This window comes from Martes martes (genome assembly GCF_963455335.1).
Source record: "Martes martes genome assembly, chromosome: X".
Taxonomy (NCBI): Eukaryota; Metazoa; Chordata; class Mammalia; order Carnivora; family Mustelidae; genus Martes; species Martes martes.
In genome coordinates this window covers 113589077-113661165 of record NC_137897.1, presented here as the reverse complement: position 1 = coordinate 113661165, position 72089 = coordinate 113589077, and positions in this window count along the sequence as shown.

The window sequence follows — 72089 nt, the reverse complement described above, 5'->3', positions numbered from 1 at the left end:
ACAGTTCTTGAAGTTGGAAGTTCGAGATCAAGGTACCAGCACATTTGGTGATGGCCTACTTCCTTGTTCATAAACAGCTATCTTTCCCCTCTATCTTGACATGACAGAAGGATTAAGGGAGCTCTCTGGGGTCTCTTTTATAAGGACAGTTATATGACCAAGTAATAACTTATATGATCTGATTACCTCCCCAAGGCACCGTCTCCAAATACCAGCACATTAGGGATTAGGTTTCAACATGTGAATTTGGGGAGGACACAAATATTCAGTCTACAGCACATGTTTTAAAAACACACACACACACACACACACACACACAGAAGAACACCTGCAGAATCTCATTTAGTATTCACAACTTCCTTGCTAGGCAGGTTGTAAAATTTGTTTTATAGCTTAGGAAACTGAGGCTCAGAGAGGTTAAGTAACTTGCCTGAGGTTTTCTCGCTGCCTTCACAGTGAGATTTCCTGGGGCTTGCATTTGAACAGTGAACAAAACCTTAGGACACAGGAATTCACTTCTCATTGTGATTTTTCAGGCTTTAGTGAACTGGTGGGAAAAGTGATTGTCACATTAAACAACTCATTTCTTTTGTGGTGTGGACTATCAGCAAGGAGTTTGCAAGAAAAATCATCCATGTGTACTTAATCTCTATTTTAATAGTTTTATCTGTTTTTCGTTCTTCCCTTATACCATCTTTATACATACACATGGACACACACACATTTTCTTGCATGTTTAACTAATATCACTCTACAAGACGGTGTGATTAGAATATTATGAGAGATTTTCTTTTTATTGATTTTTTGCAGGGAATTTGCTAAATTTCCTGTAAAACATAAAGGATATGAAGGACCAATGTCATTCCTACTGAGATCTTTCAATGTCAGGGTATTCTGTTTGCTCCGTTCCTCTAGTCAAGCGGTCTTTGTGGTCCTTATGTAAATCTTTGTGTCGAAACTGTCAGCCTTTTGTGGTTAAAACTGATTGCAAATAAGTTTTACATTGATTTCTACACGATAATTATCTTGTGTAGGTTATTTATTCACAGCTCTGTATTTCACCTTTTTCCCTCGGTCAATTGGCAAAAATCATCCTCTACCTTATTAAAGTCATCATTGAACACACACTGTAAGCCATTATTTCATGGTGATTATCACCAGTGTAAGAGTTATTAACAAAATGTCAGCATTTTGTACCTTAATTAGTGTGATGATTATCATGTGTTATCTCATATAAACAGGGCAGTCATGAACTTTGCCTATTGTCTATCACTGTCAGATGTTAAAAAAAATTATGGAATAAAGGGTAGAACTTTTATTTAAGATGGTATCACTTATTTATGCTTTGAAGTCCTCTGTTCCTGACACATATATAGAATAGATAAGGGATAAATGAAAAAAATTAAAACTATTTATTTGTGATCAGAAAGAAGTATCTTTCTGTAAGTGAAGCTGATCCAAGCATCTAGATCTCGAAGTAGGCTGGGGTGTACAAGTTTTCTTTCCTCTTGGGGTGAAAGGCATTAAATTACAAGTGTCTCACTTGGTGTAGGGGACCAAATAAAAACTCATTGCTTTGTGGAAATAATGGAAACCACACAAATGAGAATAAGCAGAGGGCATTTGTTTTCAGAGCTCGCTGTAGCAGGAGAGCCAACCATCATCACTTGCATTTGGCAGAAATCCAAAGGCAGTCTGGGAAGTGGGAAAGCTTCTTAGTGGAAAAAATGAGGTTTCAGGTATGTTTTCATTGGAGTTTGTCAGCATAGAGAACCTGGAAGTGGGCTAACTAGAATTAGGACATTCTACATAATTGGTTTGGAAAATATATTTGGCTTTTTCTTTTTGGTCGTGTGCATAGACTTTTGATAATGATTTTTAAAAATCCTAGGAAATTAATTCTGCTACCTGAAATAATCATGCTCCCATGAATAATTTTAGGTCTCCTATCATTAATCAATGTGGATTTTGGAACTAGGAAATAAACTTCTTTTATAACTTTAATTTGTCTGTCAGTATTTCCTTCCATTAGTAAAAATAAATGTAGCTTAAAAGCAAGTTTTAGAAAAGGAATACAACGGGGAGTCCCAGTTTTTCTCCAGAATATTAATTTTCATTCTCATGGTATTTATACTGACGTATGTTTAGAATAGTAAAGAAAATGACTTACTAGTTACAAAAATTATAAAAGTTAAATGGTAACATTTTTCTGTTTTCTAGAAAATAATCACAAAATACTTAGTAAAAATATAATGTGCCCCAAGGGGATTTAAAGTCACGGCGGTTTTTTTAGTGGACAGTGCCACACCCTTTCTTATAAATATCCTGTAAGACTCTCAGGTCTCCATATAAATTTATCCTACAGAAGAAGTATGTGACACAGAAATGGCAAGAGCTTATTTGATTGCACTGATGATGTTTTTTTTCCTGCCTTCTGCATGACCTTGATCAGAAGAGGCCAGAGTGCTTATTGCAGAGTTGCAGTGATGAGTCTGATAATGAGAACATTAGACACATTACCACAACAATGCTATAATTTTTATTGAAATATTATTTTAAAGTAATAAATGTAGCATTTTGTAAAGCTTTAAATCCATCTAAAAATGAAGGCACTGCATTCAATTCATGGGACTTATCCTGATAAGTAGTGCACACTTTCTTTCATTTCAAATGGTTCTCAGCTGTTAGGTTTTTGTCTTCAGTTGACCTATCCAAGTGACAAAGTGTTTCCACCAATTATCACTTTTAGTTTTCCTCAGATGTTTTCTTCATCATTTTCTACCTTTCATAGGATGATATCAACTATCCATTTTCCTTTTTTATTATTAGTGAACCATTGATAAATTTATATCCTTCTAATAGTTGTATTCTTTTTTGTTTTTACTGGATCATGTGATTCTCATCATTGCAATTCTGTGACTGGGTCATTTAGCTAAGGCTCCCCTACCTTTATTTTGTAACTTTTGAGACTGTTGGTACCTCAGATTTTTTTTTCACCATTTAATTTTGAAAACTGGATTAATTCCTCAGTTTTTACCTACATTTTTAAAAGATTTATTTATTCATTTGGGAGAGAGTATGCACGTGAGTGGGGAGTGGGGACAGAGAGAGGGGGGAGAGACAGAATCTCAAGCGGACTCCCCACTGAGCAAGGAGCCTGACCTGGGGCTCGATCCCAGGACCCCAAGATCATGACCTGAGCTGAAATCAAGAGTCAGATGCTTAACCAAGTGAGCCACCCAGGTATCCCAATTTTTGCTTATTTTTAAAGACTTTGTGGCATGAAACAATGTTGAGCAATTAAATCTCAATCTATAAATTTCAGTCCTACTTGAAATTCATCTTGAAACTTTTTTTAATTTCTTTTCAGCATAACAGTATTCATTGTTTTTGCACCACACCCAGTGCTCCATGCAATACGTGCCCTCCCTAGTACCCACCACCTGGCTCCCCCAACCTCCCACCCCCCGCCCCTTCAAAACCCTCAGGTTGTTTTTCAGAGTCCATAGTCTCTCATGGTTCACCTCTCCTTCCAATTTCCCTCAACTCAGGAAACAACGTGTGTTGGAGAGGATGTGGAGAAAGGGGAACCCTCTTACCCTGTTGGTGGGAATGCAAGCTGGTGCAGCCACTTTGGAGAACAGTGTGGAGATTCCTCAAGAAATTAAAAATAGAGCTTCCCTATGACCCTGCAATTGCACTACTGGGTATTTACCCCAAAGATACAGATGTAGTGAAAAGACGGGCCATCTGTATGGACCACATCTTCCTTATCCATTTGTCCGTTGAAGGGCATCTTGGTTCTTTCCACAGTTTGGTGACCGTGGCCATTGCTGCTATAAACATTGGGGTACAGATGGCCCTTCTTTTCACTACATCTGTATCTTTGGGGGTAAATATCCAGTAGTGCCTTGCAGGGTCATAGGGAAGCTCTATTTTTAATTTCTTGAGGAATCTCCACACTGTTCTCCAAAGTGGCTGCACCAACTTGCATTCCCACCAACAGTGTAAGAGGGTTCCCCATTCTCCACATCCTCTCCAACACATGTTGTTTCCTGTCTTGCTAATTTTGGCCATTCTAACTGGTGTAAGGTGGTATCTCAATATGGTTTTAATTTGAATCTCTCTGATGGCTAGTGATGATGAACATTTTTTCATGTGTCTGATCAAAATTCCACCGGTATTTTTCAAAAAGCTGGAGCAAATAATCCTAAAATTTGTTTGGAATCAGAAGAGACCCCGAATTGCTAAGGAAATGTTGAAAAACAAAAATAAAACTGGCGGCATCACGTTATCTGATTTCAAGCTTTACTACAAAGCTGTGATCACCAAGACAGAACGGTACTGGCATAAAAACAGACACATAGACCAGTGGAACAGAGTAGAGAGCCCAGCTATGGACCCTCAACTCTATGGTTAAATAATCTTCGACAAAGCAGGAAAAAGTATACAGTGGAAAAAAGTCTCTTCAATAAATGGTGCTGGGAAAATTGGACAGCTATATGTAGAAGAATGAAACTCGACCATTCCTTACACCGTACACAAAGATAAACTCGAAATGGATAAAAGACCTCAATGTGAGACAGGAATCCATTAGAATCCTAGAGGAGAACATAGGCAGTAACCTCTTTGATACCAGCCACAGCATCTTCTTTCAAGATATGTCTCCAAAGGCAAAGGAAACAAAAGCGAAAATGAACTTTTGGGACTTCATCAAGATCAAAAGCTTCTGCACAGCAAAGGAAACAGTCAACAAAACAAAGAGGCAACCCACGGAATGGGAGAAGATATTTGCAAATGACAGTACAGACAAAAGGTTGATATCCGGGATCTATAAAGAACTTCTCAAACACAAAAGGTTGATATCCGGGATCTATAAAGAACTTCTCAAACTCAACACACACAAAACAGATAATCATATCAAAAAATGGGCAGAAGATATGAACAGACACTTCTCCAATGAAGACATACAACTGGCCATCTTGAAATTTTTGAAAGAAAAAACCTGTAGTAATCAGAACACAAAACAGCAATGATATATCCTTTTATACCTGTTAACCTTGCAAAAATTAGAAAGCAGCATAATACCAATTATTGACAGAAATACGTAAGTATGGAACCCCCTCAAGCATTGCTGATATGAAGGTAGTTTATTGTAGTCATTCTATAGAGCAAGCTGGCATAATTTACTAGGGTCCCCTACTCTTGTGCCATCTTCTTCCCCAATCTGCCATAATTTAAAGTAAGTCTATTCTAATATAAAAGTTCAGCTTTTGGATATGTATCCCAAAGTATTTGCCACACAGGTTATTCCAAGAACATATACAAAGCAGTCCACCTCTATACTTTTTATATTAGTGGGGAATTTGAAGCAACCTGAATATTATCAGTAGGAGAATGAATAGGGCCTTGTGTCTCTGTATCTTCCAGGCATTGTCTGCAAGACTGGCCCCTGGAAGGGTGTAATCCTGGGCAAAGTAGTTCCATGAGACTGAGGGAAATTTTCTGTAGGGGAAACAATTATGAGCCTTCAGCAATTTATATTCCCAGTAACTGGGAAATGAGTGCATTGGCTCTGAGGAGGGGATTTAGGTAGGACACTTTAGTATCCATTACACTGTACTTTGAAAACATGACCCAAATGCAACCACTTGTCATCAGGTCCCTTATTACTGTCCTGTCTTAATCCATAATCATATCTCACTTGGCTTATTGCCGTAGCCTTCTTACATGGTCTTTTTGCTTACATCCCTGTGCCTTTGCCCACATCCTTGAACCTTTGCTATTTCTTCTCCCCACAGTACCTTGAAATCTTTTTAAAGTATGTAAGCACATGCTGTCTTTCAACCCAAAGATTGTCAATAGCTTCCCACCATACCTTGGTCCTTGTTGGTCTGGCCTCTACATATTTCTCTGACATCATCTTCCTACATCTCTTTCTCTTTTTATTCCATTCTAGTTATTTGCTGTTCCTCAAGCATGCTAAGCACACTCACTCACTGTGTTCCTATATGTCGTTTTCTTTTACCCTGAAATGTTCTTCACAGCATCTACTTGGTTTGTTTTCATTCAGGCATCTTTCACTCTGCCAGAGACCTCAATGACCAACATATATAAAATAGCATTCTCTCATTCCTCCATCAATTTAACTTGCTTTTTCCCCCTACACAGAACTTATCACCAACTGACGTAATCTATTTTTATTGGTTTATTGTCTCTCCAGCCATTAGAATGTGAAGTCCATGGGGTCAAGAACTTTATCTTGTTCTTGGCTGTGTCTTCATTACCTGACCAATGGTAGATGCTCAAAAAGTCTTTATGAAAATAATGAATCAAACTGCACTATGTTCGTTTGCTCTGGATGCTGTAACAAAGTACTGTGAACCGGGTAGCTTAAACAACAGACATTTATTGTCTTGCAGTTCTGAAAACTAAAGATCTGAAATTAGGCTGTGAGCAGTTTCTTCTGAGGGCTGTGAGGGAAAACCTTTTCTATGCTGGTCTCCTAGCTTCTGGTAGTTTTCTGGCAATCTTTGGCATTCATTGGTTTGTAAATTGTATTCTCTCTGTGTCTTCACATCATTTTCTCTCTGTTTGTGCCTCTTTCTCTTTACGTTTATGCCCTTTTTATAAGGACACCAGTCATTTTGGATTAGGGCCAATCCTACTTCAGTAATACCTCATCTTAATGTATCTAATTATATCTGCAATAACCCAATTTCAAAATAGATTCAGATTCTGAGATACTTGTGTTTAGGACTTCAACATAGCATTTTGGGGAGTACAATTCAACCTATAACACTTATTAACCAAAATCTTCTTAAAATATAGTTGTGAAGGTAAGTACACCTCTGGCTATAAAATACTGGATATGTTTCCAGGTCTTCAAGCATAGGTTTGCAGGAGGGTGGAGGCTAGGAGCAGGCACAAGAAGGATTCTAGGAGGATGAAACCCTCTATTTTTTTTGACTCCTCTACTTCCAAGTATGAGTCTTTCTTTTTGTGCTGTTGAGTCCAGGAATTTTCCTACCTATTTCCCTTCCTGTAACTAATTACTTTGCAGATGTGATTAAATAAAGGACCTTGAGACAGTAAGATTATCCTGGATTATCCAGGTAGGCCCTTAATACGACAGCATGTATCCTTATAAAAACTAGGCAGAGGGATATTTGATGACTGACAGAAGAGGAAAAGGAAATATGACCATGGAAATAGAAATTGAGTGATGAGGGCACAAAGCCAAAGAGTATTGGTAGCCAGGAGAAACTGCAAAAGATAAAAAGTAGATTCTTCAGTATACCCTCCCAAGGGAACATGGCCCTGCCACCAACACCTTGATTCCATTCTAGTGATACTGACTTCAGACTTTTGGTTCCCAGAATTGTGAGAGACTAAAGTTTTGTTGTTTAAAGTCACCAGTTTTGTGGTAATATGTTATAACAGGCACAGGAAACTAATACATATGGTTTAATAATACCAGATAAGGATGATATCTACCTCAGAGTATCATGGTGAGTATTAAATCAGATAATGCATTGAGAAGTTCTTAATAGAACCAGGAATATACTAGATATTTCATATATGGTAACTATCTTTATAATGGTAACTGTCTTTTTAATAACTGCTATTATTAAAACTAGACCTGATGATTTAGGGACTTCTTTTTAAGAAAGGAATTTGGGTTCTGAGGTAAATAGCATGATTGGAGTTGACTGGTCAGGAGGTGAGGGAAAGGAGAGTGGAGTGAAGGCTTGGAACTGAGATGGAATTGCTTCTGATTTTAGACTACAAAGTGGTATCTGTGGTAGTTCATGGCTTTTCCCTACTTCATGATCAGTCCTTTCTTCACAGTCCTGTCCTACTTCAGCCCTGGGCAAGGTAAAGAGGAAAATGGAAAGTAGGGGATAAGGACAAAGAGTTCTTCTAGGAAATAGCTCAATGTATGGAAACATGGAGAATTTTGCCTAAAGGCTGCTACCCCTGGATAGTTAATATATGTAAGGACATACAGAATTTAGTCACAGTAAGATTCAGGAGTTAGGGACAGCATATGTTTGTTTTTTTTTTTTCTTGACAAATAAATGTGTTCAGCTGTTGACTAAAACCATTATTTTTGCTGTGCAGCCTTTGTCCAGATTCAGTTTATCTACTCTTCATCTTTGGATTCTATAGTAAACTTATTACATGAATAGTCCAAAGGACTGATTATTTTATGGCAAAATTTCTGTTTGTCCATTTTTGTTTGTAGATTAATTGCTATAATTATAACATTCCTTTGTAAAAGCTGGAAATTTGACCCCTGGTTTACCAAGGGGGAGAATCGTATTTTCCTATTACCTTGTTTTCAGCAAATAAATGGTGCTCCAAAACTTATCAGTGATATAAAATACTATATAGCAAGCTAGTTGCCAAAATTTGAAGTGAATAAATAGCTGAATTAGCAGACTATAATTGTGTCTAATCGAGAGAAGGCTTTTCAGCTTTCTAATAGGTTGTTATGGGGCATCCAGTTAGTTGACTGTCTTGTGACCCTTATCCTTCTACCATATTGGGATGGGAGCTCATAGAGCTGTACATATCTGAAACAAAATGAGGAAATTAAATTCAAAATAAGATGACATCATGAGATCCAGTGACATAGAACATTTATGAGACCATGTCTCATATTCCTTGTCTTCCGTATTTTAGAATGAGGTCAACAAAATACCGAGCTATAAGTCAGGGGACCTAATTACTCTCTCCAGATCTGCAGTAAACTAACTAGGTGACATTAGACAAATTAATTTACCCTTATGAACATCAGTTTCCAATTTTATTTTATTTTTTAAAGATCTTATTTATTTATTTGACAGGCAGAGATCACAAGTAGGCAGAGAGGCAGGCAGAGAGAGAGAAGGAAGCAGGCTCCCTGCTGAGCAGAGAGCCCGACACGGGGCTTGATCCCAGGACCCTGGGATCATGACCTGAGCTGAAGGCAGAGGCTTTAACCCACTGAGCCACCCAGGCGCCCCTCAGTTTCCAATTTTAAAATGACATGGTAACCTAAACCATCTCCAGTAGTGCTTTCAGGAGCCAACATTCTATAATTCTGTATTAATTGGATTTTAGGTTTCCTTTTAGAAAAGTACTTTGACTTCTGAAGTGTAAATTGGTGCATACTGGGGCAAAACCAGAAGATTCAATGGATTCCAATTTCCCAAGATAACTTTTCTGTATGTTTTCCAAAATTTCATATCTAGCAACCTCCTTCCTTGCTGCCCTGTTGCTTCATTTGTACTATAGTATGTGGTCATTGGTTGTTGACTTAGTTCAGGCTGTTTATAACAAATTACCATAGACTGGTGACTTAAACAACAAGCATTTATTTCTTACCATTGTGAATGCTGAAAAGTCCAAGATCAGGGTGGTAGCAGATCCAGTGTCTGTTAAGGACCCACCTCCTCATTTAAAGATGGCTGTCTTCTTACTGTATCCTCACATGGTAGAAAGCAAGGAGAGAAATCCTGTGTTTCTTCATCTTGTATAAGGGCATTAATTTCATCATGAAGGCTCTACCCTCATGACCTAATTACCTCCCAAAAGCCCTACCCCCGAATACCATGACATTAGGGATTAAGCTTCCATATATGAATTTTGTGGGGACCTAGACATTCAGTCTATAGCAGTTGCATTTGGTAATTAGCCATGGCACAGTTGCCATAGGACACTCCCAGCCTATACCAAGGTGTTCATGATAGAATCCCTTTCCATACTCTTGGTAATTTCTTACCATAGTAAAATGTCTAGAATTAAATAAATCTAACTGGTGTCTCCCAGGAAAGATCTTTAACTTAACCACATCTGAAAAGACCCTTTCCCAAGTAAGATAACATCTATAAGTCAATATGTAGATATTGATAAAGAACTGATATCCTTTGGGATCATTTCCCAGACTACTGCAGCAGATGCCCATATTCCTTTTTCTTATCTCTTTCTTAAGTGGTTCTTCTACTTGATATTTCTCTAAGATCTTCTCAGAAATGAAGGTCATATGCCAGGTGATATGGTTTAGCAGAATGGTAGACACATCTTTTAAAGGGAATGCTTGCAGAGAAGGTAGAAACTTCTTATTCGGGAACAGCATTATTTTAGAACTATGTTTTGGAAATAGCATTAGACCTGGCTCTTAAGAGCTGGGATTTGAAAGAATAGTTTCTCCTTCTTCTGTGAATTTTATGAATGTTAACTTGAAAAAATGTCCTCTCACCTACTTAGGCTTCTTTTTCTGTAAAAGTAATTGATCTCCAAGTACATTTCCAGCTTCAATATTCTTAGATTCTATTGTGATATCAATGTGCAGCTAGATCTAGATATCTGAAGTTCTGTAAAGTCCAGGCTAGAGATACATACTTGTAGTCTTTGGGACATGGAATACGATAGGCTAGATACATACAGTCATTTCTAAAGGACTCAGACTCCAGATGGTAAGTTGTGTGGAAGATGACTGGTGATCACTGATGTGCCTAGTGTTATAATTGTCGTTGTGAAACAGGACAGAGAGGCTGTGTAAACTGGCAGCTCTGTGTAAGTAAACATTGATGCTTCAAAGTCCAAAGAACCCTGCCATGGGACACTCCGCCAAACTAATTCCAACTCAGAGGGAGGAAGCATATGCCTATATTTGGTGATAGGAGTTAGAGCTAAAATTCGGGCACCTGGGTGTCTCAGTGGTTTACACATCTGCCTTTGGCCCAGGTCATGATCCCGGGGTCCTGGGATGGAGGCCCACATCAGGCTTCCTGCTCAGCCTGGAGTCTGTTTCTCCCTTTCCCCCTCCTCTTTCCCTGCTCATGCACGTGCTCCAGCACACACACTCTCTCTTTCTCTCTCTCATAAATAAATAAAATCTTAAAAAAAAGGAATTAGAGCTAAAATAAATGTGACTTTATTCATACCTGAAGGAGGATAAAATTTAGACATTTGAATTATGTTGTAAGGATATAATTGAAGACCCTTTTATTGAACAGAAGAGCTGCATCTGGAGCTCAAAAGGGCTAACCGTAGATGAGGTATAATTAATGAAATATAATCCACATCTACTATATTCTTGGTGAAAATTCTGATATTTGAGGATGAAGAGAGAATTCTACAAGCATCTAAGCAAAAATCAGGTTATCTATAGATGGAAAAAGTCAGGATATGTGCTTCTTGGGAAAAATATCTTGAGGAATTAAGTCAGCTAAATGAGAAATGATAAATATAGGTTTAAATCCAAATTAATATGTAAATATGGTTATAAAACAATGCAAATATAGTGCTTGAAAGAGAACACAGATAATGGAAAAGTAATATAGTAATAATATGTAACTGGGACAAAATTTCCAGATTAGAGCAACAAAAACTAGTAAGTGTGAGATCTTGGTGGGGAGGGGGTTGGTGAAAAGTGAATGTGCTAATTTCCTCAATATACCTAGGGAAAGCATTAGATATGTCTTATTAATGTTTATAATTAGAGAAATGGAGGCTTAAATATGCATTTCCAAAGCTAAAATAAGAGCTAGTTGAATTAAAAGGTTGTTCTCTACCTTCTAAATTAATTGAGGGATGGAGAAGACTAAAAGAAAAAATATACCATGAAAGCAGAAGATTGTAGACAAATAATGAGCAAGAAAACACTGAAAAACAGGAAACACTTGATAATACAATATATACTAGATACATTCACCATTTAAAATTATAATTCATTAGTCTAGGTCAGGATATAAAATCCAGCTACATGATGTCTACAGAAGAATACTCCCAAATAAAGTGATTGAAGATTAAAAGTATAAAGTTAGACATTTAATTCAGAATAAGAGTTACTGAATTTACTAAATTGATACCAGATATGACAGACTCATCTGACAAGTGGAAAACATCCTTTCTTCTCAAGCAACCATAAAATCTTAGCAAAGCTGATCATTTATTAAGCCACAAAACCAGTAAGTTACAAATATAAATAGTAGAGACCAGATTCTTGTCAGCAAACGAATGAACTATGAAAATGACAAATTTAAAGGCATTCCTAAGGAAATTGAGACAATAAGAAAATCAAAACTCTAATATAGACCATTTAAAAAATAATAGTGTCGGGGCGCCTGGGTGGCTCAGTGGGTTAAGGCCTCTGCCTTCGGCTCAGGTCATGATCCCAGGGTCCTGGGATCGAGCCCCGCGTCGGGCTCTCTGCTCAGCAGGGAGCCTGCTTCTGCCTCTCTCTCTCTCTCTGCCTGCCTCTCTGCCTACTTGTGATCTCTGTCAAATAAATAAATAAAATCTTTTAAAAAAATAATAGTGTTGAGATCAGTACATCTAAGAATCCATACGGTGTGGCTAAAGCTATATCAAAGACTGTTTTAGGAGAACTCCTCAAAGTCATTGGACCTCAGAATCTCTACTATCATATTTCAAGAGCCTAACAAGAATTTTCTTTTTGCTTTAGTACTTCCTGCTTGTGCATTGGCTAATGCAGAGATGATCCCATGTCCCATCTTGTCTGATTGCTTGTTGCTGTAATTGCTCCTCTTGGTGCAGACACCACTGATACTATTGCAATTGCTCTATAGGCCTAACTGGCACTGCTGAATATGGCGGCTGACAGGAAGCAGAGTTGTCCTCTGGCCTCACTCCATTCATTAGCCGCCACCTGGGGGATGCTCTCTTGTTTATTGGTTGTTTTTGCTACTGTGAACAGCTGCTGTACTGAGAGACAGATCAACCTATGCTGGGAACATTTTAGCCCCCCTACCAATCTATTTTCCACACTGCTGCGGGATGATCTCAATCTTAAGCATGCCACTTCCTGGTTTAACGTTCTTCTTTGGTCTCTCGTTCCCTGCAGAATAAAATCCAAACCTCATTACTAAGCATACAGGTTTAACATGTGACAGTATTTTGCATAATTTTCTCTCTCCATTCTATATCCACTGTCTCCATCCCTGCCACCCCCACCTTATAAAACGCTTTGCTCTAGCTCTGCCAAATTACTTAAAAAAAAACAAACAAACCAACCCTCTGCTTGGAATGATTGATGCTTTAATTATTATGCAGATATTAGCATATTAAGTTACAAGAAATCTGGGGGAAATATTTGTCAGGGACATGACTAAGAGTTAATACCCTAGTATAGACAGAGTTGTTAACAAATTAGTAGAGAACACAAGAGAAACCACTGCAGAAAAATAGATTTTTAAAAAAGCATGGAAGATAATTAACAGATATGACAACAAATTATTGATAAGCAGCCAGAGTATAAAGAAAAAATAATTTCATGAATAAAGAAATACAAATTAAAGTACCATCTTTCACTTCATTTCAAATAACAATTTAAAAAATAGTAGTAAATTATCTTATTCTAGCAAAATCAGTGTATTAGAATAATTTTCTAACAGTTGAAAGAAAAGTATCTTGAAGAAGATACTGTGTGTCTACTATGTGTCAAGGTACTATATTTATCAGTAGCTGCCCTATGCATGGTACTTCCCTTATACCAGGTTGTAATGTCCTTAAGAACTTTACATGTGTTTATTCCTTTAATCTTCAGAACAAATACTTTGATGCAAACACCATAACTTTCTGTATTTTATATTTGAAGAAAAGGTGTCCCAGAGAGGTTAAGTGACTTACAAAAGATCAAACAACTAATAAAGGGTAGAGCCAAATTTGGACTCCAACCACCTGACTGTAATGTCTTCCCTTTCAACCACTGTGCATACTGCCTCCTATGTTTGTAGTTTTGAGAATGTTTGTGTATGTTTTCATTACACCTCATAGATACAGACAAGTTATATCCATTGCCACCATTTATAGAACAATTATATGCCAAAGATTGGGCTAAGCATTTTATAACAATCATATGATGTAGACCTTGTTAATTCCATTATGCATTTAAGGAAAATGAGGCCTAAAGAAGTCCTATAACATGTCCATGGTCATTCATATAGCAAGTGGCAAAGCCAGGATTTGAATAAATTTGTGTTATACTCCAAGGCATTATGCTTTTCACTGCTGTTTAATAACTAGTGCACAAATATTGACAAATATACAAATATTTGTAAGTCTGATCACGTCGTTTCTCTAATCCAGCCCTCTGCTACTTACCATACTTGGAATTGAACCCAAACTTAATACTGTGGCCTGCAGAACCCTTCTTGTCCTGGTCCCTGCCTTCCTTTCCATCCTCCTCTCCTGCTGCTGCTTCAGATATTTATGTGGCTAACTCCACTTCCTTCAGGGATCTGCTCCACTCTTTCTCTGACCCCTACATCGAAAACCATGCCCTTCAGCACACTCTGCATTCTTATTTGTCTTTATTCACTGTATATATCACAACCAGATGTTACGTTATGGACTTATTGTTTGTTGTCTATATTCCTCATTAGACTGTAAATCCTAAGATGCCAAGACTGCTTGGTTCACTATTGTGACTTTGGAGTGTAGGTTAGAAGTTAGCCTTTTGGGGGGGAGGTTAAAGAGCCTGATATTAAATAATTTAGGCTTTGCAAAGCCGTACGGTCTCTGCCACAATTACTTAACTCTTCCATTGTAGCAAAAAAGCAGTCATAGACAATATATAAGTCATTGAGTATGAAAATGAAAATGTTATGTTTCAATAAAACTTTATTTACAAAAATAGGGGGCAACTGGGTGGCTCAGTTGGTTAAGCGTCTGTCTTTGGCTTGGGTCATGATCCCAAGGTCCTGGGTTTGAGCCCCTTCTCCATCTACCTCTGTCCCTCCCCCAACACATGCTCTCTCTCTGTCTAGCTCTCTTTCTCTCCCACTCTCAAACAAAATCTTTGAAAAACAAAACAAAACAAAATTTTATTTACAAAAACAGGTGGCAGGTTGGATTTGGCATACAGGCCATAGTTTGCCAACCCCTGGTCCAGAACTTTAGCTGGTTGGTACTCAAGACGTATTTTTTTAATGAACTTATATGTCTGTAATACACATGTGTGCATACACACAAATAGATATGTACATATTTGCATGTGAGTTTGTGTGTGTCTGCACGCCCAAAGAATACTGGAAGGAATCAAATAAAAATATCTTAATAGTTATCTCTAGTGGAAGTCTTATGGCTTTTTTTGGGGGGGATTATGGCTTTTTAAAATTAAAATTTCTTCTATATATTTTCTTTAAATTTTTAATGAATATGCATTAGTTTTTTTAGACTTCTTTTCTTGAAGTATGATAAAAATACAGAAAAATCTACAGTGCATAATTGTACATCTCAAAGAAGTTTAGAAGTGGAAGATATTTGCATAACAAGCACCCAGCTAAAGATACAGAAGAACGTCAATATCCTAGGACCTCCTTTCAGTCACTTGTGCACACATCCTGACTTCTAACAGCATAGATTAGTTTGCCTATCTTTGTACTTTACATAACTATAATGATATGGCATGCAGTCTTTTGTGTTTGACTTCTTTTGCTCAACATTATGTCTTTGAGAGGTATCCATGCTGAGGTGCGTAGTTGTGGTTCACTCATTCTTGTTGCTCTATAATATTCCATTGTTTGAATTTATATCATGTGTTGCTCATAAGATGTTTGTTTGTGTTGTCCTTTTCATAATTTACCTTTCCCTCTGTCCTATACAGGAATCCAGAATCTCTCCCTTGGTAATTCTTAAGTTCAAATGTTTTTTGTTTATTGTTTATTTTAGAGAGAGAGTTTATTTAGAGAGAGAGTGCATGTGGGGATGGGCATGGGGGAGGGGCAGAGGGAGAGGGAAAGAGAGAATCTTAAGCAAGTTTGAGGTGGAGCTCTGTCTCATGACCTTGAGATCGTAACCTTAGCCAAAATCAAGAGTCAGAGGCTTAATTGACTGAGCCACCCAGGTGCCCCTTAAGTTCAAATGTTTTTATAGGTCTAAAGACAGAAACATCCCAAAGTAAATATCTTTCATAAAAGCCCAAGTTTATTTAAAAGAACAATGAAGAGAGGCGGGAAGTGAGTGAGGAGAATGTATTTGAGAAAACATTCCCCAGATTTGGGAAGAGAGAGGGACTGTGACCTGTTAGATCTGGGAGTTGCATGCAACTTAGTTATAGAGCTTTGGGGAAATAGTTGGAGCAATTAAGGAGACTGGACCCAAGGACCATGTTTTTAATCTCAGCATGGGAAGGACATAAACAGGATCTGGACATAAGAAGGATCACTGTGAGCATAAAAATGATGGCAACTGTGGTTTTGCCCATTGTAGAGGTGTTGCAGAAGAATCCTGTGTTCTGGTTCAGCACTAAGAAGATAGATGTTCCCAGGAGTGAAGGAAATTAAATTTCTTAGCAGTCTGATAAGATGGGGGATCCAAATGAGATTTAATTTGATCTAAAAAAATAATTCTTCTGGTTCCTTTTGTAGATCTTCACCAAATTTAAGTATTTCCTGAGTCTTTAGAACAATGAACCCATTTTATTTTGAAATTATCTGCTTTATTATTTTTTTATCTTTTTGGTTCATCTTTTAGTTCTTTTAGTTTTTTTTAATAATTATTTTTTCTCTTCCTTATTTTTTATTATTATTATATTATGTTAGTCACCATATAGTATGTCATTAGTTTTTGATGTAGTGTTCCAAGATTCATTGTTTGTATATAACACCCAGGGCTCCATGTAATACATGCCCTTCTTAATACCCACTACCGGGCTCACCCATCCCCCAACCCCACTCCCTTCTAAAACCTTCAGTTTGTTTCTCAGAGTCCACAGTCTCTCATAGTTCCTCTCCCCCACCAATTCCCCCCTCTTTCATTTTTCCCTTCCTTCTCCTAATGTCCTCCATGCTGTTCTTTATGTTCCACAAGTAAGTGAAACCATATGATAATTGACTCTCTCTGCTTGACTTGTTTCACTCAGCATAATCTCCTCCAGTCCCATCCATGTTGATGCAAAAGCTGGGTATTCATCCTTTCTGATGGCTGAGTAATATTCCATTGTGTATATGGACCACTTCTTCTTTATCCATTCATCTGTTGAAGGGCATCTTGGCTCTTTCGACAGTTTGGCTATTGTGGACATTGCTGCTATGAACATTGGGGTAGATACCCAGTAGTACAATTGCCAGGTCATAGGGTAGCTCTATTTTTAAGTTTTTGAAATTATCTGATTTAAAACCCAAGGTCAGCTGTTTAGTTTTCTGGTAGGTATGGATCCTATATTTGGGAATAAGAGTACATAATAAGTACATAATAAGCATCATGAAGATGTAAAATTCTTTTCTTCTTTGAGATGTAATGTTCTCCCTTGTTTCCCAAGATAAAACATGAAAGGCCAGTGAGATCCCTCCCCCAACTCTTTCCATTCTAACTCACTTGGAAATCCTCTACAGATACTGGTAATTGTATGTCAGTCTTAGTTTTTAGGGCTGAGAGTTTGTACTTTTTCGTATTTTTTCCTTGTTATTTTTTAGATGACTAGGAGAGGCTGCCTCTTGGTTTGTTTGGCAGATATCATTTTGAACTAAACCTGACCTAGATTTCTTGGCTCCTTGCTTTAAGTCTCTCATGTTACTGTTTCCTTGGAAATAAACCTTTTCTAGCAAAACAGGTGCTCATACCCTCCACGTTAGTTAGGTCCTCTTAGACAGTGATGGCTTGAAAAAAAAATAAAGATGTACTCAGAGGGGATCATATATCCTTAAATGGTTTAACATCAAACACAAAGAATGGAAATAAATTAGCTAAATGTTCAACTCAAGAAACTGAAAATGTGGCAAAAAGATAAATCTAGGGAAGGCACAGAAAATATGAAATGGAGAATAATAATACAACAATTCTTTAGTAGATTGGTTAAATGAATGCAAGGACTGTTTTTTGGAAAAGACTGACTATAAAATCTCTAGTAACTCTAATTTTAAAAAAAAGTGAGAACAACTCCAGGAATAGGAATTAATAAGGTGTCAGATCTCCCCAAATCAACTACAGATTTTATGTAATTCCAATTAAAATTCCAACAGTATTTTCAAAACTTGACAAAAATGATTTCAAAGTCCTCTAGAAAAATATTCATGTGAAATTAGCCAATAAAACCATAAAATTGAACAGTAATAAATGATGACTTACATTAACAGATATTTAAAAATAACTTAGTAATAAAACAATCCTGAAGGTTTGGTGCTAGAGTAAGAAAGGCAGAGAAATGACTTGAGAAGAATAACCTAAAGAACCAAGTATGTATGAGGGTTGCATCTAGATGAAGGTAACATTTTTTTATGGTTTTGATGGATTATCTCAATAAAATGTCCTGAGGTAACTCTCTACCCATTTGAACTAGCTGCATTATGCCAGGATTAGCAAACTCAAGTGCCTTCAAGAGCTAGGCAGATAAAATGTACAATGAAATATTTAAATAAGAAGGGGTGAAAAATATTAAAAAATTATAGAAAGTCTGGACAGAGATGCCTACATGTGAGAAAAATATATATCCATAAAAACTATGCAAGTGAAACCACCTGACTGTGCAAAAACACTAATTTTCAATTAAAGAACATTCATTCTCAGCAAGCACCTCTCACTATAAGATTAAATAGAAATAAGAATTCAGCAAAGCAAATACTCAAAGATGATAAAACATCACAATGAGTTGAACAAGGGAAAGGTTAGTGGACAATATATCTATACTTACATCTGTATCTAGATACCTTCCTATCATATTAAGGTACAGAATACCCATGGCTGAAAATCAGATTACTACCAGAGAACAAAAGCCTCTTATAGTCATAAAATAAGCGAAAGGAGTTATTCATCACTGGTCAGTCATCATCAGTAACCCTTTAGTACTGGTCAATATCCAGAATAATACAAATATGCTGTATTAACACTGATCAAATGTGAACAAAACAAAAATCCTCCTTTGAACCTCCACTATTTTTAAAAATAATTTATGGTACTTTATTTTTTTCAAGTTTTTTTTTTTACAGATTTTATTTATTTATTTATTTGACAGAGATCACAAGTAAGCAGAGAGGCAGGCAGAGAGAGAGAGGAGGAAGCAGGCTCCCAGCTGAGCAGAGAGCCCAATGCAGGGCTCGATCCCAGGACCTTGAGATCATGACCTGAGCCGAAGGCAGAGGCTTAACCCACTGAGCCACCCAGGTGCCCCTTTTTTTCAAGTTTTTTATTATGTTCAGTTAGCCAGCATATAGTACATCATCAGTTTTTGACATAGTGTTCAGTCATTCATTAGTTCTGTATAACACACCCGGTGCTCATCACAACTCGTGCCCTTCTTAATACCCATCACCCGGTTACCCCACCCCCTCACCTCCCTCCCTTCTGTAACCCTCAGTTTGGTTCCCGGAGTCCAGAGTCTCTCGTGGTTTGTCTCCCTCTCTGATTTCTTCCCATTCAGTTTTCCCTCCCTTCCCCTGCAGTCCTCTGCACTATTCCTTGTGTTCCACATATGAGTAAAACCATATGATAATTGTCTTTCTCTGCTTGACTTGTTTCACTCAGACCCCCCACTATTTCTAATACTTCTTGGTCCCTTCTCCCCTCATTCTTTCATAAGCACAGTCATGTCAGGCTTTGAGTCTACCAGTCTACTGAAACTGCTCTTACCAATTTCACCAATGATCTCTGCAGTTTGTTTGTATCTCTAATATTTCCCCTAAACTCCACATCACTATATCTACCTGAATAGTTGACTTATTTTCTTGGAGTTATAACAAATAAAATTTAACTTGTTCAAAACAATTCTTTGGCTTCCATTTCCTGACTTGTTAATTTTAGCCATTCTGACTGGTGTGAGGTGGTATCTCATTGTGGTCTTGATTTGTATTTCCCTGATGCCGAGTGATGTGGAGCATTTTTTCATGTGTCTGTTGGCCATCTGGATGTCTTCTTTGCATAAATGTCTGTTCATGTCCTCTGCCCATTTCTTCACTGGATTATTTGTTCTTTGGGTATTGAGTTTGATAAGCTCTTTATAGATTTTGGATACTAGCCCTTTATCTGATATGTCGTTTGCAAATATCTTCTCCCATTCTGTCAGTTGTCTATTGGTTTTGTTAACTGTTTCCTTTGCTGTGCAAAAGCTTTTGATCTTGATGAAATCCCAATAGTTCATTTTTGCCCTTGCTTCCCTTGCCTTTGGCGATGTTTCTAGGAAGAAGTTGCTGTGGCTGAGGTCAAAGAGGTTGCTGCCTGCGTTCTCCTCAAGGATTTTGATGGATTCCTTTCTCACATTGAGGTCCTTCATCCATTTTGAGTCTATTTTTGTGTGTGGTGTAAGGAAATAGTCCAATTTCATTTTTCTGCATGTGGCTGTCCAATTTTCCCAGCACCATTGGTTGAAGAGGCTGTCTTTTTTCCATTGGACATTCCCTCCTGCTTTGTCGAAGATTAGCTGACCATAGAGTTGAGGGTCTATTTCTGGGCTCTCTATTCTGTTCCATTGATCTATATGTCTGTTTTTGTGCCAGTACCATACTGTCTTGATGATGACAGCTTTGTAATAGAGCTTGAAGTCTGAAATTGTGATGCCACCGACTTTGGCTTTCTTTTTAAATATTCCTTTAGCTATTCGAGGTCTTTTCTGATTCCATATAAATTTTAGGATTATTTGGTCTATTTCTTTAAAAAAATGGATGGGATTTTGATAGGGATTGCATTAAATGTGTAGATTGCTTTAGGTAGAATAGACATTTTCACAATATTTGTTCTTCCAATCCATGAGCATGGAATATTTTTCCATTTCTTTGTGTCTTCCTCAATTTCTTTCATGAGTACTTTATAGTTTTCTGAGTATAGATTCTTTGCCTCTTTGGTTAGATTTATTCCTAGGTATCTTATGGTTTTGGGTGCGATTGTAAATGGGACTGACTCCTCAATTTCTCTTTCTTCTGTCTTGTTGTTAGTGTAAAGAAATGCAACCGATTTCTGTGCATTGACTTTATATCCTGACACTTTACTGAATTCCTGTATAAGTTCTAGCAGTTTTGGAGTGGAGCCTTTTGGGTTTTCCACATATAGTATCATATCATTTGCAAAGAGTGATAGTTTGACTTCTTCTTTGCCAATTTGGATGCCTTTAATTTCTTTTCGTTGTCTGATTGCTGAGGCTAGGACTTCTAGTACTATGTTGAACAGCAGTGGTGATAACGGACATCCCTGTTGTGTTCCTGACCTTAGCAGAAAAGCTTTCAGTTTTTCTCCATTGAGAATATTTTTGGTGGGTTTTTCATAGATGGCTTTGATAATATTGAGGTATATGCCTTCTATCCCTACATTTTGAAGAGTTTTAATCAGGAAGGGATGCTGCACTTTGTCAAATGCTTTTTCAGCATCTATTGAGAGTATCATATGGTTCTTACTCTTTCTTTTATTTATTTTTTTCCGTTAATAATATTTTTTTAATTTTTTTATTTTAATAAACATATAATGTATTTTTATCCCCAGGGGTACAGGTGTGTGAATTGCCAGGTTTACACATTTGGTTCTTACTCTTTCTTTTATTAATGTATTGTATCACATTGATGGATTTGCGGACGTTGAACCAACCTTGCAGCCCTGGAATAAATCCCACTTGGTCGTGGTGAATAATCCTTTTAATGTACTGTTGGATCCTATTGGCCAGTATTTTGGTGAGAATTTTCGCATCTCTGTTCATCAAGGATATTGGTCTGTAATTCTCTTTTTTGGTGGGATCCTTGTCTGGTTTTGGGATCAAGGTGATGCTGGCCTCATAAAATGAGTTTGGAAGTTTTCCTTCCATTTCTATTTTTTGGAACAGTTTCAGGAGAATAGGAATTAATTCTTCTTTAAATGTTTCGTAGAATTCCCCTGGGAAGCCGTCTGGTCCTGGACTTTGTTTGGAGATTTTTGATGACTGTTTCAATCTCCTTACTGCTTATGGGTCTGTTCAGGTTTTCTATTTCTTCCTGGTTCAGTTGTGGTTGTTTATATGTCTCTAGAAATGTATCCATTTCTTCCAGATTGTCAAATTTGGTGGCGTAGAGTTGCTCGTAGTATGTTTTTATAATTGTTTGTATTTCTTTGGTGTTGGTTGTGATCTCTCCTCTTTCATTCATGATTTTATTTATTTGGGTCCTTTCTCTTTTCTTTTTGATAAATCTGGCCAGGGGTTTGTCAATCTTATTAATTCTTTCAAAGAACCAGCTCCTAGTTTCGTTGATTTGTTCTATTGTTTTTTTAGTTTCTATTTCATTGATTTCTGCTCTGATCTTTATGATTTCTCTTCTCCTGCTGGGTTTAGGCTTTCTTTGTTGTTCTTTCTCCAGCTCCTTTAGGTGTAGGGTTAGGTTGTGTATTTGAGACCTTTTTTGTTTCTTGAGAAAGGCTTGTACCGCTATATAGTTTCCTCTCAGGACTGCCTTTGTTGTGTCCCACAGATTTTGAACCGTTGTGTTTTCATTATCATTTGTTTCCATGAATTTTTTCAATTCTTCTTTAATTTCCTGGTTGACCCATTCATTTTTTAGAAGGATGCTGTTTAGTCTCCATGTATTTGGGTTCTTTCCAAATTTCCTCTTGTGATTGAGTTCTAGCTTCAGAGCATTGTGGTCTGAAAATATGCAGGGAATGATCTCAGTCTTTTGGTACCGATTGAGACCTGATTTATGACCCAGGATGTGGTCTATTCTGGAGAATGTTCCATGTGCACTAGAGAAGAATGTATATTCTGTTGCTTTGGGATGGAATGTTCTGAATCTATCTGTGATGTCCATCTGGTCCAGTGTGTCATTTAAGGCCTTTATTTCCTTGTTGATCTTTTGCTTAGATGATCTGTCCATTTCAGTGAGGGGAGTGTTAAAGTCCCCTGCTATTATTGTATTACTGTCGATGTATTTCTTTGATTTTGTTATTAATTGGTTTATATAGTTGGCTGCTCCCATGTTAGGGGCATAGATATTTAAGATTGTTACGTCTTCTTGTTGGACAGACCCTTTGAGGATGATATAGTGTCCTTCCCCATCTCTTATTATAGTCTTTGGCTTAAAATCTAAATGATCTGATATAAGGATTGCCACCCCAGCTTTCTTCTGATGTCCATTAGCATGGTACATTGTTTTCCATCCCCTCACTTTAAATCTGGAGGTGTCTTTGGGTCTAAAATGAGTTTCTTGTAGGTGGCATATTGATGGGTTTTGTTCTTTTATCCATTCTGATACCCTGTGTCTTTTGATTGGGGCATTTAGCCCATTAACATTCAGGGTAACTATTGAGAGATATGAATTTATTGCCATTGTATTGCCTGTAAGGTGACTGTTACTGTATATTGTCTCTGTTTCTTTCTGATCTACTACTTTTAGGGTCTCTCTTTGCTTAGAGGACCCCTTTCAATATTTCCTGTAGAGCTGGTTTGGTGTTTGCAAATTCTTTCAGCTTTTGTTTGTCCTGGAAGCTCTTTATCTCTCCTTCTATTTTTCAATGATAGCCTAGCCGGATATAGTATTCTTGGCTGCATGTTTTTCTCGTTTAGTGCTCTGAATATATCATGCCAGTTCTTTCTGGCCTGCCAGGTCTCTGTGGATAGGTCTGCTGCCAATCTAATGTTTTTTCCCTTGTATGTTACAGATTTCTTTTCCCAGGCTGCTTTCTGGATTTTCTCTTTGTCACTAAGACTTGTAAATTTTACTATCAGGTGACGAGGTGTGGACCTATTTTTATTGATTTTGAGGGGCGTTCTTAGCATCTCCTGGATTTTGATGTTTGTTCCCTTTGCTATATTAGGGAAATTCTCTTCAATAATTGTCTCTAATATACCTTCTGCTCCCCTCTCTCTTTCTTCTTCTTCTGGAATCCCAATTATCCTAATGTTGTATCGTCTTATGGTGTCGCTTATCTCTCGAATTCTCTCCTCGTGGTCCAGTATTTGTTTGTCTCTCTTTTGCTCAGCTTCTTTATTCTCTGTCATTTGGTCTTCTATGTCACTAATTCTTTCTTCTGCCTCATTTATCCTAGCAGTGAGAGCTTCCATTTTTGATTTCACCTCATTAATAGCTTTTTTTATTTCAACTTGGTTAGATTTTAGTTCTTTTATTTCTCCAGAAAGGGCTTTTGTATCTCCGGAGAGGGTTTCTCTAATATCTTCTGTGCCTTTTTTGAGCCCGGCTAGAACCTTGAGAATTGTCATTCTGAACTCTAGATCTGTCATATTACCAATGTCCGTATTGATTAGGTCTCCAGCCTTTGGTACTGCCTCTTGTTCTTTTTTTTTTGAGGTGAGTTTTTCCGCCTTGTCATTTTGTCCAGATAAGATTTGCTTTCTCCTGCTGTGGAATTCTGCTGTTTTTGGTGAGTGAAGTTGGTTTTGGCTGGGGTTCTGGTTGATCCTCTGGGGGAGGGGCCTGTTGTAGTGATTCTCAAGTGTCTTTGCCGCAGGCGGAATTGCACCGCCCTTGCCAGGGGCCGGGCTAAGGAATCCTCTCGGGTTTGCTTTCGGGAGCTTTTGTTCCCTGAGCGCTTTCCGTAGAGTCCGGAGGACGGGAATGAAGATGGCGGCCTCCCAGTCTCCAGCCCGGAGGAGCCGAGAGCTTGGGGTTTGCTCCTCAGTGCGCCCTCAGAGAAAAGCGCCCAACCGCCCTGCCTCCCTGGCCTGCGGTCGTGCCTTGAGGAAAGCGCTCAATTGCTGGAACCTGGAGAAAAGCGCCCGTTTGCTTCCGTCTCCGTGGCCTCCGGCCGCGCTCCGAGCCCACCCAGCCCGCGACTGGCACAAGGTAACCCCGGGCTGAGAGCTCACGCCTCGGCTTTGTCGCTGTAGCCGGCTTCCCCGCTCTAATACCTGCGAGCTCTGCGGCACTCAGATACCCCCGTCCTTCCGTGACCCCACGGGACCTGGGGTTAGGCTGACCCCGCGTGGGCTTTCCCCCGGTTTAGCCTCTGGAGCCATGTCCCTCCGTGGAGCAGACTTTTAAAAGTCCCGATTTTGTGCTCCGTCGCTCCGCCGCTTGCCGGGATCCGGCCCCTCCCCCCGGGGTCTATCTTCCTGTCGCTTTGGATTCACTTCTCCGCAGGTCCTACCTTTCAGAAAGTGATCGATTTTCTGTTTCTAGAATTGTTGCTCTTCTTCTCTTCGATTTCCCATTGGATTTGTAGGTGTTCACAATGGTTAGATAAGCGATCTAGCTGATCTCCTGCTACCCGGTGTCCTCTCAGCCTGCTACTTCTCTGCCATCTTGACTCCTCCCCTGCATGTAGGTTTAAGATGAAGTTGGTTTTATTGACTTCATTGGCTTGCAGGAACGCTGGTGTGAGCCCTGGTCATCTGTGTTGATGAATGTCCTACAGCAGCAGCCAGCAGCATTTTCCGTGTGCATTCCCATACACCCTCCCGGGGGTCTTTGCACATGGCTCTCTCGGGGTGCGGGCGTCCCTCCGCGCTGTGCTCTGTCAGTGCGATCCGAGAGTGTTTTATTTTTTTTTTCTTTCTTTTTTTTTTTTTTTAAAGATTTTATTCATTCATTTGACAGTCAGAGATCACAAGCAGGCAGAGAGGCAGGCGGAGAGAGAGGAAGGGAAGCGGGCTCCCCGCTGAGCAGAGAGCCCGATACGGGGCTTGATCCCAGGACCCCGGGATCATGACCCGAGCCGAAAGCAGAGGCTTTAACCCACTGAGCCACCCAGGCGCCCCCCGAGAGTGTTTTCTAAGAGTGATTTTATTTACTTTGTTTTCCAGACAAAAGAGGCTTTTTTTGAGGAAATTTGACATGTAACATTGTGTAAATTTAAGGTGTATAACATGTTGCTTTGACAAATTTTTGTTATGATTGATATAGCCATATTGATCAAATTGCATAATTATAGTATGATATTATTTTCTGTATTTATTATACTATACCTTAGACTCCATGGCTTATTCACTACTCATTACAAATGTATTCCCTTATACACCATCACTCTGATTCCCCTGCTCCCATCCCTTGGTAGCTACCATTTTACTGTTTTTTTAAAGGTTTAAATTTTTTATATTCCACATGTAAGTGATATCATATGGTACTTGACTTTCTCTTACTTATCTTGCTTATTAGCACAATGCACTCAGAGTCCATCAATATTGTTACAGATGGGGGAGATATTCTCCTTTCTCAAGGCTGAATAATACTGTATTGTGTGTATGTACCACATATTTTTTTTATCCATTCATCTGTTATGGGCTTTTGGGTTGTTTCCATATCTTGCCTGTCATGAGTAACGCTGTGATAAACATGGGGGTAAAGGTGTCTTGTCAAAACCCTGTTTTCATTTCCTTTGGGTTTATGCCCAGAAATGGAATTGTTTTATTGGTGTGGTAGATCTAGTTTTAGTTTTTTGAGGAACCTCCATATTGTTTTCCATTGTGGTTGGACCAATTTACATTCCCATAAAGAATGTTTAAGGAAAAAGATGTGTAAGTGTTCCCTTTTCACCACACCCTTGTCAGCACCTGTTGTCTCTTCTCTTCTTGATGTCATTTATTCTGACAGGTGTGAAGTGATACTTTGTTGTGGTTTTGATTTGCATTTCCTTGATGGTTAGTGATGTTGAGCATCATTTTATGTGTCTGTTGGCCATTTTGGTGGTCCTTCTAAAAGTGATTTTAAAGTGGGTTATTATGTGACAAATGTTCTGAGGCTTGTGTGCCTGAGAAAAATCTTATTACGTGCTTACATTGAAATGATAAATAGACTAGATACATATTTCTATGTCTAATATTCTTCTCTCTCAATATTTTAAAAATATTCCATTCTCCTGAATTCAGTGTTGCTGGTGAGAAATCTCATGTCAATCTGACTTTCATTATATTTGTGTTTGATCTTCTTAGAAGTTTTTAGAATTTTCTCTTTGCTCTTGATAATTCTAAGTTTTATTTTAATGTGTACAGTGAGGTTTCCTTTATATTTCCTGTTTGGTACTCTGTTAACTCTTTACATACAAGAGCTTTAATCTTCATTTCTGAGAGGTTTATCTTCATAATTTCTTCATATAATTCTGTGGCAAAGAATACTTGTATTCATGCTATAAATGCTTCTTTTCTTTTCCTCTTGCACACTGCTGAACTACAATTTCCAGACCTCTAATGGTTTGCTGAGTTCTGGCCAGTGGAATACAGGCAGAAGTGATATGTGCCACCTCTAGGCCAGGCCTATAAAATATCTCACATAGGTCTCCTTGAGTTCTCTCTTTACTCACTTTTTGGCTGGAAAGGATCCAGTGGCAGATTTGGGAGGTCTGGAAAATAAAAGAACCACTGCATGATGGGAGCCTGAGTCCCTGAATGACTCTGACCTATAGTTTTGTGACCTTTACCATGTTAGGCCACTGAGGATTGGGGTGGTTTGTTATGAGAGGATGGAATTACTTTCCCTACTTAATACAATCCCCATATCTTTTTATCTTCTCTTATTTTGGTATACCTATCAGTAATTCTCTATCCTTCATATCTCTTTACCTTCTTATGTGTTTTCTACTTCTTTATATTTTCCTGCTGTTTTCTGGAGAAATTTGTCAGGTATGACTTCCTACATTATCAAATTATTTTTCAACTATATTCATCCTCCTATTTATTCCACCTGTTGTGCTTGTGATTAAAAATACTGTATTTTCCTAGCACTTCTACTTGGATCTTCTAAGAAAATTTTTGTTGCTGTTTTAATTTGCTAGTACCATTCATTATCTTAGAGTGTTGGAATGTGTGTTTCTCTGTATACACACACACACACACACACACACACACACACACACATACACATAAACAAAATTCTTGGTGTTTCTGGGTTATAGTAATTCTATTTCAGTTGGTATATGTTGTTCAGCTCCTGTCTGGTGAGTTTAAAAGGAAAGGCGATGGTATGCCCCAGGAGAATTCAAGGCACTCTAAAATTGATGTTTCTACTTTGCTGCCACTCTATCAGGAAGCTTTTCCGTTCACAAAAGCAATGTTAGAAAGGAACAGTTTCCACCCGTCCTGGGAGCTTAGAGTGGAGGAGGATGGGAAGTGTGCATGGTGTTATGGCTGGGGGAGAAGAGTCAATGGTAGCAGGCAGTTGGTAACCACTACCTGTTTTGTTTTTTGCACTACTCTGATACCTGCAGCCTAGACTATTACTCCTAATCTTGATGGGAAATAAGCAGCTAAAGGTAACTATGGAGAAGAGGCAAGAAGAGAACCTAGGAGCCTATTTCCATCCTATCCTGTCACTGCTATCCTGTGCATCCCCTCCTCCCCCACTGCCCTCTGCCCTGGACTGCAGTTAATCCCTGCCACACACACAATGACACCATCTTAAGTCAGCCTTCCATTTTACTAGGACTATTTCACGTTTCCTTTTTTTCTTTAAATTCTTCTTAGTTCCTCTTATTTATATTTCTTGCTAACTTGTATAATTTCTCCAGGGTTCATTTTGAAGAAGGACCTAGTGGTCCATGCTATTCACCATCTTAACAGGAAATGGAAATGAATTAATACCTATAAAAATAAGTGTGTTGAATGATCCCAATTTCATAAAAATATTTGTCTATTTTCTGTTTTCAAACACAGATATGTGGGATGGTAGTTTTCATAAAGAAGACTATACCTTTTTTCTGGGTATTCTGGGTATTTTCTGGGGTGATATTTTACTTTTCCTTCATAATTTTCTCTTTTCTTCAGATTACTTATAATGTGTGTTTATCATATTTATAAAGCAAATTATCCTTAAAGAAAAAGTGTTAGTGATGAATAAGTTGTATTGTATACTGTCATTTGAAGTTCTCTCATTAGGGTCTTCTCATTTAAGAAATTATCCTAGGATTGTGTTGACCAATATGCATTTGAGTTTCTAAAAAAGAAATATTAGCTGGCAGCTATTTCTAAAATTTCTTTTACTTCCACTTTTACAAAAATGTTATCTATTTTTCATTTTTCACTTTTCAAAATCCAATTAATCATATTTTGAGCACTTTTTATGTCCCATGCACTGTGCTAGAAATTATTTTTTTTAAAGATTTTATTTATTTATTTGACACAGAGAGAGAGATCACAAGCAGGCAGAGAGGCAGGCAGAGAGAGAGGGGGACGCAGACTTCCCACTGGGCAGAGAGCCCGACGTGGGGCTCGATCCCAGGACCCTGAGATCATGACCTGAGCCGAAGGCAGTGGCTTAACCCACTGAGCCACCCAGGCGCCCCATGTGCTAGAAATTATTAGTAAAAAAAGGTATGAAAAAAAGTATGAAACAGGGAGTAATATCTTGGTAAGGAATTTGTTTTTTTTTTTTTATTCATAGTAAGGATAGCCAACCAAGAAATACATATTATTGACAAATGAAAGAATGGCAGAAGAAGAGGACAGGGAAGTGGTGGGGTTGGTAATTTGTCATTTATTCATTCACTTAACAGTTTATTAAGTGCCTACTGTATACCAAGTATAAGTCTAGGGTCAGGGTATACAGTGGTGAACAAAACAGAGATAAGTTCCTGCCCTCATACAGTTTATATGTTAGTGATAGAGATAAGATAATTTAATAAAATCGTGTATTAGATAGGAGTAAGTGGTCAGAAGGAAAGTTAGAGAAAGTGATTGGGAAGTGATTTGTGGGTTTTTTCTGAAAATGAAGTGTGGTAAGCTGAACAGTGGTCCCTGAAAGGTTATTACATCTTAATACCCAGAAATTGAGAATGTTACTATATGGAAAAATGTACTTTGTAGATGTGATTAAGTTAGGGATCTTAAGATGGGGAGATTATCCTGAATTATCAGGGTTGGAACCAGGAAACACTCTCAGCAACTAGAGAACTCCCACAGTTCTTTGTCTTGTGGCCCCTGTAGGCATTTCACATCAGGGCTATTTACTTTCTTTCAAGATAAGAGGGGTACTTCTTTCTGACTTCTAACCCTCCTCTAGTATTCTCTGATGGAGTCTTATATAAGGTAATCCAGTCAAAGGATGGAATGTTCCCATGCTCAAAAAGAGGAGATTATACAAGACATGGAATCTTGGGGGCCATCTTAAATTTTGCCTATTACGCTGTGTTAAACTTGGTATGTCAGGGAACAAGGATGACATCAGATAGAACAATCAGAAGGCTGTTTTGATTATCCAGGCCAGAGCTGATGGTGGTACAGTGGAGGTGGTAAGACATGGTAAGATCCTGGATATGTTTTGAGGTTTGTTCAATTTTGAAGATGGAGCAGAAAGCATCTTCTAACAGATCACCTATGAGAAAGAGAAAGAAGGTGGGTGTCAGCGGTGACTCCAAAGCTTTGGATCTGAACAATGAAGAATGCCATTTATTGAGAAGGATATTACTTCAGGAGGAGTAGGTTGGGGCAAAGCAGTGACGTCGGGAGTTTGGGACATAACAAATTCAAAATGTCTATTAGACATCCAGGTGGAGATAGTGAGTAGATCGTTAAATGCATCTGGATTTCAGGAGGAGGTGCAGATTAGATGTAGGTGTTTGGGCATCGTAAGCATATAGATGATACTTGAGGTGGCATTGAGTGAATCAACAGAGGGAGTGAGATAAGGAAGACCGAATTCTGAGACGCCTCAACTTCATTCTGGGTTGGGGAAATGAAGAGGAACCAGCAAATGATCCTGAGAAGGAACAATCAAATTGAAATGGGAGGAAAAACCCAGAGGGTATAGTATTCTCAAAGGCAAGTGAAGAAAGTACATCAAGAAGCAGGAAGAGGGTGGGACATCCGTGGCAATTGCTACTATGGATCCATTGCACAGAGCAATGTGGAGTTCACTGGAGACTACAATTAGTTTTGGGAAGCCTGAGGTGGGTGGGGTGAAAGCCACACATTTGAGAATGTTGACTGGCCAATATCCTCCAGGAATCTTGACCTTACTTCTTAAATCTAGATGTCCTATGCCCCACAGCTCCTAGTTCTTACCGTTTTTGTTACAAATATTTATATTAAACTGACCCCATTGAAGCTGTATACCTGTCGTTCTCCCTTGGTAGTGAGCTCCTTGAAGCTAGACCATTTCTTTTAGCTCGGCATCTTTAACTCCCTGTTAGGCTCACAGTAAACAGGAATTGAAAGAAGTAATAAGTGAATGAAAGGCCCTGATCTAATTTTTCATATTCCTTGGCAAAAAAAAAAAATCTCTTTGCAATTCAAGACAATTGTATCCTTTGAAAGTGTTAGGCTGATCATTCAGCACTCTGAAGCGGCACTGAGAATTATAAATGAAATAGAGCACTGCCTTAAAAAAAATAAAAGTGGCAGATACAGCTAACTGGTGATTCTGAATGGAATTATTTTGCAAGAAACACCAGAATATATATGATCAAATAAAATAAAGTTTTAGGTTCATTTTCCAAAGTTCCTTTTCATGATAAAAATTTGAATGTGAAAACGAGAACAGGATCTTGTTTGCAGAGAAAACTACTGGGAAACATTGACTCACTTGCAAGTTTCCTGGTGTATCTGTGCTGTGTTATGATCAGTTCTTATTTTTGTTCAATATGTTAGGTTTGTTTCTGCTATTTCAGAATAAGAATATTAAAATCCTTAGACCTACAGCATAACACCAAAAATATTCATGTATAATTCAGGATTACAAAGGAGAAGAATAATAATTTTTCATAATTCCTACATAGTAGTTAACATATTATGTATCTCATTAATGCATATTTAGTCCATGGCCTTCAAGAGATTGTCTGTATGCTTGAATTACTATAATTAATAATAATAATAAGAAGAAGCAGCAACAGAAGTTCGCATTCACTGAACACCATCAATATGCCAGACATAACATTACAATGATTAACCAAATTGTATAGATGAAGAAAGTTGAGTAACTCATCAAAGGTCACACAGCTCATTAGTAGTGGCTGGGATTTAAACCCAGGCGTCTCAGGCTCTAGAACAGACTGTCTCAACTTAGGCAATGTTGACATTTTAGGCCAGAAAATTCATTGTTGTGGAGCTTGTTCTGTGCATCCTAGGAGGTTGAGCAGCCTCCCTGGCCTCCATGCACTACATGCCAGTAGCCTCTCCCAATTGTGACAACTACAGATGCCTCCAAACCTTTTCAAATGTTTCCTGGCGAGCAGAATCACCTCCAGTGGAGACCACTGCTCTAGAGTAAGTGCCCTAGCCACAGTGCTCCATGGCCTTCAGAGCAAATTCTTTAAATACAAGAGAATAGAAACAGGATCCAGATGTGAACTTGAATCTTAATTCTCCTCAGTGACCCAGTCCATTTTTAACACTGTGGCTTTTAGAGGTGAACTCAGTCTTTCACTCAGTGATCTTCAAATGCCTGGCATTTATCGGCCATCTTTATTGTTCCTGGCACTGGAATAAGAGCTAAGATTCTAATTAATGTGTTCTTCCTGAAGCAAGTATAGCCCTAGCCCAATCGTGGAATGTCCTTAACAGAGTCTTACAGTTTCAGAATGATGTGTCATTTGATCCCAAGAAGGCATTTCCTTATTTCAGTTTCCCTGGTCTGGAGTATTTGTAGTGAAAGATCAAGAAAGTCCATGGATGACAGGGCATTTAGGTGGTTGGGGGAAACAAAGTCCATTCAGGCCTATAATAGAATACATATTATTTCCCTAGTTTAAAAGTATGCAAACCTATAAATTCTTTTGTGCTGCTGGCAAGCCCAGAAGTCCAGAATTTGTGAAGGAGAGCCTGTGTTGTCTGCATCACCCAGTTTTTATATGGCTAGCCAAGGCAGGCGTATCTATGCCATAAAGTTTTCGGAGTTGAAGCAGGAAGATAGTAACAGAATCAGTATCACAATCAGAACTTTATTAGTAAGTAGGAATAATAACAATAATGACAGTAATAGTTGATAGTGAATGCTGACTGTGGATCACTCTGCTAAGCATTTCTTTAAACACACTCAACCATCCTATATGCTGGTTATAATCACACTTTACAGACAAGGAAACTTGAAAAAGAAAAAAAATTAAGGCCTGTCCCAGTGGCATACAAGTGGTAATTGGCAGAATGGAAATTTGAATGGAGGCTGTATGACCCCAGTGCCCACAACAAGGCTATACTGCTTTTAAAATATTACTTTTAATATGCTGGATGCTTTTATATACATATGGGTGCATGAATAACAGATTCTATTCAGAGTGGGGGAAGGGAAGAGAGGGTTGGTATACTAAAGGATAGCCATTCTAAAAAAAAAAATCTGCAGTTCATCACATTAGGCATACGCACCCCTTTAGAGCAGCAATCTCTTGTGTGTGTGTATCCAGACAAATTCGTACATAGGTCTGTAAGGAAACATGTGCACAGATGTACATTGCAGTGTCATTTTGAGGGTTGGGGGCTTGGAAGCCATCTTAATACTTATTGCTGGAAAGATGGAGAGGTAAAATGTGGTACCTATACGCCAGTAGTACTATGCAGTAATTACAAGTATTTACTAGGTATAAATATAATACACAGATGGTTCAGAAAACATAGCACTGAATAAAGGAAAAAAATGAAGTATAGTGAAATACCATGTTCATAAGATCGAAATGTACGCACACATTTTGCAAAATCATAGAAAGTATGTGTACTAAGCAGATTGGAATGGAGGCTCCTGGGTGGCTCAGTCAGTTAAGCATCTGCCTTTAGCTCAGGTCATGATCTCAGGGTCCTGGGATCTCAGGGTCCTGGGATTGAGCCTCGAATGAGGCTCTCTGCACAGTGGTGAGTCTGCTTCTCCTTCTCACTCTCCCTCTGTACATGCTCTCTCTCTCTCAAAAATAAAATGTTAAAAAAATAAACGGATTAGGATTGTTCCATATGGAGGGAAGGGAATAGGAAGCACAAATGCAAATAAGATGGAAAAATAAATAGAAGAGGGGCCTCGGTGTACAATATGGTACTACAAATACCTCAACTCACTACACTTAAGTCCAAAAACCAAAGCAAAACAAAAGTATTATCTAATACCGCGTTCCAAACTAATTTAATATGAAAATATGAAACTCAAAAAATTATTTCCACAATAAAAATATAATGCCTTATCTTTTCTTGACCATAACATCATTGAGGTATTTGTTTTACAAATATGAGGAACTGTATCGTCCCACAGAAGAGTGATTCACTACCTGGTTAATTGTCCCTTAAGTGCTTATCATGTTCCACTCCTGGCACTCCAAATGCACGCACACTTCCTATACTGCAAAGAGTTTTGGATGGGGAAGAAGCTTCCATCTGATGAATTTACCTGGGAACTCTTTTCTACTTCTCAGCTGTCCTTTTCCTGGCTCTTTGACATAATTTTAAAAATCTTAATCATTAAATTCTGTGCTAGTCATTAATACTGTTCAACAAATATTTCTTGCCCATTCTGGGTACACAGAACCATTTTCTGTCTTCCTTTGGGTTTGATGGGACTGACTTGAACTGGCCAATGTGTCTGACCCTTTCTTGGAAGTTTAAGACCCTCCAAAGCTGCTTTTTCCATGTGACACAATAACAGCAAACTTTAAGACGAGAGATGCTCCTTTTGCCTAAATGTCTGAGCAACAAAAATGTACACAGCACCCAGCTAGTTTATAATGGACACATCATATGCATTTAAAATAAATATTTCTTAAGTCACTGAGGTTTTACATGTTTATTTTGCTGAATTATACCCTAATATATCCTAAGTATAAAATTTCCGACAATTAAATCATTGGTGAAAATAATCACTATGATCCTGGGATTGTTTCTACTGGGATATCAGTTGGTATGGCTAATGAGTTTATATTTGCTGAAAACATGAGTATAGGCCACCCAATTGAGTTAACATATTGATTATCTTATATGGTGTAACATAAAAATGTGAACTCGAGTCCAGATGAATATTTTATGTATTGCTTCTTACTTATTGAAGAACCTTGTTCTTGCCATATACAAAAGGAAGACAGATTGATAGAAAAAAGATTGGTTCTTCTTAAAGCATCATTAGTCATTTCTGAGATTTTTTAACAGACTAATTTATTTTTGGATGATTTCTTTTTAATATTTTCTCCCTTAAGAAAAAAAAATTAAGCCAACCATCCTGTCCATTTCCTCAGTAAATTTGTCAGAACATGGCACCTGGTTCAACTAATCCACTCTCGCCTTTTTTTCACCATGACTTTTCTATGTAGAAAATTCTCACTGTCATTATGAGGTTCTTTTGTTCTCAGTTGAATGAAAAATAATTTGCAATTAATTTGACAGTTATAAGTGAACATGTTCTCTTTTGTCTAAGAGGTCTACATAAACACTGCTTTTGAGCAGTATCTTCAGTGAAGGAAAATAGAGCATAGCCTTTTAAATTAACGTGCCAAGAGGGATTGAAAACCTGCCATTACCTAGTTGGCATTTTGAAGACACCAGGTATATAGGTATGCAAGATGTCTTTGTTTATTCTATAACAAGAGTCAGGTAATAGTCAGTTGGATACTTTTTAAATGTATCCTCTTATGCTGATATGTATGTATGATCCTGTGAGGGGTAGTAAGAGGGGTGTTTGCTGTTAGGTTCAGAGTGCTCCAGAGCATCTTGTTACTCCATCAAAAGGCAGAAACTAGGCCCTTCTTGAAACTGGGTACGCTTTTGTGACTGCGCTATCTAATCAGGTATGGCAGAAGTGATACCGTGTGATTCCTGAGACTATCCTAAAAGATGATACAACTTCCACTTGGTGCTCACTCACTTCATATTCTCTCTCTCTGTCACTCTCATTCTCACCTCTCTCTCTGCTTACCTTTGGGAAACAGCTGCTAGACTGTGAGGAATTCTAGGCCACATGGAGAAACCATCTGTGGGTGTTCCAGCTAACAGACTGCTCTGGGGCCCAGCCAACATCCTGTACTAACTGCTAGACATGTGAGTGAAGGAGCCCACAAGGCGAATCCAATCCCACTTGTCATCTGATGGCAAGTGCATGAGAGATCACAGGTGAGAACCAGTTAGCTGAGCACAGTAAATCCCCAGCACTGTGAGAAATAATAAATGATGGTTGCAGCTTTTTATACCACTGAGTTTGAAGTGGTTTGTTTTGAAGCACTAGATAGCTAGAGCAGACCATCTCATAAAGCGACTTGCTTATGGCCACATGGCAGTTGGGTTGTCAAACCCCAAGGTTTGCTTGTCATCTTATAAATGTACAGCTTCAAAGTTTTGCACCTGTAAGATATTCTCTGGAGAAGAGAAACCATGTATGTATGTGGGTGGATACTCATAGGAAACTATTCATGAATCTTCATTAGCCTTATTCACTGATAATAAATACCAAGGGTTTTAGAAAAACACTCCTAAGCTCTGCTGTACTCTATCCTATAGTATTTCATCCTCATTTTTTGTTGGTGATGGGTAGGAAGGAGTTGGGGATAGGGCTTGCATTTAAAGAGTACATTTTCTTTTTTGTGACAGTTCCAAAGAATCCCATAAAACAGCAAGTTTAGAGCAAAAATTGTATGTCAGGGCGCCTGGGTGGCTCAGTGGGTTGGGCCGCTGCCTTCGGCTCAGGTCATGATCTCAGGGTCCTGGGATCGAGTCCCGCATCGGGCTCTCTGCTCAGCGGGGAGCCTGCTTCCCTCTCTCTCTCTGCCTGCCTCTCTGCCTACTTGTGATCTCTCTCTCTCTCTGTCAAATAAATAAATAAATAATTAAAAAAATTGTATGTCAGACCTATGTATGGATCTAATACTGGCTAGCTATGTAACCTTGAACAAAGGCCAAATGAACCAATACTTACTTTTATAAATAAGTAATCAAAAAGCCAAAGAGGTGAACAGACTTTTCCAAGGTCATTTACTAGTTCTAAATTCAAATCAGGTGTTCTCTCAACTGTTATGCTGTCCTATTTGTACGGATTTTTTTTTTCACTAAGGAGAGGAAAAGGAAATTTAAAAAGCATTTATCAATTGCTTACAATGGAGTAAACAAAAGCACTATGTACATAATATCCAATATAATCTTTATAAGGATCCTTTGGAGTTGGTGCTGGTGTTTCTAAACCACAGAACAATTGAGTTAGTTGAGGTTCCTGAAGCTCGAAGTCGTGGCTAACATGTGCAACAGGCAACATTTAGATTTATACTTGAGTTGATATGAATCTATTTACTCTGCCATCAGATCTTGGTGTCATATAATTAAGTTTAATTTCCTTAATGTTCATTTTAAAAATTGGCATCTCTTTCATTTTTTCATTATTTTTCAAAGTTTTCTCCTCTCTACAACTTAAATTAACATTGGCACTCTTTGTATAGTTCTGTTCCTTAATTAAAAATACATCTTAGGTGTCATGTCTTTAGAAAAATCATGAAAAGTTATTTCATTTGAAGTTTCTGAAAAGATGAAATCTTAACTGAAAGATCATTTTCATCCATATTGCTGCTCTGTATTCTTTACCTCCAGCCTTTCTATTTGACTTTGAAGAAAGAATCTAGCTCTGATCAATGAATCGGCAAAGTTCCCCTCTGAGGACCACTCTCCAATGCCTTCATTGCTTAGTACCCAGCACCAGAGTCATTCTGGCAGACTTCAAACACAAATTAACCCAATACTGATTTGGGGGGCTGGGCTTTGAATTAAACTGACTCCTCCTGTAGAAGCTTGACTGTTGACTATGCATCATGGACATCCAGGAATATGATTTGCTTTCCATCCATTCCCTTACTTCATGGGAGAAGATATCAAAGACCACCACAAGCGTAACTTCTGCACTTAACTAATTGTAATCATGAAAGTACTTCATGAAATTTGGTGAAAGACACAATGAAGGAATAATGGCTTCCAACTCCATTAAGGGACTTATAATAGCTCTTGGGTCGTTTAAGCATAAAATGAAATATAACAAAAATTTCACATTCCAAGGTCAATTTATTACAAAGAACACATGTTTGAAGAAATATCTGGTTTTGGTGGGCAGGTAGTTGGATCTTTTTGAAAGTTAGCTTCCTTGGGATAATATCTATCTTATATGGATTTGATTACAATTAAGAGATAATGCTTTTCAAAGATTTAACATGAACTTATCAATGTTTGATAGGCATTTAGTAATTTCTAGGAAATAATATTACAAAGATGGGTTAGATTTGAAAATTCCATGAACTGAAATGTTTTTGGTGGTGAAGTGGATCAAGTAAATCCTTGGAATGGCAGTGTGTAATACAGAAGGGTGTTGAGGGGCCTGTAGACACCTAGGAAAAGATTTTCCGATTGAGGCTTCTCCAAGACATTTTAAAATAGATTTTATTTATTTATTTGACAGAGAGAGACACAGTGAGAGAGGGAACACAAGCAAGGGGAACAGGAGAGGGAGAAGCAGCGCTCCTGCAGAGCGGGGAGCCCAATGCAGGGCTCAATCCCAGGGCCCTGGGATCATGACCTGAGCCAAAAGTAGACACTTAACAACTGAGCCACCCAGGTGCCCCTTCCAATACATTTTTTAAAAGATTTTTAAAATTTATTTGACAGAGAAAGAAGGAACACAAGCAGGGGGAGTGGGAGAGGGAGTAGCAGGCTTCCTACTGAGAAGGGAGCCCGATGCAGAGCTCCATCCCAGAACTCTGGGATCATGACCTGAGCTCAAGGCAGATGCCTAAAGACTGAGCCACCCAGGCACTCCTTCCAATACATTTTTAAAGAGAAATGCTCTACTTACTAAACAAAGCGCATGCACTTTGTTTGCATTCCACCAGTTCAATACCCATGACATACGAAGTACTAGACAAAATTCCTACTTCTTCCTATATCTAAGTAGTCTTTTTAACAGGACATGTATTGGTTTTCTATCTAAATAAATATCAAGTAAGGGGTGCCTGGGTGGCTCAGTGGGTTAAGGCCTCTGCCTTCGGCTCGGGTCGTGATCCCGGGGTCCTGGGATCGAGCCCCGAATCGGGCTCTTCCCACATCGGGCTCTCTGCTCAGTGGGAAGCCTGCTTCCCTTCCTCTCTCTGCCTGCCTCTCTGCCTAATTGTGATCTCTGTCTATCAAATAAATAAATAAAATCTTTAAAAAAAATATCAAGTAAATTAGTGTCCAGCAACATGTCAAACTCTTGTAGAAACACATAGATAATGATATTAAATATATCAAAATGAAAATTTTATTATATAGGTATTTTTTTAAAGCCTCTAGGTACTAGAAATTAAGAGAGAATTTTAAAGTTTGGCATTGAATAAGCTGATATTTCCATGTCCCATAAAGTTTTAATGTCCCATGTATGCTTTAGTAGGAAGATCAGTTTCTAACACAAATGGGTACAAGACATGTGACCCAGAATCTACAGGAAAGAGAAATTACAATTCTTACATAAAGCAGAATTCCTTCAAGAGCTGTTTCATCTGAAAAGGGAGACTACAACACCTTTCAATAATGCCCTGAGATTATTGTGAGGAAATTTGCCATGTGAATCTGACCAAGGCCTTTGGTATGGTTCAGCCACCAATCTATCTTTTTTATTGAAGTATAATTAACATATAATTTTATATTAGTTTCAGGTGTGCAATATAATGATTCAGCAGTTCTCTACATTATTTAGTGCTCATCACATTAAATGTACTCTTAATTCTCTTTATTTCACCCATCCCCCTACCGAGCTCCCCTCTGGTAACCACAAGTTTGCTCTCTGTATTTAAGAGGTTTTTTTTTTTTTTTAATGATTTTATTTTTGAAAGAGATCACTTGTGAGAGAGCACAAGCCAGGGGGAGGGGCAGAGGGAGAAGCAGGCTCTACACTGAGCGGGGAACCTGACGTGGGGTTCCATCTCAGGACCCTGGGATCATGACTGGAGCTGAAGCAGATGCTTAACTGACTGAACCACCCAAGTGCCCATTGAGAGTGTTTTCTGGTTTGTCTCTCTCTTTTCCTTTTTTTTTTTTGTTCATTGTTTTGTTTCTTAAATTCCAAATATGAGTGAAATCATATGGCATTTGTCTTTCTCTGACTGACTTATTTCACTTAGCATTATTATTATTTTTTAATTATTTTTATTAACATATAATGTATTATTTGCCCCAGGGGTACAGGTCTGTGAATCATCCAGCTTACACATTTCACAGCACTTACCATAGCACATACCTTCCCCAGTGTCCATAACTCAACCACCCTATCCCTACCCCCTCCACCCTCCAGCAACCCTCAGTTCGTTTTGTGAGATTAAGAGTCTCTTTTTTTTTTTAAAGATTTTATTTATTTATTTTGTCAGAGAGAGAGAGGGAGAGAGAGTGAGCAAGCACAGGCAGAGGCAGAGGGAGAAGCAGGCTCCCTGCCAAGCAAGGAGCCCGATGTGGGACTCGATCCCAGGACGCTGGGATCATGACCTGAGCCGAAGGCAGCTGCTTAACCAACTGAGCCACCCAGGCGTCCCAGAGATTAAGAGTCTCTTATGGTTTGTCTCCCTCCTGATCCCATCTTGTTTCATTTATTCCTTCCCTACCCCCCACAAATCCCCCATCCTGCCTCTCGAATTCCTCATATCATGGAGATCATATGATAATTGTCTTTCTCTGATTGACTTATTTCGCTCAGCATAGTACCCTCTAGTTCCATCCACGTTGTTGCAAATGGCAAGATTTCATTTCTTTTGATGGCTGCATAGTATTCCATTGTATATATATACCACATCTTCTTTATCCATTCATCTGTTGATGGACATCTAGGTTCTTTCCGTAGTTTGGCTATTGTGGACATTGCTGCTATAAACATTCAGATGCACGTGCCCCTTTGGATTACTACATTTGAATCTTTAGGATAGATACCCAGTAGTGTGATTGCTAGGTCGTAGGGTAGCTCTATTTTCAACTTTTTGAGGAACCTCCATGCTTTTTCCAAGGTGGCTGCACCAGCTTGCATTCCCACCAACTTCACTTAGCACTATATCCTCTAGGCCATTCACGTTGTTGCATATAACAAGATCTCATTCCTTTTTATCCCCAAGTAATATATAAAATATATGTTATATATCTATGTCTAACATACATATTATATATATGTATACATATACATATATATATATATGTTATATATATCACATCTTTTTTATCCATTCATCTATGGATGGCACCTGGGTTGCTTCCATATCTTGGCTATTATAAATAAAGCTGCAATAAACATAGGGGTACATGTATTTTTTCAAATTCGTGTTTTTGTTTTCATTGTGTAAATATCCAGTAGTGGAATTACTGGATATTATGATATTTCTATTGTTCACTTTTTGAGGACCCTCCATACTGTTTTCTATAGTGGCTGTACCAGTTTGCATTTCCACCAACAGTGCACAAGTGTTCCTTTTTCTCCACATCCTTAGCAACACTTGTTATTTCTTATCTTTTTGATATTAGCCATTCTGACTGGTGTAAAGTGACATCTCATTGTGGTTTTGATTTGTATTTCCCTGATGATGAGTGATGTTGAACACCTTGTCGTGTCTGTTGGCCAGCTGTATGTCTTTGGAAAAATATCTATTCAGGTCCTCCTCTGCAGAATGGTTTTTTTGTTTGTTTGTTTTGTTTTGTTTTTTAGGAGAGAGAACGTGTGAGCTGGGGGACAAGAGCAGAGGGAGAGGGAGAGAGAGAGAACTTTAAGCAGGCTCCATGCCCAGCATGAAGCCGGTTGTGGGGTTCAGTTTCACAAGTCTGAGATCATGACTTGAGCCAAAATCAAGAGTTGGCAGCTTAACAGACTGAATCACACAGCCACCCCAGAGTTGTATAAATTCTTTCTTTATTTTGGATATTATCTCCTTATCATATATATCTTTGCAAATATCTTCTCCCATTCAGTGAGTTGCCTTTTTGCTTCGTTGATGGTTTCCTTTGCTGTGCAGACACTTTTTATTTTGGTGTAGCCCCAATAGTTTATTTTTGCTTTGGTTTCCCCTGCCTGAAGAGACATATCTAGAAAAATGTTTCTAAGGCTTATGTCAAAGGAATTACTGCTCATATTTTCTTCTAGGAGTTTAATGGTTTTCTGTCTCACATTTAGGTCTTTAATCCATTTTGAGTTTATTTTTATGCAGGTGTAAGAAAGTGGTCCAGTTTCATTCTTTTGCATGTAGCTGTCCAGTTTTCCCAACACCTTTTGTTGTAGAGACTGTATTTTCCCTATCGTATATCCTTGCCTCCCGTGTCTTAGACTAACTGTCTATATGAGACAAAAGCTATTATTTTCATTTGCCACACTAACAAATTAAAAGACTAAGAGAAAAAAACATGTTATGAGCTCAATCTATATAGAAAATATATCTGATCAAGCATAATGCCCATTCATGATTTTATTTATCTTTTTAAAAATTTTATTTTTTTAAGATTTTATTTGACAGAGAGAGAGACAGGGAGAGAGGAAACACAAGCAGGGGGAGTGGAAGAGGGAGAAGCAGGCTTCATGCTGAGCAGGGAGGCTGACATGAGGCTTGATCCCGACCCTGGGATCATGACCTTAGCTGAAGGCAGATGCTTAATGACTGAGGCACCTAGGCACCCCAGCCCATTCATGACTGAAAAAAAAAAAAAAAAGAACTCTTAGTATACCACAAATAGATTCTCTTAGCCTAATAAAATGAATCTACTAAAAAGTCTATTCAATACTGTAATAGAAGGCTCAACCATTACAATAAGAGAAGAACAAGTTTTTAAGATGTAAGACAAAAGAAAGAATAAAAAGGAAGAAATAAAATTATCTTTATTTACACATGATGGTTATCTATACAGAAATTTCAGTAACCTTTACCAACTAATAAAACTGAGAAAGTAACAATACTTTGGGGTAAACAATTGCTGTGAAGTAATTTATAACCTTTCTTTATAACAAAGTAGCAATATACCACTTGAAATTATTATAATAAACAGAAGGACCTTATTGGTAATAATAAAAAACTATAAGCACCTAGTAAAAAAAATGAACAAAGTTGTGGAATATTTTGTGGAGAAAATACAAACATTATTGAAGGTGATTTATTAAGGTTCTCCAGAGAAATGGAAATTATGGTATACATATTAGAGATTTATTATTTGCACTTAGCTCACGTGATTATGGAGGCTAATTCCCACCATCTTCATTCTACAAGCTGAGGTGCAGGAGAGCTGGTGGTATAGTTCCAGTCCAAAGCTAAAGGCCTGGGAACCAGGGTATGCCATAGTGAAAGTCCCAGTACGGCTCCAAAAGCTTGAGAACCAGGAGAACTGATGCCTGAGGGCAGGAGAAGATGGAGGTTGCAGCTCAAGCAGAGACCAAATTTGCCTTTCCTTCATCTCAAGGTATTGGATGATGCCTGTCAACATCAGTGAGGATATTTTTGTTTACTCAGTCTGCTAACTCAAATGCTAATCTTTTCCAGAAACATCCTCACAGACACAACTTAGGAGTGTATTTTACCAGCTATCGAGGCATCATTTAGCCCAGTCACGTTGACAGAAAAAATTATCACAGGCCATAAGACTTTATTGTATCAGGGACTGTGTTCAGGTGCTCATAACAGGGAACGTCAAGAGTGGACTAATTAAAACATGTTTTACTTCTCTCACGTAAAATGAACCATGGAAGAGGTTAATTAGTGTTGGTACAGTGACTACATAATGCTCTCAGGGACCCAAGCTTTCTTGAACATTTCGCTCTACCATCCTTAGCATGTGACTTTTATCATCTTCATCATCAAAGAAGGGCTTTTCAGTGTCCAGCATAGTACTAAGCATTACAAACTTGGAGAAGCAGAAGGATGAAGGGCAAGAAGAGTTGGTACTGGTAAAGTCTGCCTCTGTAAAGAGCTTTCCTGGAAGTCCTGCCTAGCAACTTGCACTTACATTTGATTGGTTAGAAATATGTCACATGACCTTCCCTACCTGTAAAGTGGCTATGAAATGTAATTTTCCTCATGAGTATATTGCTACTCTGAACAAAACTGGAGTTTTGTTACTTAGGAAGAAGGCAGTTTAGATATTGTACAGGGAACCATCAGTCCATTGCCATACTCAGTAACTGATCAGCTATTCCTAGTTTATACATGAGAAGACTATCAAAATATTAATTCTACCCTAATTAATATATGGGTTCAATGCAATATTATTTTCATGGATATTTAAAAATTCACATCAGAAGAAACACAGCATAGTGATTAAGATTACAAACTTCGGAGCCAGACTGATTGGCTTCAGATCCAGGCTCTGCCACTTACAAGCTGTGTGACCTTGGGAAATAAATTAACCTCTCTATGCTTTAGTCTCTTCATCCATAAAATGCAGGTGATAACAGTAGTATGTCAGTGTTGTTTGTTGTAAGGAATAAATGAGTTACTGATTTTTAAAGCACATTTAATAGAACTTATCATATAGTAAGTGCATTGTATTTGTTAAACATGTTAATGTATGAAATAAAGAGGAACCAATAAAATCAGATAATTTTGGAGATGACTACGGAGTCATCTATATACCACAGATTATTACAAAATGGTGGTAATTGAGACCATGTATCATTGATACGGGAATAGACCAGTGCAATAGAATTAACCCAACAACTGATGGAAACACACCAGGGAACTAGGCCATATGGCAGAGGTGGCAGTAAAACTCATAGGGGAAAGAAAAAGATTGTCAGTAAATGATGCTAGAACAATTGGTTTCCCGTATGGAAAAAAAATCTTATTCCTACTTCACAGTATATTCAAAGATAAATCACAACATACTCAAGGATAAATTTCAGGTGTATTAAAGATAGAAAAAATTTTAAAAAAAGTGAACTTTAAAGTCATTACATAAAAACATAAGAGGATATCTCTGTTACCTACAGGTATGAAAGAATTTCTAGAAGGATGCTGTTTAGTCTCCATGTATTTGCGTTCTTTCCAAATTTCCTCTTGTGATTGAGTTCTAGCTTCAGAGCATTGTGGTCTGAAAATATGCAGGGAATGATCTCAGTCTTTTGGTACCGATTGAGACCTGATTTATGACCCAGGATGTGGTCTATTCTGGAGAATGTTCCATGTGCACTAGAGAAGAATGTATATTCTGTTGCTTTGGGATGGAATGTTCTGAATCTATCTGTGATGTCCATCTGGTCCAGTGTGTCATTTAAGGCCTTTATTTCCTTGTTGATCTTTTGCTTAGATGATCTGTCCATTTCAGTGAGGGGAGTGTTAAAGTCCCCTGCTATTATTGTATTACTGTCGATGTATTTCTTTGATTTTGTTATTAATTGGTTTATATAGTTGGCTGCTCCCATGTTAGGGGCATAGATATTTAAGATTGTTACGTCTTCTTGTTGGACAGACCCTTTGAGGATGATATAGTGTCCTTCCCCATCTCTTATTATAGTCTTTGGCTTAAAATCTAAATGATCTGATATAAGGATTGCCACCCCAGCTTTCTTCTGATGTCCATTAGCATGGTACATTGTTTTCTACCCCGTCACTTTAAATCTGGAGGTGTCTTCAGGTCTAAAATGAGTTTCTTGTAGGCAGCATATTGATGGGTTTTGTTTTTTTATCCATTCTGATACCCTGTGTCTTTTGATTGGGGCATTTAGCCCATTAACATTCAGGGTAACTATTGAGAGATATGAATTTATTGCCATTGTATTGCCTGTAAGGTGACTGTTACTGTATATTGTCTCTGTTTCTTTCTGATCTACTACTTTTAGGGTCTCTCTTTGCTTAGAGGACCCCTTTCAATATTTCCTGTAGAGCTGGTTTGGTGTTTGCAAATTCTTTCAGCTTTTGTTTGTCCTGGAAGCTCTTTATCTCTTCTTCTATTTTCAATGATAGCCTTGCTGGATATAGTATTCTTGGCTGCATGTTTTTCTCGTTTAGTGCTCTGAATATATCATGCCAGTTCTTTCTGGCCTGCCAGGTCTCTGTGGATAGGTCTGCTGCCAATCTAATGTTTTTACCCTTGTATGTTACAGACTTCTTTTCCCGGGCTGCTTTCAGAATTTTCTCTTTGTCGCTAAGACTTGTAAATTTTACTATCAGGTGACGAGGTGTGGACCTATTTTTATTGATTTTGAGGGGTGTTCTTAGCATCTCCTGGATTTTGATGTTTGTTCCCTTTGCCATATTAGGGAAATTCTCTCCAATAATTGTCTCCAATATACCTTCTGCTCCCCTCTCTCTTTCTTCTTCTTCTGGAATCCCAATTATCCTAATGTTGTATCGTCTTATGGTGTCGCTTATCTCTTGAATTCTCTCCTCGTGGTCCAGTATTTGTTTGTCTCTCTTTTGCTCAGCTTCTTTATTCTCTGTCATTTGGTCTTCTATGTCACTAATTCTTTCTTCTGCCTCATTTATCCTAGCAGTGAGAGCTTCCATTTTTGATTTCACCTCATTAATAGCTTTTTTTATTTCAACTTGGTTAGATTTTAGTTCTTTTATTTCTCCAGAAAGGGCTTTTATCTCTCCGGAGAGGGTTTCTCTAATATCTTCTATGCCTTTTTCGAGCCCAGCTAGAACCTTGAGAATTGTCATTCTGAACTCTAGATCTGTCATGTTACCAATGTCCGTATTGATTAGGTCTCCAGCCTTCGGTACGGCCTCTTGTTCTTTTTTTTGTGGTGAGTTTTTCCGCCTTGTCATTTTGTCCAGGTAGGATTTGCTTTCTCCTCCTCTGGAATTCCGCTGTTCTTGGTGACTGAAGTTGGTCTTGGCTGGGTTTCTTGTTGATCTTCTGGGGGAGGGGCCTGTTGTAGTGATTCTCAAGTGTCTTTGCCGCAGGCGGAATTGCACCGCCCTTGCCAGGGGCCGGGCTAAGGAATCCGCTCGGGTTTGCTTTCGGGAGCTTTTGTTCCCTGAGCGCTTTCCGTAGAGTCCAGAGGACGGGAATGAAGATGGCGGCCGCCCAGTCTCCGGCCCGGAGGAGCCAAGAGCTCGGGGTCCCGCTCCTCAGTGTGCTCTCAGAGAAAAGCGCCCAACCGCCCTGCCTCCCTGGCTTGCAGTCGCGCCTCGAGGAAAGCAGTCAATTGCTGGAGCTGGAGAAAAGCGCCGGGTCGCTTCCGTCTCCTCAGCCTCCGGCCGCGCTCCGAGCCCACCCAGCCTGCGACCGGCACAAGGTAACCCCGGGCTGAGAGCTCACTCCTCGGCTTTGTCGCTGGAGCCGGCTTCCCCGCTCTAATACCTGCGAGCTCTGCAGCTCTCAGACACCCCCGGTCCTTCTGTGACCCCGCGGGATCTGGGGTTATGCTGACCCCGCCTGGGTTTCCCCCCGGTTTAGCCTCTGGAGCGATGTCTCCCAGTGGAGCCGACTTTTAAAAGTCCCGATTTTGTGCTCCGTCGCTCCGCTGCTTGCCGGGTGCCGGCCCCTCCCCCCGCGGTCTGTCTTCCCGTCGCTTTGGATTCACTTCTCCGCAGGTCCTACCTTTCAGAAAGTGATCGATTTTCTGTTTCTAGAATTGTTGCTCTTCTTCTCTTCGATTTCCCGTTGGATTTGTAGGTGTTCACAATGGTTAGATAAGCTGTCTAGCTGATCTCCTGCTACCCGATGTCGTCTCAGCCTGCTACTTCTCTGCCATCTTGACTCCTCCCCCCCATGAAAGAATTTCTTAAGCAGAATAAACAAAGACTGCCAAGGAAAAGATTGGTAGTTTAACCACATAAAAATTTGAAATCTTTAACCAATTAAATAAAACACTATAAGAAAATAAAAAGTTAAACCACAAACTTGGAAAAGAAATGACAAAGCACAGTACCTACAAAAATTAATAACCACAATGTATAAAGAATTCCTACAAATAAATGAGAAAAAGTCAACCCAAGATAATATGCGAGAAGAAAAGATATAACTAGGCACTAGAGGGCACCTGGGTGGCTCAGTGGGTTAAGCCTCTGCCTTCAGCTCAGGTCATGATCTCAGCGTCCTGGGATTGAGCCCCGCATCGGGCTCTCTGCTCAGCAGGGAGCCTGCTTCCCCCTCCCCCTCTGCCTACCTCTCTGCCTACTTGTGATCTCTCTCTCTCTGTCAAATAAATAAATAAAATCTTAAAAAAAATAACTAGGCACTAGATAAAACAACAGTGGTTGGGTCCATATTTGTCAATATTTATGAAGAGATGCTAGCAAATTAAATTAATGCAATATCCTTTCATATTCATTAGACTGATAAAATGAGAAGATATGATGCTTCTAGTGGTTTGAGAAATTGTGGAGAAATGAACTCTCATTCACTGCTGGTAGGAAGATAAATTGCTATGTAACTACTTTGGAGGGCAACATGCCAGTTTCATGTGAAGTTGAAGATGTGCATATCATATCCCTCAGCAATTCTACTTCTAGGGATAGAGAATATCTCTTATATGTAAAAATTTATTGAGGGATGATTGTGTGCCACATACTATTCCGAGTACTAAATGAATTGTCTCACTTAACCTTCACTACAAGCGCGTGGGATAGACACTGTTGTTGTTCCCATTTTATAGACAGTGAACCAAGGCAGAAAGAGATTTAATAACTTGCCTGGGTATACATAGCTAATAAGCAAAAGATTTGGGATTAAAACAGTCAGTCTGGTTCCAGAGTGTGCATTCTTAACTAGCACTATCATATCTTTCATATACAAAAGCTTGATTCAATTTGTTGGTAATAATTAATAACAAAATAATTATTATTCATAAAATTACCTAAGAGTTCTTTAGTATAAAATGGCTGAATAAGTTGTTAGTCATCATATAATAGAATCCCACATGCCAGGTAAAATAAAGGATTAAGTAGATCTACATGTGTTAATACAGATCTTAGAACATAAAATTATGTGATAAAGCAAAAATGCCAAAGGATTCATACATTCTTTGTATAATTTCCAAAACAAAGTACTGGTAGTTATCAACACAAACATATTTAATAAATATGAATTTGTGACAAAAGAGGATATACTTGCTTTGAAATAGTGGTCACTTCCAGAAGAGTTTAGGGAGTGAAATTATAGGATTAGGGAGGACTATAAAAGGGACTTCAACAAAATTTTTAACATTTTCTTTAAAAATTGGAGTCAATCTCCACAGTGTGGAGATTCCTTAAGAAATTAAAAATAGAGCTTCTCTATGACCCTGCAATTGCACTGCTGGGTATTTACCCCAAAGATACAGATGGAGTGAAAAGAAGGGCCATCTGTACCCCAATGTTTATAGCAGCAATGGCCACGGTCGCCAAACTGTGGAAAGAACCAAGATGCCCTTCAACGGATGAATGGATAAGGAAGATGTGGTCCATAGACACTATGGAGTATTATGCCTCCATCAGAAAGGATGAATACCAACTTTTGTATCAACATGGACGGGACTGGAAGAGATTATGCTGAGTGAAATAAGTCAAGCAGAGAGAGTCAATTATCATATGGTTTCACTTATTTGTGGAGCATAACAAATAACATGGAGGACAAGGGGAGATGGAGAGGAGAAGGGAGTTGAGGGAAATTGGAAGGGGAGGTGAACCATGAGAGACTATGGACTCTGAAAAACAACCTGAGGGTTTTGAAGGGGCAGGGGGTGAGAGGTTGGGGGAGCCAGGTGGTGGGTATTATGGAGGGCACATATGGCATGGAGCACTGGGTGTGGTGCATAAACAGTGAATTCTGTTATGCTGAAAAGAAATTAATAAGAAAGAAATTGGAGGCAAATTCTTAAAAGTCAACAACAAAAAGACTAACAACCTCATTTTGAAAAGGGACAAAGGACTTGAATAGACGTTTCTCCAAAGAAGATCTACATATGGACAACAAGCACATGAAAAGGTGTTCAGCATCATGAGTAATTAGGGAAATGCAAATCAAAGCCACAATGCAAATGAAAACCTCTTTATACCAACTAGGATGACCTTCTAGGATGTTGGTAAGGATGTGGGGAAATCAGAACCCTTGTACATTGCTGGTGGGAAGGTAAAATAGTGTGTGGCCACTCTGAAAAACCATTTTATGGTTCCTCAGAAGGTAAACATCTATGACCCAGGATGTCCATTTCTAATGGAAAACAGGGACTCAAATACGTGTAGGACAATGAAATGAAATGTGGTATATACATACAGTGGAATATTATGTCATAAAAAGGAATTAAATTCTAATGCATGCAACAACCTGGATGAACCTTGAATAGATTATGCTATTAAAAAATCAGAACAAAAGATCAAATACTGTATGAGTTTCCTGACATGAGGTACCGAGAATAGGACATAAGGACACTGAGTAGATTAGATGATACCAGAGCCTTGAAGGCAGGGGAATGGAGATTTATTACTTAGTGGATAGACAGTTTCTGTTTGGCATAAAAAATTTTAGAAATAGAGGGTAATGATGGTTGCCCAACATTAATTAGATTGGGAGTGTAATTCATGCCACTGAATTGTACACTTAAAATTGGTTAAAATGGCACATTTTATGTTATATTTTACCACATATTTAAAAATCTGAGACAAATATGGCAAATATTAACATTTTTATATTTAGTTGATAGACACATGGTTCTATATATTTTTTTTAATTCTTGAAATATTTCCATGGTGGATTTATTCACAAGAAAAATATATACTCGGGTGCCTGGGTGCCTCAGTCATTAAGCGTCTGCCTTCAGCTCAAGTCACGATCCCAGGGTCCTGCTTCTCCCTCTCCCACTCCCCCTGCTTGTGTTGCCTATCTCACTGTGTCTCTGTCAACTAAATAAATAAAATCTTACAAAAAGAAAAGAAAAACATATACTATTGGAGAAAGAGAAAAATAACTTGGGAAGGTTTAGGATTTCTGGATATAGGAAGTTCATTAATTTACTTGCCAATGATATCACAGTGCATTGCATTAAATATCAAAATTAATGAATTAAAGCAACCCCAATCCATTCAAATGATTTGGAAGCTAAAGTAATGCCTGCTTTTTATGTGTGCAAACGTTTTAAATTCATTTGACCGTCAAGTAAAGGGTCATACACCTTGACAATCTCAGCAGTTTGGGGAGAAAGCTGCATTTAAATTTTAAAAGGCAAGCAAAACAGATGTACTACATTTGCACTGCTCCCATTAGAATTGCAGGCTATGAATCAGCAGGAAAGAGTGCTATCCAGGCTACTTCCAAGTCTATGTCTAATTGTGTGAAAATTTCTTCTACTTTATGTTCTATCCATATATTCTATAGTAAGGAGACCTTTTTTTGACATGAATTTTGTAAGAGGAGCGTAACTAGTGGTTCATTTTCAAGTGTTTGATGTTCTTAAAACAACTGAAGCTTACGTTTCTATGGTAAGAAAAGGAGGGACTTGAAAATAGGTTTTAAGTGTGCCATGTTAGTAAGAAATTCTGATCAGGTGATGGAATTAAATTCAGATTGTGTCTCTATCAGTTATTAATAGGCATTGTTGAGCTAGTTGCTTACTCTACCCTAGGTCTCCATCTCACATGAAAAGGAATGGGTTGATATATAATCTCTGAGGATCAACCCTTCTCTACTAACAAGGTCCTTTCTTATTTTATAAAGGAGGTAAAAATGATTCCAGAGTTTTGGCATAAAACCCATTTTAAATCAGTATTTTTCACGGACAATGCGGTTATGCCAAATAATTTTTTTTCTTTTCTTTCAGGTACATTTAGATAGCAGGATGAACACGATTAAGAGGAGGGTCAAATTAATAGCGGGTTCATGATGAATAAATGTTCTTTACGGTACAAAATATCATGTGCAGGGTTTCAGTGTCCAAAACCACCTGTCTATTTTCTTGCTTGTTCCAAGCTGTTTTGGGTACACCAAGAAAGTGAAGATAAACTGTCATCTGACTTTAGGGTTTTGTTCCTATAAAGGGAAGTCTATATTTGCCCTTCAAAAGTAATAAGCAGAAGTAAGGCAAGTAGGTACCCATTACTCTAGAGGAACCCTGTCCAATAAAAAGATAATGTGAACTATATATGCAATTTTAAATTTTCTAATAGTTATATTAAAATTTTAAAAATGAATGGAAATAATTTTGTTTTCTTTAATACAATATACCTAAAATATTACCATTACAACACATAATTAATTTTACAAAAAATTAGTGAGCTATTTTGCTTTCTTTTTTCTTATTTGGTCGTTGAAGTGTGGTGTAAATTTTATACTTAGAGCACATTTCAGTTTGGATTAGCCTCATTTCAAGAGTTTATGGCTACCATATTGGATAGTGCAAGCTTAAAAAAGGTAATATAGCTTTTAAAAATGATTTAGTAAAAAGCATCTCTAGCCTTGGCATGCAAACAGTTCACTAGTGGAGAAGTGCACTCATTTGCATAAAGAGCCCAGACCAACTGGTGGAGGAAGATGTTTAGTCCAGTTTCTGCTCTCCAAAATCCAAATGTTAGGGAAGATCTCTCAGGGTGGACATCAAGTGGCTAAGTTAGGCCTACTTGCAGGTAATTGCAATGTGGCATAGTTTTGCAAAACTAATTTTTATCAGAGGTGATTTTATTGCAAAATTCAAATGGACTCCCTTCCAGTTAGTGTGATTAGTTGATTATTTAAGCACAGTATCACAATATCTGGAAGAGGCTGTTGGCAGAGAATGGAGCATGATTTGTCATTTTCTTCTTATTGCTGGGCTATCTCCTAGATAAAGTGTGCATGACTGGAATAACTATGCTGCATACATGCATTGTATATTTGTGTGAGGTCTTACAATAATCTTTGAGATGGCTCATAGAGCGGTCTAGATCAAAAAAAAAAAAAAAGTGTCCGAGAAACCCTGACAGATGTCAGAGTCCCTTGCCTTTTATTTCATAGTAGAAGCCTTCAGGCCATCACTCAAGAACTTTTCCTTTTTTCATTTACATACCGATATAAAAATAATGAAGATGATCTTACCTCCTGCTTATATTTCTTATTTTCAAAATTCCTTCCACATGTATTATTTTCATTTCTACAGACTTTCTGCAAAGCTAAAGATAGTGATGGTTGTGATCCATCCCTTCTTCCTCACGACTTTGGACACTGAGACCAGTACAGGTCCCTGAACCCCCCTCTTATCTTGTAATGTGAATGCTACCAATTTTCTCATAGAGTTTTTGGTTCAAATAAGATAACATAGTTAGAATATATTGAATACTGTGTGTGATCATTAGATGTTAGTTGCCCTCATTAACAGATACTTAAATGAAGAATTTGGCAAACTGTGTGGTCATTTTAGACAGCTAAAATAAACATTTTGCCATATAAACGCATTGACTCATACAACTAGAAGGATATGAGATTCAATTTAATAACATGCTCGAGGAGCTATAACCTGTCAGGCATCTACAAGAGACAGAAGGCAAAGAGGGGAAGTGGTTTGCTTACGCTCACATGGTTAATATGTAATGACAGTGGCACAAAGATACAGGTTTTCTAATAAGTTCAAGCACTTTTGATGACACTACGTCCATCTTTTCTTCCTCTAAACTCTTAACAATTTGTTGCTTAGCTAGTGAGTCCGCAGAAACAGCATATTGGTGGCAGGCTGGACAGTATATGAGTCAGGCATACTGACACCAAAAGTGACAGTTGACATTCTGGGCTTAAGGGAGAAAGAAAAACACTACATTCTTATAGTCCATGACAGCATCTCATGTTCACAATGATGACCTTCTAAAAATAGAGTAGAACATACAAAAAAAAAAAAAAAACCCTCGAAGTCAGAAAGATTCCATTAAAATGGTTAAAGAAACACGACAGTGGAAAAGAATATTGGAAGATATGTAGCCAACTTGTTTTCTTTAAAACAATTTTAAAGTTTTTTTTATTTATTTGTTTGACAGAGAGATCACAAGTAGGCAGAGTGGCAGGCAGAGAGAGAGGGGGAAGCAGGCTTCCCGCTGAGCAGAGAGCCCGATGCAGGGCTCGATCCCAGGACCCTGAGATCATGACCTGAGCGAAAGGCAGAGGTTTTAACCCACTGAGCCACGCAGGCATTCCCCCCACTTGTTTTCAAGAGCTCTTTTTTACAGAGGTGCCTGGGAGGCCACTGACTATAGCTTCCGCTTCCATATAAAGTTTCCTTTGACAAAAGAGTTCCATGTATGTGTATATACGTACAATGTGTGTATGCCTATATGTCATATATATTATGTATGGTATATATGCCACATATCTACCTGTTTATCTACCTATCCATCCATCCATCCATTCCATCCATCCATCCATCCATCTCAACAGTGATGTGGCTCATTCACTTTCTGTTGCCCCAAGCCTTCTTCCCTACTCCCCTTTCCCCTGGGACAACTAGACAGGACCATTAGACTCGTTCTTGGGATCTCTAGGCTGGATGCCTGACTCAAGATGGACCGAGGAGATCTCTTATCCCAGGAATTTAAATTCTGCACAGAGATAAACAGAGACTGAGAGTGGTTGGAAGCAGTACCCTGGAGAGGGTGTTCCTGAGTTCCTTTTGCACTAATTTCCAGGACTACTCTGATTCTCAGCCTTCCCAGGTTTGACCATCTAGCTCTTCCTTTAATTCGGTGAATTATCTCAGTTTATTTTCAATAAATCACCATTGCTTAAGTTAGATTTGGTTTCTTTTGTTTGCAGCAAAGCTGCTTACATGATAGCCTTAGGGGGTAAAAGTGATTTGCTCAAAGTCACAAAGTGAATGATAAAAACTTGACAAGGTGAGTCTCCCGATCACTAGTCTGGTCTCTAGCTAGATGTATACCACTCCTTCACCTTGACCAAGGTGGAACTCCCCATTCCATATTGATTCTGAATGAATGAGGCATCACTGTATCAGGCCAACACAAAACTGAGAGTTTAAATGAAGCAAGGACTTTTCAGCCCCTGAGCATAAAACATACCAATGTAATGTATGTTCTTTGCATAGTACTTTCTCCTCCAAACTTGCTTGAAGACCAAAATGTCCAAAAAAAGAAAAGATTGCTCTCCTTCTTTTGGCACGATAAACTTGACAGTATCTTCCTACACAAGGACATGATTAACTGTGCTTCAGCTCTGTAGCCATCAGGATTGTGTAGGCTTTGCTGTGATGACAAACAAATCTTGAAATCTCAATGGTTTAATACATAGAGGTATTCTCATTTGCACATGAAACAGACCACCACTTACTTACTCTGCAGACTGGTTCCCTTTCAAAGGTGCCTCTGAGAGCCCCCTCTTTTTCAGATTTATTTGTTTGAGTGAGAATGAGAGCATGCGCTGGAGGGATGGGGGGTGGGGAGGAAGACAGTCTTTTTTAATGTTCAGTTAGGCAGCATATAGTACATCATTAGTTTTCGATGTAGTGTTCAATGATTCATTAGTTGTGTATAACACCCAGGGCACATCACAACACATGCCCTCAATACCCATCACCTGGTTACCCCCTCCCCATGTCCCACTCCCTTCTGAGACCCTCAATTCATTTCCCAGGGTCCATAAGGGAGACATAATCTTTTTTTATTATGTTATATTAGTCACCATTCTGTACATCATTAGTTTTTGATGTAGTGTTCCGAGATTCATTGTTTGGATATAACACCAGGTGCTCCATGCAATCCATGCCTTCCTTAATACTCAACACCGGCTGACCCATTCCCCGACCCCCCTCCCTTCTAAAACCTGAGCACAGAGCCTGTTGTGGGGCTCAATCTCATGACTCTGAGCTCATGAACTGAGCTAAAACTCGATTCAGACGCTTAACATACTGCACCACCCAGGCACCCCAAGCCAGGTTGTTTCCATCTTGTGGCTCTGCCACTCAACAGGAAGCTTCTGTGATCACAATGAAAGTTAAAATTCAGTAAGGGCGTTTCACTTCCGCAACTCAAAGGAGACAGTGCGCTTTACTTGTGCAGAAAGTGGTTTACCTAGTGTATTTGATGCCTGCCTTGGATAATTTTGTTATGTATTCCTTTTCTAACAAAATCATTTCAGTAATGATCATGGCATAAAGTGAATAATAAAAATGGCCAAGAAGTTAAAGTCAGTGAAAATTTTCTTTGTGGTTTTTTCATATCAAGCCAATAAAAATAAAGAGCAAGATATATTAGTGCAAAAAAGAAAGTAATGAATTAATGCTTCATATTTATATAAAAGTGGTTTTTGAAAAGAGGGAGAAATTGAAACCACATATTGGCATGACCCACTAATAAATAATAACTAAAAAATAAGATTACAGTTTCCGACTTTAAGAGTTCTACACATTTGTCAATAAATCATCAAATCAATCTCATATTCGTGTTCACTCATAGTTGATTAGAAAATACATTTATTAGGTTCAGTTTTAACTTTTTTCAATATGCAATGACATATTCACACATAATTTGAAAACACCTTAAATATAAGGATAAATTTGGTAGAGACTTAATCCAGTTTCACAATAAATTCCCAAAATTTCGATACTACCCATGTATTTGTTTCTTTGGGATTGATTCCAGTGGCCTTTATATATTTCTGTAGTAAAAAAAAAAATTCAATCACAAATCAAAATGTTAAGTATTGACATAGAATGAGATTGGTGGTAACTTAAATTCTAGGTCTTTGTTCACAGTCACTGTGCTGTCATGGTTTATTTTGTATTCACTGCTTAAACACAAGAATATGTAGGTGCCATAGGAGTTGGAGACAGAAAGTGTGCTCTAAGGATCTCAAAAGATTTCAAACTCTGACAAGCTCTTAAAAAGAACTTATATAGCTGAATCTGTGTGTCGGGGCTGACTGTATACATGGCAATTCTCCAAATTAACTTCTATATAAAATATGTTTCTTCAAGCATAATTAACGAAGTGCTAATTTGAGACTAAGATACATTACTATTAAGACACAACAGTACTCACAGTAATTATTTCCAACTTTAAGAATACCAAAATGTGTTTTTTCAGGGAGGAATGATATATTACTGACTGTGTTTAGAATTGCCAGAATGATGTGAAATTAGGTTGATTTTAAATTTTCAATAGACCATGCATCCTTATTATATGCATCTTGGTGGACTTCTTCCATCTCCATAATCTTGGTGCACCACTGGCTCATAGTCCTTTGACCAAAACAAGTTACTTAGCCCTCTTCAACTGCGAGGGGTTTGGGAAGTACCAGGGAACATACTGATTTTCAGTGCTATATGCCTGGGTCAACCAGCTGTGTGATGCAGATGTGGCAGGACATTTCCTATCAAGGGGTATGTGTGTGTACTCAGAAACAGCTCAGGCATCCATGTTTTAGACTCTCTTGGGTTTGGAAGATCATGAGGATAGATACAGGTACTTAATGGACATGTTTTGCAAATAAGACTATAGGATTTTTTTTTTTTAGATTTTATTTATTTGACAGACAGAGATCACAAGAAGGCAGAGAGGCAGGCAGAGAGAGAGGAGGAAGCAGGCTCCCTGCCAAGCAGAGAGCCTGATGTGGGGCTCGATCTCAGGACCCTGAGATCATGACCCGAGCTGAAGGCAGAGGCTTAACCCACTGAGCCACCCAGGCGCCCCAGGATTTTTTTTTTTTTCAGAGAAGATTCAGGAAGAACATTACAAAATCATAGCTTTGAATCCAAGGGATTAATTTTCTGATTAATTTCAGGGCCTCTTTCTATTCTCAGAATTCAGTGCTACCTTTTGGGGATTGATCATACTCCAGATAAGCTGCATTCTGTCATCTGGAACAGATAAAATTGGGAAAATATGCAGTAATGCAGTGTTTTCAAAATGTGCTTGCTAAGAAACACTTAGGACAACTTGTTAACTACATAAATTATCAGACCTTCCCCCCAGGAAATTCTACTTCAGTAGTTCTGGGTTGGGGCTCAGGACTATGAATAAGTACATTAGGTGATTCTTATTTTCAGGCAATTTTGGATAAGAGTTTTAAGAGTAGTTGTAAGAGTACACTCTATATAGTCAAACAAACCTGGGTTTGGCTCTCTGTTTAATGTTCGAGTTTCTCTGAGTTTGAAGAAAACAATTTTCAGCTGTCTAGTCCCGACAAGGCAGGCCCCAAACTTCCCATTCAGAATTGGACATGGTAGGCAAAGTGTACTAAGTAACAGAACAAATTTTTTTGAGTGTTTGTGGGGCTAGGAGGATAGAGACCTATAAGGCAGTGGTTTTCCACATGTCTGAGGACCAGATGTATTATAGTTGAAAGGAATTTTCCAGGTGCTTTTATTTATTTATTTATTTATTTTAGTTTTTATTTATTTATTTATTTATTTGACAGACAGAGATCACAAGTAGGCAGAGCGGCAGGCAGAGAGAGAGGAGGAAGCAGGCTCCCTGCTGAGCAGAGAGCCCGGTGCTGGGCTCGATCCTAGGACCCTGGGATCATGACCTGAGCCGAACGCAGAGGCTTTAACCCACTGAGCCACCCAGGTGCCCCTTCCAGGTGCTTTTAATATGCATTTCAGTACTTCTGAATCAGCGCTTCTATGATGTTGGTTACACATGAAATTACCTGGGTAGTTTAAAAACTGATGCCTAAAAAAAACAAAACAAAACAAAACAAAAAAACCTGATGCCTAGACCCTACCTCAAGGAATTCTAATTTAATTGCTCTTGGGTGTGGCCTATGCACTGGATTATTTTTAAGTTTCCGAAGTGATTTTAATATTCACCTACAATTTAAACCTACTTCCCTAGACTGAAGTTCTGTGATCTGTGACCTACACCTGGCCCGGTCATCATAGGCATTTGTCCTATGAGTAGACAAGCACGCCATTGATAGATTGAAGCAGCAGGGGGTATAATCGAAGTTTCACTTGAAACCAGGGTAGACTGGCAGCAAGTTGTGGTGACTTAGGTTTGCATACAGTTTGGGTCAGTATTCTGGACTCTGAAAAATTCTTGGAGCAAAAGACTTTGAAAAATGCCTGGTATGTGGAATCTAGACAATGTGAAATAAGTGAATGACCGCGGAATCTAATGCCCAGAGGAACTGAAATACTTGATAGTGAACAGAAGAGGGCGCTCTGACACAAAAATCATATCGCATCACAGGCCCAAAGGAGTTAAGAGGTGTGGGGTTGGCATGAGAACAAGGCAAAAGCCCAATTTGTAAAATCAGGTTTTAATACTCGAGATGATTTGAATGCAGGTTATAGAAGACCCAACTAAAAGTAAGTTAATAAGAGGATGTTAATCAATTTCATAACTGGAATTTGGGGGTAGGCTCTTTCAGGTTAATCCAGCTGAATGATATCAACGCTCTAGATTGGCTCTTCTAGTCTGTGATTCTTTTTGCTTTCCCTTCATGCTCACAAGATGCCTGCCACAGCTCTCAGCATTCTGTCCTCACACAGTCGCATACAAAAGGAGGAAGAAAGGAGAAATTGAATCTGAACTGGTCTATCCTCAGAAAAATTCAGTAAAAAAAAAATATTTTCTAGAACCCACTCCCCTCAGTCCCAGCAGACTTGCCTTATGTTTCACTGGCTAGAACTAAGTCGTATGCCAACCTCTACATTAATCACTGTCGAAAAGATACGGAGTACCGTTATTGTCTTAGATCATGTTTCATTGCCTGGGACCTGTCCGTTGCCATTACATATCTTTGCTAAAGGAAGAGGGGAAGAATATCAGAGGGACTTGCCCAGCCTGGCTAACTTTAGGTTAAGCTTAAAAAGATCCGGATGTAACCCTGTTTGTATTTTCCCTGTGTGGGAACAGTTTGGTCTCAGAATCTGGATTACTTTGCCCAAGAGATGACCGAGGTGGTATTGGCAAGGAGCCAAACCAGTTATTACAGTGTTGGGTACTGAGTTTTGTATAAGTTGGCAAAACTGCTAACTAGAGGTCACAGTGCATGTGTATTATGAAAAAAGAGTGTTAAAAGACACGTCCTCATATACACAGAGACTTCATAGGAAATGGTTCAGCCAGGTGGCAGATTTATTTTAATGGATACTAGTTAAAGGCTTGTTGGGCTAGAAAGATGCTGAGATGTGTTCATTCTCTCTCTCTCTCATACACACACACACACACACACACACACACACTCAGAAGTACACAGAGTTTTGGAGGGGAGTTAGTCTTGTTCTTGTTTGGAGATACTTATCAACGTGTATAGGAATATGTTGGGGTCAAATAATTATGTGATCCTTTGTTCTTCTCTGTGTGAATTTCATGTGGCTCTGAACACCCCATCTGTGTGAGTAAAGTCAAGGGAAGACTATGTCTAGTCTGAGGAAACATGGTACCCAGCACGAAGTGGGTTGTTGTACGTATTTGAAGAAAGGAATGGAAATCATACACTGTGATTTTACACTTCTGAGCGTACTCTCAGTAGTAACATTAACACACTGCATATTTCATTATAAGTATCTTCTAGTAAGTTTTTGGATAAATCTGATAGATGACTACTAGCTGACATTGCTTTTTTGCTGAATTTGTTGAGAGCTATAAAATGACACCCTCTCAAATGAAATGTAAGTGAATTCTGGTGACTTCGAAATTTTAGAGAGGGTTGTAGTTTTGTTGAAGCATATCATTTCGCAGAGTAGATTTAAATACACAGGAACTTTGATTCATTTTAGAGAATAAGAAATCACCTCTTCTGTATTTCATCCATGGAACACTAGTTCCACATAATATTTCATTAAAAATTGTTTCATGCTTTTATGATTCCATATTTTTAATGATTCCATGGTTTAAATAGAAAATTGTGTGTTCAATACCCTCTTCTTCATATTGTCAATATATATTAAAACCTTTGAAAGGTCTTACAACAGAGAAAGTTGCTTTCATTATTTCAGTGTTTCCCAAACATATTTAAGAATAGAGTATATTTTTCTTGTGGTATACCATGAAGCAGGCTTTCTTAGCATGTTTGATAGATGCTACACTGCTTGATATTTGGGAAAATAGGAAAACATTTTGAGAAACTACCGATCCAGAAGTTAGTCCTAGAGACATTAAGGTACCAAAATAAGCAAAGGACCAGAGGCAGGGCACAAGAGAAAATGTTTGAAATAATAGAAATTTATTCAATGAAGTTTTTGACATCCTTGCTATGAAGGGGAAAGTGAGGCAGTAAAGGTAAGCAAAGGTCAAGAAGGGTTTTAATTGTTAGGTTAAAGTGTTTGGATTTTATAACGAAGCGTTAGTCATTGAAGTTTTTGAAACATGAGGATGCCTTCTATATTTCAAGAAGCTAACTCTCATTAGTATGATGTCTGGATCGGTGGAATAAGACTCACTGAGAAGAGAATAGTGATGGACCAGATGAGAGATTATGGACATGATTTTAGGCAACCACAATGGGCTGAAGAAGAAGAACCACTTAAAAGAGTTATTGGAGAAGGAGAATCAGCAAACCCTGATGATCAATTGTAATGGAATGTACATGCAGTTGCTGTGGATGCCTTTGATGTTTCCTCTGTGGCTAAGTGAGAGAATGACAGTGTTTTTAATTAACAAAGGGACCCAGAATATATTGGATACAGACCAGATAATATTCCCAGCTCAAATCCTTCATCGCTTAGACTAAAATCTGTCTCCCTTGCTCACTACACTCCAGCCATAGTGATCTTTTGGCTTTTTCTTGGCTCCAACCACATTCACACCTCAGAGCTATTGCATTAACTATCCTCTTTCTTCTTGGAATGCTCTTCTCCCAGACTTCCTGTGGCTTCTTCTACCCTTCTTCTATCCTTAGAAAGTGGACAAGAGAGAAAGTATCTCCAGACTGAAAAGCCACTTTGAGACCAAAAAATGACACAATTCACTCCATACCGTTTACACAGTTTTACTTGCTGTAAGGGTAACTTGCTGATGGGGGATCAGGTTTTATAGAGCCAGGGGCATTGTGGTGAGGCTGAAGGATGGCTAAAGTGTGCCACTTTAGGGAAGACTAAGACAAGCCTTTCCACATTCCAGTCAAGGTACACATTAACCTTCAATGAGCCTGGAACACATAGCCCTGAGGCAGCCTTTGCATGGGCATGAATAAGATAAAGGGACAAATACGGAGTCAATGTTGTCAGCACTTCTACACCCTCCTTCAGGCTTCTGCTAAAATATTAATAAGAATGTCTATACTATAATATTTCACAAAGAATTGTGATGTTGACAACTCTTCATGTCAGGTAGCTACTTTTTTATTTCTCCTTTACTAAAAATTTTTTCAGGAATAGGTTTTAATTTTGCCCCAAATATTTTCTCTATTAGTAAGTTTTTCTCATCTTTTAAAATTTTCCATGGGGATGATGTTGGTGATATGGCTGAATTAAAGACATCTCTCATCATATCACCACCTCAACATCAACAATTTTGTATCTACCCACAGACAAAAGTGCCTCTGTGGGAGCGGTGGGATTCAGCACATACACCAAGGGATCTGGGAGGAGCCTTGCCCACCTGTGAATTGCTTTATAGGCATACAGACCTCAGTTTTGGCTGTGAACCCTGTAGTGGCCCAAGAACCAGCTCCAGTCCCTCTCAGCCACCATCTGGGAACCCCTGGAGAATGCTTTCTCAGGCAGTCACCCTCAGACAAGAGAGCCTTTGTGGGAGTGCATGTTTCCATTGGAAAATTTCTAACACGCCAATAGAGGGGGAAAAATGCGTGAGTTAGGACCCATTGGAGAGGGTAAGAGGACCAGTTTGCTTTATCCACATTATCCGCCTCCCCCCGTCCCCCACAAGGTGGCACAGCTCAGTGCCAAGTAAAATCATCTTGACCCATGATTTTTCCTGCTTGGGAAAGCGAGAGGGTGAGTGAGTACCTGCCTTCCCCAGCTGTATGGGACATTGCCAAAGAGGCCTATTTCTGTCTCACACCACCCAGCATACTGAATCATGAGCTGTACAACTAGGGGGTAGGAAGAGGCTGGAAGAACAGCATATGTAACTCTTGAAGGGCGTTATAGGGATATAGATCCTGCTGTGTCTTGGACTCCATCAAGAACCCTCTCTCCCCCATTAAGAGTACAGAAGTTTCCAAGGACTGGAGGTATAAGGGAAATGGGGAAATGTTGGTCAAAAGGTACAAACTTCCAGTTACAAGATGAATAAGTTCTGGAGATCTAATGTATAAAATGGCGATTCTAGCTAACAATACTGTATTACATATTTGAAAGTTACGAAGAGAATTTGTATTTAATGGGTATGGAGTTTCAGTTTTATAAGATGAAAAAGTTTTAGATATCTGTTGCATAACAATGTGAATATATTTAACACCACTGATCTGTACACTTAAAAATGGCTAATATTGTAGTATTTTTTGCCACATTAAAAACATTTCCTAGGGGCGCCTGGGTGGCTCAGTGGGTTAAGCCTCTGCCTTCAGCTCAGGTCATGATCTCAGGGTCCTGGGATCAAGCCCCACATCAGGCTCTCTGCTCAGCGGGGTGCCTGCTTCCCTCTCTCTCTCTCTGCCTGCCTCTCTGCCTACTTGTGGTCTCTCTCTGTCAAGTAAATAAATAAAGTCTTAAAAAATTTCCTAGTGACTTAATAATGTTAATAAATTTCAGATATTATATGATCCTTGCATTTCAGGGATTTGAAAAATGTTATTCAAATCAAAACCACAGTGATCTATCACCTCACACCTGTTAGTGTGTGAAAAGACCAAACATAACAAATGTTCATGAGAAACTGAAACAATTTTATGTTGCTGGTGGAAATGCAAAATAGTACAGCACTATGGAGAAGAGTATAGAACAGTATCGAGGCACCTGGGTGGCTTAGTTGGTGAAGCGTCTGCCTTCAGCTCAGATCATGATCCTAGGGTCCTGGGATTGAGCCCCATGGGGTTCCCTACTCAGTGGAGAGCCTGCTTCTCCCTCTTCCTCTGCCTCTCCCCCTCCTCCTGCTTGTGCTTCCTCTCTCTCTCTCTCTCTCTCAAATAAATAAATAAAATCTTAAGAAAGAGTATAAAACAGTATAGAAATTAAAACTATAACTACCATATTACCAAAAAATCTCACTTCTGGGTATTTATCCAAAAGAACTGAAATCAAGATTTCAAAGAAATATGTGTACTCCTGTGTTCCTTGCAGCATTATTCACAAAAGCTAAGCTATGGAAGCAATTTAAATGTTCACTGATGGATGAATATGCACACGATGGAATATTATTCAGCACTAAAAAAGGAAATCCTGCCATTTACAATAATGTAGATGGACCTGCAGAACATTTTATTAGTTGAAATAAGCCAGATACTGAAGGACAAATACTGCAGGATTTTACTTGTGCGAGGTGTCTATAAAGTGGTCACACTCTTAGAAACCCCAGGGGCTGAGGTAAAGGGGAAATGAGGAGTTGCTGTTCAACGGGTATAAAGTTTCAGTTAGACAAATGAATACATTCTAGAAATCTGCTGTAGAACATTTTACTTAATAGTTAGCAATACTGTATTGTACACTTAAAACTTTAAGAGGGTAGGTCTCAAATTAAGTGTTCTTACCACAATTAATAAAACCTATTATTGAATATGTTATATATACTGCTAGATTTGTTTTGTCGTTGTTTTACCTGGGACGGCCTTTAGCTTAAGTCATGATCCTGGAGTGTCAGGATCGAGTCCTGCATCAGGCTCCCTGCTCAGTGGGCAGTTTGCTTCTCCCTCTGATCCTCTCCCCTCTCACGCTCTCTCTCTCAAATAAATAAATAAAATCTTAAAAAAAAAACACAATAAATTTTAAAAAAATGTAGAGCAGGGTTTCTCAACTTTGGCACTATTGACATTTTGGGCTGGATACTTCTCTGTTGTGAGGATCTGTCCTTCGCTCTGTAGGATGTTTAGCAGTATCCCTGGTCTCTACCCACTAAATATCAGTAGGTCCCCTGCCCCTCAACTGTGACAAGCCACAATGTCTCCAGACCTTGCCAGATGTCCTCAGGGTGGGGTAGGAGGCAACTTCTCCATATACACACTCATCAGTTGAGAATCTTTGGTATAAAGGAACTCTACCACTAACTGTTCGGGCCTGGAGCCTTTTTAAGGGGGTTTGAGATTATTTCCTATACCTCTCATGATTATTAATCTTTCAAAGTTTTTTATTTCTTCTGCCAATTTTGGCATCTTTGATATTCTCAAAAAACCACTTATTTCATCAACATAATGTTTCCTGTTTCTATTTTTTGTTTTTGAATTTTAATTTGTTTTCATTACCTTTGCTAGAGGTTTGTCTATATCACTGTCTTTTTTTTTTTTTTTTTTTACTTTCACATAGTCACTTCCTATATCTTACCAAGTACTAGGTACTTCGCCAAATGGATCAAACAAGTTCCCTACCATAATAAATCTCTGAGCTAATTGCAGGATACGGATTTGCAAACCTCTAATATAGTATGATAACAGCATAGTTGGATCCTGTGAAAAGTCAAGAAGGGTAACTAAATAATAACTCTAGGGTCAGGGAAGGCTAACCAGAAGCTGGAGCTGAGTCCTGAATGATTTGAAGCAAAATAGTCTCAGATGCAACTATGTGGGGCTGGTTAAAAATGTTCTAGAAATTCTATGAAAGGATAGCTGAGTATGGGAAGATGTTGGGGATAGGCTAGATTTTGGACAGATGTATGAGTGGTGGAGGTAATTTCAGGTGAGGGGGACTGAAGATGTAAAGCTTTAAATGAAAACTTAAAAAAATTAAAGTATCTCTTTATATTTGAAAGGAAAAAAGGATGCTTTTGAAAATCTCTAGAATGAGTGACAGGAATATGTGTGTGCTGTATGAAAATCAGGATGCTAAAGTAGTTAGAGGGCAAAAACATCAAAGTCCACTTTCAATCATACTTATTCATTATATGTCTGCACATATCATACACTTCCCAACTCCCCTTGTACTTTTATAACTTGTCCTTTTTTTTGAAGTCCTATATCATTTACATAACTGGAAGGACTTTTCTGATGCCGGAGGAAACTTGGTCTTAATGTGAAAGAAAGTGTTCCACACCCCTTAGCATTAGTGTTACGGTCATTGTACATACGCTTCCCAAATGACTTTTATGAGGAATGGCACTATTCCCTTTGGACCCATCTGATTCCTGGCATGATTCATAGTCCTATCAGGCAGTGTGCACCAATGAGAGAGTGAATCAAGGTCAGGGGCACTGATGAGAAAAAGGTTGGAGTGGTAATGTTTGTAAGACGAACCTGACCTGAGGGTTTGGCTTCTTTTTACCTCTCTATAAATTTGAATGACCTGGGTTTTGATCTGCAAATATGTACATTGCTTTTCAAGTCATCTTTTATACTGTTGTCTCCAAAATTATAATGGGACTTGTTTACTTTTGTCCCTGTGTTCATGTCACTAGACAGAATGGCTGAGTGGTATTATACCTTCCTGAGTGGCAAGTATACCAACCTTGCTGGGGAATCCCATGTGGCCTTAAAGAGGTAGGCCAGAAACAGTGGATCTAATCAAACTTTTACTAGGGGAATCTCTGATGAAGTTATCAAAGACCTGTACCAAGAGCTAAAAGTACTTGGTACACCATCTGGCTATTTTTAGAGTGTGATCTATATGATGTTATTTAGCGTGGAGTGGGGTGGCACTTCCGTTGGCTAGCAGTTCTTTGTGTGTATATAAGCATATTTACATTTACTTTTGAATATCATTTTCCTCCTGTATGCCTTTTCTCATATAGTCCTGTCAGTGGGCCTTTATTCATTCTTTAGGGTACCATCACAGTCATTTATGGTGGAAGACTATGATTCTTTTCTCCTAGGTAGAGTTTTTCATCCCTTTTTTGTGACCCAACTGTAACATGTACATTCCTGTATCATTGAACTTAGCATACTTAATAGTAACATGTTTCTTTATATAGTCATCTCTCCTTGTAATTAATATACTCTTGAAGGAAGGAACTCTGGTGGTAATCTTTGAAGCTAAGTGCCTAGCATGGTTACTGTGAAGTGTTTTGGGAAATGAATTGAGTGTTGCTCCCTCTGTCTGTATACCTGACTTCTACACAAGTGTGACATGTTCAGTCTTCAATGGTAATGGAAAACTTTCCTTTGACTTGGGATAAAGAACCCATTTGTGATGCCAACTTTCTAATAGAACCTAATATATTACATTATATTTTTCTTTTCTATCCCTGTTTCATAAGATCTTTTGAGTACAGAGATTGTGCCAGGTTTATCTCTATAACCTTAGATCCTAGTGTCTACTTACTTTATAATATATGCTCAAAAAATGTTGGGTGGATGGATGGATGGATGGTTGGATAGGTGGATGGGTAGATGATAATTGGAGGTGACATGATGAAACAATGACTTAGAATTACAATATCTGGATGTAATTCCCAGTTCTACCCATTATTAAGTGTTTGCTTTTGAGCAAGTCACTTCACTGTTTGAAGTCTCACTTTCTCAATTATAAAGTAGAAACAATAATCCTTATTCTGCCTTCCTCAGTAGGTTAGTATGAAGAAAAAGATCAAAATAAAATAATAGCTGTGATATTTTAAAAATACTTTTAATGGTTTGTGCAAAGTTATGGGTGATTGAAAAAGAAGAGCAAGTCAAAGAAAGACCTAACTTTATCATTTCTATGTTAAGCTAGAATAGTCTTTTTTATAAGATTTAAAAATTCTTTTGATAGTGGGACACAACACACTGATGCTGGGATAGATGAAAGGCAGAATTCTTTACTTTCAGCTCTGAATGAGAGAAGACTGCCAGGCAGGGCCACACAGCAGGTTGCCTTTGGGGATAGGGTAACAGCAAGCTTGGAGCTGTAAAGGGCAGCTTATGTATCACAAGTGGGGTGGGGTTAGCTAGCTTTTGTGGGCTCCCTGTGGATTGGTTAATTTGAATAAATTCTTTTACTTGGTGGGGGCTTTTCCTAGTTGTCTGGGACCTGGCTCCTGGGGTGGTTAGGGCAGGTACATAGGGGCCCAGAGTGTGAGAGTCTGATAAGAGAAGTAGTTGAGATATGGACTTAATTAGCTGTTCAAGAAGGGGAACTGGCCTCTAGCCAGGGCCTCAAAACTGGGTTAAGACGCCTTTAAAAAATATATTAAAGTCTAAGGATCTCTAGTGTGCATATTTTATTCATAACGTCTACATGAGAAATGTTTTTCCCACAGAGACTCCTGGTTTCCATCTAAATCAGTGATTAATATAGATACTGAGGACAGTGGTGGGGGTGCTGTCTTCTAAACATGTCTAATTCTCACCTCTCTTCACTCAAGCTTCCTGATAAAACTGAAGCATTATAGACATACTCCAGACTTTGGATTTTAATCTTCCACTTTCAAAATTTGTTTATTAGTTTTCTGATCATATAATACCAAAAATGCAAGGTTGTTGCTAAGATTAAAGATTATATATACATATGTATATATCTATGTATATCTATATCTATAACTTTATCTATATAATACCTGTCACAGAGATTTTAACTATTTGGTAATCCTTAATGAATAAATGGATCTAGGCAACATTTAATAGTAGGTGCTAAGAAATTCTGAAAGGAAACAGCCCGAGAGAGTATACCCACAGATAGAAGTACACAAAGCTCCTATAAAATCATTTTGTGAAAGAAATACCAATAAACAGGAAACACAGAAGGCAGAAGAGCATATTAACGAAAATCAAATGGATAAAATCAGCAAAACCCAGACAGTAGAACCTTCTTCAGGGAAAATGTGTTAGTTTTCCATGGTTGCTATAACAAATACCTGGATAATTATAGCTTTAAAAAAGCAGAAATTTATTTTCTCACAGTTCTGGAGGCCAGAAGTTTTAAATAAGTGTCATTGGGCTGAAATCAGGATGTCAGCAGGGCCACATTCTCCCCAAAGGTTCTAGAAGAGAATCTGTTCCTTGTCTCTTCCAGCTTCTGGTGGCTGCCAGCATTCCTTGATTTGTGGCCACATCACTTCAATCTCTGTGTCCTTAGTCATACTGCATTCTTTTTTTGTGTGTGTGTAAAACCTCTCTCTGCCTCTCACTTGTAAGGACCTTTGTGATTGCATTTAGGGATTGCCCAGGTAATCTACAATAATCTCTCTTTTATAAGATCCTTAATTTAACAATATCTGCGCCCCCCCTTTTGCCATTTAAGCTTATGTTCTAGGTTTCCACAGATTAGGATGTACGTATCTTTGAGAGGAGGTATTTTTCAGTCTACCACAGAAAACAATCCAGTTTTCTATTAAAAAAAGAGGGAAAGAGTAGAAAGACAAACTCTAGATTATAAGAGATTTAAGATCTATGCAAACCAATCTGAATATATGGAACTTGTTGACCCTGATTCTAACAAACACGCTCTAAAAAATAGAAGACAACAAAAGAATTTGAACACCAAGTGGTATTTCATGATGATAAGGAATTAAAACTTTTTATCTGGGAGATAGTGGTACCGTGGTAATTTTTAATGAGAGAATCCTTATCTTCTGGAAATATGGGATGGAATCGTTAATTACAAATGAAACAATATTTCTGTAAAAGCAAGATTTAATAAAAATTTATTAAAAGTTTGGGAAGTGGTGACAACTAAATAATAGTAGCTGCTATTATGAGAACTACAATTCAGTTTTGAAATTAATGAGACCAATATTTCAGGGGAAAGAGAATTATATTTTACTAATTCGGTTTTTATATGTATTTGATATTGATATTTATTTTATTTATATTATATCTTCTCTATAATTTAGACATTTATTCCTCACTAGTCAATTAGCAATTGATCACATGTATATACACACACACCTGCATATATACATATATATTAAAGTATATAATATAAATATATAATATGTTTTAAATATATAGTATATATATTAAAATATATATGAGTCATGGTTTACCAGTGAAACAGAACCATATGTGTGTAGGTATGTGTTTTATCTGTATATATAATGTTTTATTATAAGCTATTGGACCACATGCTTATGGAGGTTGGGAAGCCCTAAGACACACGGTTGGCAAGCTGGAGACCTAGGAGCACTGGTGGTATAGTTACAGTCTGAGACCAAAGGGGTGAGAACCAGGAGACCCAGTGGCATAGTTCTTGTCCAAAGCTCATCAGGCTTGAGACCCAGGAAGAAACAATTTTTCAGTTCACTTTCAAAGGCAGGAAAAAGCCAATGTCCCAGCTCAAAGCACTCAGGCAGCAGAAGTTCCTTCTTACTTAGCCTTTTTGTTCTATTCAGGTCTTCAATTGACAGAATGAGGACCAATCACATTAGGGAGGACAATCCTTTACTCAGTCTCCCAATTTAAATGTTCACCTCATCTATAAAGATTCTCACAGAAATACGCTGAAAGTTTGACCAAATATCTAGGTACGATGTGGTCCACAAGTTGACACATAGATGTGTGTATATATGCATGTATTTTATACACACACACACAATTTTTCTTACTTTTAGGTCAAATTCGCCTGGGAACCAGACTCAGACTAAGACTAAAGCACTGATTTTTGTAGGCTCCACATGGTTAGCTGCTGTAGGCTCAGTGTGAGACCCTCTCTGGGACTAGCCCTTGGCTAGTCCCACTTATGCCCCCTTTTCCCACTTATGTCCCCTTCCTAAGGGCAGAGTACAAGCAATGAGTAGTCAGTGTAGGAATAAAAAGGTCCAATTCCCTTGTCTCAATTACACACTATTCTGAAGGGTCATCCTGGCTGTTCTACTTGTCTGTTTACTATCATATTTAGGTAAAGTAGCAAAAGACACATCATTGGATTACCTGGGTGCCAAGCATATTCTTCTCTGCTCCCATTATTTAACAGTAGCCTTATCTCATATTGATTATCAGGGTCAATTACCCCTATTGTGATGCTGAGTCCTTGTTGTACCTGTTGCTCTCTTAGCATGAACGACTTGAAATAACTGTGCAGCAGTCCTTAAGTTTTAAGTTCAGTAGTAGTGTTATTGTTACCTTGGTGAAAGCATTTCTTATACGGGAACCAAAACCCCTAGAACCAGAGTAAAGAAACTTCAGGGATGGGAAGCACAAGTTTCTTCTGTGGGTCACAGGAAGTAGTTATTAGCAGAGCCATTCCTATTATCACCCATTGGTTCCTAGACTCATCAATTCTACCTTTTGGTAACACTGCACCATATAATGTTCAGTGATTTAAAGTGTCATCTCCAAGCTCTAGTTTCAGCTACGCTTTTGAAAAGTCATTCCGTGGGTTATAACATACATCCTAACAATTTTAAAAGAATAGAAATTGTACAATGTCTGCTCTCTGACAACAATGGAATTGAACTAGAAATCAATAACAAGAGGACAACTGGAAAATCACCAAATATGTGGAGATTAATCGAACACATCTAAATAATATCTAGGTCAAAAAAGTCTAAAGAAAAGATTAAAAATATTTTGAACTAAATTAAAATGAAGACACAATTTTTTAAAGATTTATTCACTTATTCAAGAGAGAGTTGGAGGAGGGGCAGAGGGAGAAGGAGAGAAAGACTCCCAAGCGGACTCTCCGCTGAGTGTAGAGCCTGACATGGAGATCAGTCCCACCACCCTGAGATCACGACCTGGGCCAAAACCAAGAGTTGAATGCTCAACTGACAGCGCCACCCAGGAGCCCCTAAAATAAAGACACAATTTATCAAAATTTGTGGGATGCAGTGAGAGTAGTTCTTAGAGGGAAATTTATAGCATTGACTGCATATATTAAAGAGAAGAAAGATCTAAAATCAATAATCTAAATCTCCACCTTAGGAAACTAGAAAAAGATCAAATTAAATCCAAAGTGAGTGAAAGAAAAGAAATAAAAGTTCTGCAAATCCAAGAGTGAATGACGATTATATAAAGTACACACACAACTAGAAGTTTTATAATTAAAGTCTCATGTTCTTATGAAACTATCATAAGTACAAGATTAAGTATAGATGGTCAAAGTAGTGAAAATATTGCAATAATGAAAAATTTAAAACCCCTTTATTATGCTAAAAAGCACAAGAATATTGAAGAACAGAATGATTTTGTTTATGTAACTCATTTCTTGTCTCTGAACTCAATAGGAACCTGGTCTGAAGTGCTCCTCTACCAAAATTTCAAGTTGAAGTTAATGACAACTATTTATTGAGTTCCTATATATATCTGGCACTATGTCTTGTGCTTTATATGTATTCTATGTAAAACAACAACTTTATTGAGTTGCTATGGCTATTTTCCTCATTATATAGGATCTAGGATCTTTTATCTCAGTGAGCCATAGAAACAAGAATATTTCAGCAAAGCATCTGCTAGGCTTATGAAAAAGGCACTGCAGATTTTACTGTTGTGTTTAATCATTTATGAATCTCAGTTTAATTTCTGTCTCTTGCTGGGGAAAGGAGAGACAGTGGAGTGCTCAGTTAAAAAAAAAGAATAAGAGCAACAATCAATA